Source organism: Hevea brasiliensis, chromosome 17 (assembly GCF_030052815.1).
Source record: "Hevea brasiliensis isolate MT/VB/25A 57/8 chromosome 17, ASM3005281v1, whole genome shotgun sequence".
NCBI lineage: Eukaryota > Viridiplantae > Streptophyta > Magnoliopsida > Malpighiales > Euphorbiaceae > Hevea > Hevea brasiliensis.
The window spans coordinates 14,708,595-14,780,683 of NC_079509.1; the positions used below are offsets into that span (position 1 = coordinate 14,708,595).

At 31.6% G+C, this 72,089-nt stretch overlaps 4 protein-coding genes and 1 long non-coding RNA gene across 5 annotated transcripts; 2 read left to right on the top strand and 3 right to left on the bottom strand.

Annotated features, from left to right (window-relative positions):
- Positions 1–10,295: 10,295 nt before the first annotated feature.
- On the bottom strand, positions 10,296–13,728 carry LOC110660790 (PR5-like receptor kinase). The gene is made up of 3 exons (XM_021819226.2): positions 12,698–13,728; positions 12,154–12,174; positions 10,296–11,675 (listed from the first exon to the last, which is right to left on the bottom strand). Exons 1-3 carry the CDS (start codon positions 13,350–13,352, stop codon positions 10,525–10,527), a joined length of 1,827 nt encoding a protein of 608 aa, XP_021674918.2. The 5' UTR covers positions 13,353–13,728; the 3' UTR covers positions 10,296–10,524.
- Positions 13,729–15,496: 1,768 nt separating this feature from the next.
- On the bottom strand, positions 15,497–21,211 carry LOC131175579 (PR5-like receptor kinase). The gene is made up of 3 exons (XM_058140224.1): positions 20,361–21,211; positions 17,072–17,110; positions 15,497–15,960 (listed from the first exon to the last, which is right to left on the bottom strand). The coding sequence occupies exons 1-3, from the start codon at positions 20,395–20,397 to the stop codon at positions 15,680–15,682; spliced, it is 357 nt and encodes a 118-aa protein (XP_057996207.1). The 5' UTR covers positions 20,398–21,211; the 3' UTR covers positions 15,497–15,679.
- Positions 18,618–19,486, top strand: LOC131175581 (uncharacterized). The gene is made up of 2 exons (XR_009145757.1): positions 18,618–19,087; positions 19,204–19,486. It is a non-coding gene; the product is annotated as an uncharacterized LOC131175581 (long non-coding RNA).
- Positions 21,212–62,598: 41,387 nt separating the features above from the next.
- LOC110660786 (chaperone protein dnaJ C76, chloroplastic) lies at positions 62,599–67,166 on the top strand. Its single transcript, XM_021819224.2, has 4 exons — positions 62,599–63,028; positions 63,123–63,379; positions 65,747–65,930; positions 66,438–67,166. Exons 1-4 carry the CDS (start codon positions 62,669–62,671, stop codon positions 67,041–67,043), a joined length of 1,407 nt encoding a protein of 468 aa, XP_021674916.2. The 5' UTR covers positions 62,599–62,668; the 3' UTR covers positions 67,044–67,166.
- Positions 67,167–67,787: 621 nt separating this feature from the next.
- LOC110660788 (thioredoxin-like protein YLS8) lies at positions 67,788–70,111 on the bottom strand. The gene is made up of 2 exons (XM_021819225.2): positions 69,833–70,111; positions 67,788–68,294 (listed from the first exon to the last, which is right to left on the bottom strand). The coding sequence occupies exons 1-2, from the start codon at positions 69,950–69,952 to the stop codon at positions 67,986–67,988; spliced, it is 429 nt and encodes a 142-aa protein (XP_021674917.1). The 5' UTR covers positions 69,953–70,111; the 3' UTR covers positions 67,788–67,985.
- Between the last annotated feature and the right edge of the window lie 1,978 nt (positions 70,112–72,089).

The window sequence follows — 72,089 nt, forward strand, 5'->3', positions numbered from 1 at the left end:
AGATAATAATAATAAAGTTAAATAATTTTTTTTTTTCATAACCTGCGAGGAAAGGAACAGGTTATTCTGAAAAAGGTATCCTTCTGTAGCTTGGAAAAATATGGTAAACAGGAGTGAGCGTTCGACTCAGAGAGTAAAATATCAATTTTAACCATAATCTCTATAGCTATCTAAAGCTAATGCACCCAGTGGAGTGAAATGCAACATCGTCATAATTTTCATATCATAACAGCAAAAAGGCAATTTGGAGCACTCACACACCCGATAACGTCAAACAATACATATACGGGAGCTGATCCCTTATACAGTCCTCTTAATTCAACCTCTGCCAGTGAAGATCTCAAGTCAGACTTTCGCTTAATAAACCAAATATGGGGTCCCAGCGAAGATCTCAAGCCGTGTCTACCCTAAACGACCGAGTCCCAGTGAATCTCTCAAGCCGTGTCTACCCGTCCTGTCCATATCCAAACCATACCACACGCATGCCAACGCACGCACACTGCTCCAAATTACCACAAACAACACCCATGGCAATCCATCAATTAAGAATGCAATATAAAAAGTGCCTAGTATTTAACTACATAGATATATACATATAAGTGATGCATGGGCATGCTTGAACATATAATAATATCGAAATTACAATTAAAATTAATATTTTACTTACAGTATACCAAGGACTATTGTGGCTACTGGATGGAGAAAAATAGCTGACATCGATCACCTAAATAATTATATTATAAATTTATTAGTACTAAGTCAAAATAAAACTCTAAAGAGACAACAGACAGCCTAATTCATGCTGGAAATCCGACAGAGTTTCCCCTATACCTAGGACCTACCCAACCTGCAAAAGGCTTCAAATACACTTCTATATCTGCCAACCACACAATCACAACTCAATCACATCACAAGGCCCCTCCTGGGCCCATCCAACAATCAACAATCATAATGTGAAAAATTATAATTTAATCCTTATAATTAACCCCTTTTGCAAAAACTACCCATATGAGCTCTAAAAATTCTAAAACTTTTCCCCGCGGTCCTTAGCAATATTACTAAGTTAATGCAAAAGGAATTATAATTTCTTTATCATCCACGGATATTTTATGAGTTTTATTCCAAATCGGTATTAGCAAAAAATGAGCAACTAGGAGTTCGGGTTTACCTCTGCCAATTCTGACACCTGGAACGCATGCAGAACGTCTGAAAATATTAAGATTGATTGTAATATCGACCACGTTCTAAGACGAGCCACCGAGCAGTCGGATCTGCCTGAAAATGCGGTCCTGGCGCCGGTGAGCTATCCTCGATCTGATTGCACCTAAATTAAGTCTAAATTGTGTTAATAATTATCATAAAATTATTTTTAAATTTTGGGAATTGAAAAAAATTCGAAAGTCTCACCAAGCGATCTGGATCGTCCGATTATCGCCTTTTTCAAACGGTGGCCGATCGGAGTGGGATTAGTCCTATCTCAGAGATCTTGTCGTCCTGAGTCCATCGGTGGCCTCAGATTTTTGATCCGACGGTCGGATCACCAGAAAAGTGGCTGGAAAGCCACTGTCATCACTTTCTCTCTCCTCTTTCTCTCTCTTTGTTTCTTGTCGGAAACTCTATTAAAACCGGCGAGTCTTGGTCGGACGAGGAACCCAGTACTGCCAGAAGCTCGCTGTCGGCGTCCCCTATCTTCCTGTCTTCAGAGATGGCCAAAAACGGCCTTGGATGGTCCTCGCCGTCGCTCTCTCTCTCTCTATTCAATTCTTGTCGCCGCCACCATCTTCTGTTGTTGTTTCCTGTCCACTAGTGGTCGCCCGGTCAGGCTGAAGCCGCTAGGGTGGTCACCGGCAGTGGGTCCCTTGCCGACAAGAAGAAAAATGGGAGGAGGGAGGAGAAGGAGAGACACGGGAGGAAGAGAGAGAGAGATAGAAGGAAGAGAGAGAGAGACGGGAGGGAGGGGTTGTGCTGCGTTTTAATTTTTTTTTTAGCTTCTAATTACACTATTAGTCCCTCAACCTTTTAGGAGTTTACAATTAGGTCCAAAATTATTTTATTTATAATTTTTTTTTTTTTTTGGGTTGTTATAGACGTAGATGCCTAAAGCAATGATAAACTGAAAAGACGTTAAAGATCCTATGCTCCGCAAGTTTACTAGACCTCAACCTGGCTTTGATACCAACTTTGTCACGACCCAAAAACTCAAGTCGTGACCGGCACATGAATTATAGTTTTTTTTTTTTTAATCCATGCAAGCCTTAGCAGAGTATCACAAATTAAAATAATAAAAAAGTCATTTATTGATCTAAAGAAAATAATAGTGAGAGCCCATACAAACTGCAAATAACTAAATACTAAACAAATAATAAAATCGCCTAGATAAACTGCGGAGTCTCTATGAAATTCATATAAAACTGAAACTGTTTAATAAGTTAAACCAAATGTTAGCCCGATGAAGCATGAATTCGGGCATACCATGAAAACAAGACCAGAAATTATCTCTCTCCAGAAGCCATTCAAACGCTTGGACCCGGAGAGAAAATCTAATAATCTGAAACAGATAACAGACAGAGAAATCATGGTTTGAGCTAATGCTCAGTGAATGATAATTACAGCACACAACGGAACAGGAGCAAGCAGACGCTTGATTAATTTCACAATAAATTTTCTATCCAATAAAATCATGCTCATGCTATCAAAATCATTAGTAAAATAATTACATAAAATATATAAAAATCATTCAAATAAACTTTATGGTACAGTACACCAGGGTGATGATACCCCACATCACCAAAGGCCAGATGGTAAGCGCGCTACCAAATATCAGATACATTTCTTCTCCTTCACAGATATCAATGCATATGATACTAATGCAAAATATAAATTATAATGATGCATGACTCAACAATGCAAACTAATACCGTGATAGTCGGCACAGGTACCAATTCAAAATAGAAAATCAATTTCCATAAATCAATCAAAATCAATCAAAAAGTTTTAGATAATGAACAATAACTGACATTGCAATTTCAACAGATTATTTCAACAATTTCAGAGAGTCAAGAATCTCAAATCAATTTCGCGTAGCACATTTGTAAATTCCACAATTAGATATAAATCAATATAAAAGACATTAAAGGCCTGTTCCCGGAATCGTAATTGCTCTAATGCATGGATAATTAAAAAAATAAATTATTTAATCAAAATTAGATTAAAATTCAATAATAAAATAAAACTCTAAAAAATTACATGTCAAAATAATTGTTAAAATATTAATTTAAAATTTCATTTAATAACAATTCAATGCTAAAAAATTTTAAAAGGGACTAAAACGATGCTATGTACTATAATTACCACTTACCTGGAACCTCCAAGACAATAGTTATTTTCAATGAAAGAGAGACAATTTCAACTGACAGATTAAATATTCGAATCTCCCACATACCCAAAATATAAAAGAAAAATATCAACTAATAATAAAATAATATAATAATAATAACTTTAATATATATATATATATATATATATATATATATATATATATATATATATATTTCCGGATGAATGAACACGGGAGTTGATCTAACATGATTTTCGGATGAATGAACACGGGAGTTGGTCTAACGTGATCAAAAGTGGTATATATATATATATTTTAATAATCTAAAATCAAGGTTATTGTCTATCAGTAATCATAATCAACCCAATTAAATACCAATAGTCAAAGAAAAAACAATGAATTTCTAGAGTAGTTGTAACAATTCAAGGAAAGAAAATAAAAATCAAATTCACCCATTATTGAACAAAGAAAAGGAATTTTTACCTTGAAAGTAGAATCCAATGTGATGAATAGAGAAGTAAGAATTTAGGAATTCTCTACGCACATCAAATTATAAATTGTAAATATATATATAGCAATAAATGAAAGATGATGGATATCTGATATATACATATGTACATCCGTGAGATAGTCAGATTGCATGGGATTTCTGCTTTCATAATATCTGATAGAGGGCCCCAATTCACTTTTTGGTTTTGGAGGAAATTTTAGGAAGCACTTGGCACAACTTTTCACCTACAGACAAATGGACAGTCTGAAAGGACAATTCAGACATTGGAGGATATGCTTTTCATGTGTATCATAGATTTTAGAGGTCAATAAGATAATCAGCTACCATTAGTGAAGTTTGCTTATAATAATAGCTATCATTTCAGTATTGGAATGACACCCCATGAGGCATTATATGGCAGGAAGTATAGGTTCCCTCTGTGTTAGATAAAAGTTAGAGTGGCAAGAGTATATGATTTAGATCTGGTATAATATACTTCAGAGATAGTTCCTTTGATCAAGGAACATTTAAAGACAGCTTTCAGCAGGCAGAAGAGTTATGCAGATCCAAGGAGGAGAGGTGTAGAATTTATAGTGGGTAATTATGTGTTCTTAAAGGTCTCTCCTATAAAAAAGGTTAAGAGATTTGGAAAGAAAGGCAAGTTGGCACCCCATTACGTAGGACCTTTCGAGATCATGGACAAAATGGGAGCAATTGCTTATCAGTTGGAGTTACCACCAAACCTTTCTCATATCCACCTAGTGTTCCATATTTTCATGCTTAGGAAATATATTCCCGATCCTTCTCATGTGTTGCAACCAGACACAGTGAAGTTAAACAAGAACTTGACTTTTGAGGAATAACCAGTGGCTATAGTGGATTATCAGATAAGACAACTTCAGTCAAAACAGATCTCTATGGTTAAAGTACTGTGGAAAAGTCAATTTGTAGAGGAATACACCCGAGAGTCAGAGTGAGATATGCGCAACAAGTACCCATACTTGTTTGATATATAACTCAGTGTATTTGTTCTGCCTTGTATAAACATTTGAGGATGAATTTTCTATAAGGAGAGAAGAATGTAACGTCCTGAATTTTTAAATAATTATTTTATGTGAGAATTGACTGGTTTGGCAGGCCCAGGAAGGGCATTGTGTGATGTTGTTGAGATGTGGGCTTGAGACCTTTGATTTTAGAAGTGTTTTTGAGTTACTTTGCAGATTGGGTAGGTCCTAAGTACAGAAAAAATTGTGCCAAATTTCTGGCATAAACCTAAGGTGTCTTAGGCTCTTTAGTTCTTTGTTTTGAGTTAATATTGATAAATTTTGAATATGATTATTTAAGTTATCTGAGTCAACCTTCCTCGTCTTCTCAGCTGCCCAAGTGACATTTGGATAATTTGTGAATAGATATTAATTTTATTTATAATTTCAATATTATTATATATTCAATGCATGCCCATGTATTCACTTATAAATATATGTATGTAGTTAAATATTAGGCAAGCCTTGTATTGCATTTTTATTTAATGAAATTGTTATGGATGTCACCTTAGGATAATTTGGAGCTGTGTGCATGTGTCAGTGTGCGTGTGGTGAGGTTATGGATATGGGTAGGACAGGTAGTCATAGCTAGAGCTTGACTCACTGAGACCCGATCCTTATATGTCGATGAGTCAGGGTGAGTATAACTATGAGTTGATCTCGCTAACTCTCCGCATTTGGATTATTAAGAGAAAGTCCGGCTGGAATTGATCTCGTTGGCAGGTATTGAAATTAAGAGAGCTGTATAGGTGATCAGCTCTCATATGTATATATGTTGTTGAGACACACAGGTATGTGCATGTTCCAAATTATCTTTTATGCGAATATTGCTTGAATTGTTTGATATTATGTGACTATACTGCAATTCATATCCAGGCAATGCATTAGTTCTAGATAGTTATAAAAATTGTATTTAAAATCAATATTTTACTCTATTAGTCAAATGCTCACCCTTGTTCAACCATTTTTCCCCAGGTGACAGGTAGACTCTTTTTGTGAATAACTTGCTTCATCTCTCGCAGGTTTACACAACAGTAGCTTATTTCTATTTTATTTCCTTAATTTATAATTTAGAACTCCGCATGTGTTAGTAGTATTCTAATCTTGTTGGGAATGTGATAATCTATTTCTTTTGAAATTGTAAACCTATTATATAGAGATGTTGGAATGTATGAGATGAGTATTTACCTTGGATGAGGGAGCTGAGCTCCCATTGGATTATTTATCTGTATGAGGATTGCGAGAGTAAGCTGAACTCCCTAAATTGAGTTATCTTGTGTTTACAGGTCTGTTGAGCTAAAACTCTCCGTTGGATAGTTCAATTTATAATCGGACTATCTCTGTTTGTTTTCTCAAAATTGGATTATATTTGTGGGCTCTATGGAAGGGTTAGGAATAGTTAAGCTTACTACAGGTTTCGAGAGCTTTATGTTGACTCAAGTCTTAGTGCCAGTCCGACCCAGAATTTGGGTCATGACATATGGTATAGATAATTTATTATAATGCTATTTTAAATTATTTAATTGGTTTCTTATTCAATTTTTTAATGTATAAAAATTTAATATATTAAAATTTATCTTCATTGATATTAAAATGATTATTTTAATATTTACTCTAAATATTTCTTTTGTTATAAGGTAATAATTATTTGTAAAACATATCAACCTATAAAGTATAATAATTTATTATTATTATTTTTAAAATATTATTAATTCATATATTAATATTTATCTAATAGTACATTGATTAAATCCCAATTCTAATTCAGTTGAATTTTAAAACTTTAACTCTCCTTTTTACTATTCAATGACTGAATCGAATTTGAAAATCTTAATATTAACTCATATTAAACTCATTTGATCATAATGTTAATTTTCTTACTTGCAAAACTCTATTTTTCTTTCTCTTCCTCCATCAACAACACCAAGCATATTAAGTGTTTGAGTCGAATTCGAGTTTTGTATGCTAGATATCCATTACTCAAATCAGTTTATATAAATAATTAATTAAATATAAAATATATTTTTATAATAATATTTATAAATTTTTATATATTATATTTTAAGTAAATAAAATTTAATTTGAAATCTACATTATAAAATATAAGAGGAGAGAGATAAGGAACTTTAGTTGATATAAATAAGAATTATAAATGAAGAAATGCAGTAGCTTTAAGCATAATTTAATTGTGTTTGTGAATATAATTTACAATTTTGAAGTTTTATATTAAAATTATATTTAAATAATAAATATTATTATAACGTTAATATGATTCTGTGAAATTCAGATTTAACACTTAAATTAGATTGATTATTAATTCGATTTTCAATTAAATTGGTTTGACCAATTGGACCGATTCAATAATTAATGTATGCATAATGTATGACACCAAAAACTACCTTCGAGCCATCAAGCTTTTCTATAAGGGTACATTAGTCATGAAAATACTTCTTCTCGTTACTCCTCATTAATTGAGGATATAATTAAGGCATTTGAGTTAGCTCAATTTGAGCTATTTAGTATTATTTTTAATATAAATTTAAGCTCATATGATAATGAATTTAATAATTATTAGATTAAATATTTATATCAATATATATATAATTAATTAAAATGTGTAAAAAAATACACGACTTTATATATATATATATATTTAATTAAATGGTTATTAAACTCATTTTCATACCTACATTAAACTTTTAAATTTATGAGAGTAAAATATATTTATATAAAATAATTAATATAAAATCTTAATAAGTATTTATATCTGAGAAATAATAAATGAATGAAACGAGGAAGGGTGAAAACCTGCGTCCAAATTTTTTATACAATTAATATTTACGCCTTTTTATAATTAAATGTTAATTTTGAAATTTAAAATTTTATTTATTTTATGAAAAACAATTTATATATAAAAAATATTTTTCATAAATAATATTTTTAAAAAATATATTTTTTATGAATATAATTTTAAATAATTATATGTATTTATTTTATTTATGTATAAGTATTTTGATATTTTAATAAAATTATTAAAATTTTAAAAATAAAAAAATCATTTAAAAAAAAATTTATTTTTTATTAATTAATTTTTTAAAGTGTCTCAAATATTATAAAATATAAAAAATATTTAAAAAATATTTTTTTAAAAAAAATTATGAAATAAATAAAATCTAAATTAATAATTATTAGTTTTAAAAGTTAAAATTTATAAAAATAATATTAAATTCTTAATTTTTAAATTTTTTTTACCAAACGTATTTTTTCTAATACTAGCTTCTGATGACACATATATCTATAAAAAAAAGAAAGCACTTTCTATCCGATTAATATCAAATAGCAAATTAATTTTTAATTGTCAATTTATGAAAAAGTTAAGATCTATAAAGGAAATAATACAATCTCCAATAGTAGCAATCACTTTTTGTGCTTGCTTAATTTAATAATTAACTTTCTTTAATTAAATTTTAAATAAGATTTAATTTAATATATTTATCACGGGACTAAATTTTACAGATGCAAGACAGATAGTCCATTTGTTAAAATATGACAAGTGAGGATTTCAAAGATAATGATTTAAAAGAAGAAAAGATGAGCTAATTCAAACCGACCACAGGATTATTCAGCATAATTAATCTCTTCTTTTCTCTTCTCTTTTCCTTTGTTTCTTCAAATTCTTTAAAAAAAAATGTAAAACTGAAAAAAAATTAAAGTTTGAAAGTCCTTTTCATTTCTTTAGGAAAGTGAATTTCCTTTGAAGGAAATATTGACATGGTGGTTAGATTAATCAAAAGGGTCTAATGACATTATTACTTTGGTTACTATAATCCATATATTTTCGAGCAATCATGATTGTTGAATTTCTTGCAGGAATCAGTGACTCCTTCCACACAGGGGAAGTGGAGCCTTCTCCGTTTCTTTGCTCATTTGTCGTGTACTGTATTGCCACTTAGGATTGAAAAGTCTGAATTCATTTTTTTAAAGATTAAATTACAATTAAATATTTAAAATTTGATAAAATTTATAATTTAATTTTTAAATTTTTAAAATTAAGTAATTTAATCTTTAAAATGTGATAAAATCTATAATTTAGTTTCTATTATTATAATTTCATTAAATTACTATTAATTTTAAGAAAAATGGCCAAAACACCCTTATCTTTATTTTTAATTTAAAAATAATTTAACATTAAAGTTTTATTTTCTTAATAATTTAGTTCCTAAATTTTATTTTATTAGTAATTTAGTTCCTATATCTTTAAAATATGAGTCCCATTAAATTAAAAAATTTTAAATTTAAATTATTATAATATTAATTTAAGCTCCTTAAAAATTTTATTTAATTATAAAATTTTTTACATCCTTAAATATTATAACTATTTATAAATAAGCCATCATAATTTTGTAAAATTCTATTTATGTCATTATGATTTTAATAATATATAAATAATTATATATATATATATATATATATATATCAATTTATAATATTTTTATATAAAAAAAAGAAAAAAATATATGAATATGGATAAATTGTTATTAAAATAAAAATTGAAGGACTAAATTGTTTTCATATCGAAAACAGAGTTAAAAGCATTTTGATATTTTTGTTAAATTTAATGAGAAATTAACTGTAATTTTAACGGTAAGAATTAATTTATAGGTTTATTAAAATGTTAAGAACAAAATTATTAATTTTAAAACTATAAGGATCAATTTGTAAGTTTAACCAAATTTCAGGTATTAAATTGCCAATAAAATAAAATTTTAAGGATCAAATTATTTTCAGATTGAAAAAAGATTTAATGGCATTTTGATATTTTTGCTAGAATTAATAATAACTTAACTTAAATTTCAATGGTAAGGACTAAATTATAGATTTTATCAAAACTCATAGACTAAATTGCTTAGTTTTGAATATAGAGACTAGTTATATATTTTGTTAAATTTTAAGGACTAAATTGTAAGTTACCATTTTTTCAATCACAAAAATGTAGGAACTCTGTTTACTTCACCTGTAAAAACTGTGATTATTCTTGCTTATTCCTTTTAATTTGTTACTAAACTTACTGTTGGACTCCTAACTTCAGAACTTCAATCCTCAGTTGAAGAATAAAAAATTTAAAATTAAAATTACAGGGGGGATAGTAATTTCAGTGGTAGTTCCTTCACAATGTAACAGTATTGGAAAAATCAGGACTGCTTGTGCAGAAATAAGCCAACTTCTAGATCATCTGCACACATCAACAGCAATTGATCATGCACACGTATTTGGTATCACTTAGATTGAACTCGAGATCTTAGTACCCAACAGCCCATAGATTCATTAGCATTTTAGTAGTGTCACTAACATTTACAGCAAGGCCACGAATTATGTATGCTGTTTTCATGTTTAAGACAGATCTAGAAACTAGAACACACTAATCAATAATGAACGAAATACCAACTCAGCTTGTTCCCCATGGTATATGAGAAGAATTTATTTTCTAAATTCTAACAACCGAGCTGCCATTTGCAAGAGCGCAAGTAATTATCCCATTTTTGAGAGCAATATCCACTGACAAGCTTATATGTCACAGTTTTAAAAGATATTCCTAGCAAGCAGTTATTGAGAGTCACAAATGCTAGTGGAAAGGAAGAAGGTTCTTAATAGTCCTAAGAATCACAATGTTGCGAGGGCGATGAACTTTCCACCGATCTTAGAGGAGACCTTGAAGGGGAGCACAAATATGGTTTAGGTGGGATTGCCAATGACTCGAGTCTCGCTTGCAGCATTTCTACCACTCTGCTCATTGGTGGCCGATTTGAGGGATCAGTTTGTATGCACCATAAACTCACTAACACTATTCTTCTTGCTATTCGGCTGTCCTCTTCGTTACCAATTCCATCAAGTTCAAGTTCTTCTCCTAGTTCGAGACGCTTGAATATCCAATGAGGAAAATATATCTCACTAGTATTCTCAACTAAAGCACATATATTCCTTCTTCCTCCAACCATTTCTAACACTAGCATCCCATAGCTATAAACATCAGACTTGTGAGAAACCCCTCCAAAATTTCTACAAAATACTTCAGGTGCAATATATCCAGCTGTCCCTCTAGCACCCATTATTGATATGATACTCTCTTTTCTGGGGCAAATTTTAGCTAGACCAAAATCAGAAATTTTAGGACAGAAAGTTTCATCTAGAAGAATGTTGTGAGGCTTTATGTCAAAATGTACAATCCTTGTATTACACCCTCGGTGCAAGTACTCTAATCCTCGAGCAATACCAACTGCAATTTGGTGTATTGTTTCCCAACCCAATTGACGATCAGCCTTCAAGAGATTTTCTTTGTATATGTACTTCTCAAGAGATCCATTAATCATGAATTCATAGATTAATGCTCGTTTGGAACCCTCAAAACAAAATCCTAAAAGAGCAACAATGTTGACGTGAGAAGTCCTACTAATGCTTGCAACCTCATTTATAAATTCTTCTCCATTGCTTTTCGATTCCTTCAACACCTTCACTGCCACAAGACGGCCATCTGGTAACTTCCCGTTGAAAACACTTCCATAACCTCCTTGGCCTAGTTTATCATTGAAGGACCCTGTCATTTTCTTTACTTCTGTGTACCTGTATCTTTTTGGTGCCATCACTCCATGGTTCTTAAGAAAAGCCTCAATACTTTCATTGTCTTGTGTGTTCTTCCAATAGAAAATCAAGAAATTGGAGGAACCATGTTTTCTTCTATTATATCGATGCCAAAGCAAAGTTATGATGACCATCAAAATTATCATAGTGACAATAGCACATCCGATACCTAGAAGGCAACATTTAACTTTAACTAAACATATATTCATGAAAGAAATTGTTGTAATGCTAGGAAGTTTTGTTAAATTTGGAGAGAGTGTTAGTCAAATTACAAATTAATTCATTTTAATTCAGACTTATATAAGTGATTACCCTTTTACTTCATATTGTTTAGATGTGGGATTCCAACACTCCCCCTCAATTGCAACCACATATAGTTAATACTTGACAATTAGTTTGTATTTTTTATTTTTAACCAACACGGACCCAATTATATAGCCTTTATGAGAGGTTGAAACCCATAACCCAGTCCTGGTTATATAAATGATTACATTGCTTTATACATCAAAATAACTAGTCAAGTTAATGTTGCAACCTAATCACTTATATATTGCCCTTTTACTTTATATTGTTTCGATATGGGATTCTAACAAGTTTCTTATTAATGTTGAAAAAGAATTATTTGAGAGGTGAAAAAAGTATGATACCTACTGGTTTCCATCGCGATCCTGCAACATAAGCACAAAGAACTATAGTGTTAGTTTTAAATATTAAATAAATGCCAAATTCAAATTGGCAAATGTTTATATGCCAAGAGTTTAATAAAATATTCACGAATAAGAAGAGAAAGCAGAGAGGCTGGATCAAAAACTGCTAATATGCAGCGGAGAACTATTTTATTTTTATTTTTGGTATTGTGATAAGTACATAAGAAGGTATCACATGTTAGATTTCGAATATTTGTATTAAAGTTCTTGTTCTCTATTCGGCAAAGAGAAGACTATACACATCGATACTAGAGGATTCAAAAAGGGGGAAAAAAAATCTCCTGTGTGATGTGGCCCCCAGAGTCAAACTCTGATCCTTAAAAATTGACCAACAAATCCAATTTGCTTTCTATTTAAAAAACTAAATTAAACTATCACAAACCATACAGGATATAGATGCAAAAAGTTGAAGATATAAACTACAGGGAACATATGTGCAAGTTGTATTTAGAATCTTGTCTAAAGAAATATGCCAGCACTGTACCTTTGTGTCTTTCTGTCCTTTTTGGAGGAGACAGAGGTGGTTGAGGACCAGGAGGTGGTTTATTTCCCTCTTCACCAATACATTCTTTACATTCTCCACCACTTAAATGACAGTGGTAACAATCAAGCCGTATGCTTACATTAAGAGAGAAGTTAGCAGCTAACATTCGGAATATGTCGTCATGATCATTGTTTGTGTTTAGTGGGAGCTGCACAATTGAACAGTTACGCTGAGGCCTCGGTATACTTGCATTATCCTTCTTAGGATAATAGATTTTGAAGTCGGGGCACTTTGTATAACTAATAAAATTAAAAGAAGGTTCTGGAAAATCTACAGAGTGGTTGCATTTGTATATGGTTGTTAGACTGGAGTCAATTTGAAAAGAAGCGTATGTGAGAGTGAGAAGACTCAGATTGTTGAAGGACTCACATTTCTTGGAATTCAAATGATTCTGGAGCTCTATGTCAGTAACCGAAATGTTAGTCGATAACTGGATCCCATTTTTTTCATATGGGGAGATGCTTTCCAAATGATACCATTTTCCAGTTCCCCTCTCAAACTGGATCTTCGGAATTTCCTTTCCTTTGCAATGATCCACCACAAAGGGACCGCACCACTCTTCATATCTGTCCGTAGTGACAGGGAAACTGAGCATTTCGAGTCTTCCACAGGGAAAAGGGGGTGGACAACCCTTGATAAAGGGAAAAAGAGGGAGAAAGAGTGCAAAGAGAAGAATCAAAGAGAAAGCAGAAAAGAGGGAGAAAGAGTGCAAAGAGAAGAATCAAAGAGAAAGCAGCCATGAACCAATTGAAAGGAAAGAACCACCAAGAAGGTTAGTAATTCTCTTTCATTATTACCCCTCTACAATATATGGCTATGGAGATGGTAAACACGTCAGTGGACTTGGAAAATTGACATGGAAGACTTGGGGATATAGACTTTAAAGGAAAAAAGAGCAAAGGTGGGGTACCCTTGTGAAATTTCGTGCTACGTATGTTTTGGTCCGCCACGACTCAGCAGAAAAGAAAAATAATACGGATGTTGATATTTTATTCTCAGTTAATCGGAAAATTAATAAAAATAAGTAATAATTAGTTTTTTATATATTAAATTGAAATTTAAAAATTTTTATAATATAAATTAAAATTGAGAAGTCATTACACTCATTTAAATTGAAAGAAGACATATAAAATATTAAAATTTCATTAGAGACTTTTTAGGTTACTTAAATTAAAATTTGAAGATATTTATGATATAAACTAAAATTAGGGGATGATCCTAAAATAACTCATAAATTAATGAATGATGGCAAAAATTTATCCAAAAATTTAATGAAAAGTATGTAAAAATAGAATTCTTATTTTGCACTTTCCCTTTATTAAAATTGCAAAAAACTTCTACTTCTACATACTTTTTTTTTAATTCTCTTGTTTAATTTAATTTTATTATTTATTTCACGTGTCAATATTTGTTAAATTTTATCATCCTCTGCACCATTTATTTTATTTCTTTTGTCCTCTTTGTTACTCTTTCAAACAACTTTTGAAAATCAAGATTTTAAATACTACAATTTTCATTTTTATTGGACTCTATAATTTTAATGAATTTTTTTTAATTATATTTATATGACAAAATATTAATTAACTAAAATACCATTTATCAATGAAATATATATGACACATAATCTGGGGTGAGATAGAATATTAAGCATCCATTCTCTCTTAACTAATGATCTCAAGTTCGAGTTTTAGATATGAAACACTTTTAAAATTTAGTAAGGAATACTTTGCCTCCCTTTATAGATCTGCTTTGACATGAATCTAGATCAGTCGGGATAGTAGACTTCAGATACAAGTTGATTTCTGCAAAATCAAAATGTATGACACGTAATAAATTGTGATTTTTTATGATTTGAATCCAACTTCATGTATATGGATTTCAGAGACTCTAACAAGCTCACATTTGGTCATCAATTAGAACAACAAAAATGAAGAAAAGATAAAGCCCCAACTATAGATTAATGATAAGTAATTTATTAGCATCTATATTATTTTATTAATAATATTTAATTTATAAATTATATTACAAAAATCTATCATATCTATTTTTTTTATAAATAAAAAACAAAAACAAATATATTTTTATTAATATTTTACTAATTAATAATATAAATTATATATTATATATATATTTTTTAGTTAGTTCAGTCATACCTAATAACTAATGAACATTTTTGTTTTTGGTTAAATTCAATTTTCTTTTAACTGATAACTGATAATATATTTTAATTTAGTTTAATTGGTGTAACTCATTGGAGACTGGGATGGCTTACATCCCAAACAATCAATGTCTGCAAGCAATTCAAAAGTGCATTTTCTATGTGATTGATTAATGCTTGTGAAAGACCTTGCAACCTCAGTTCCCAGAAAGCATTTTAATCAACCTATTTCTTTGATTTTGAAAGTGTCACGAATATAAACTTTTATTTGCTGAATCTATGAAATATGTTTACTAGCTAGCTAGGATCAACAACATAAATAAGTAGAGCATTGAATGTTGAGTCAGTAGACTTACAAGGACGAATCAGAAGGAGCTTGCTAAAAACCCTGTTATGAGAGCATCTAATAATTTTGCATGCCACTGTCTGCTTGCCTATTTCAAACCATATATAGACTTTTGCAGACTTGATTTATTGTTGTGGCTTCGAAACCAGTGGAAGCTCCATGCGTACTTCCTCATTCAAAACTCCATGTAAGAAGGCAGTGTTTAGAACTCAAATCTCTAGTACTAACTCATTAATGGACAAAGAAACAAAATATTAAGTGAAATTGAAAACATTATGATTCCAGTGGTTTTTCCTTAAAAAATACAATTGAGTCATAAAGAGAGGGTGCAACCAATTAAGCAATCACTGAGGGCAATAGAGACTAACAAGCTCTTATATAGAGTTCAAACAAGCATACATTTCTTTACTCGGGAGACTCACATTGTTATGCCAGTTGTTGAAGTTGAAGAATTTATCGTTGCTCGCGGAAGTGATCTTGATGCGGAAACCAAGGTCGGTCTGGGTGGAATTGGCAAGGATGCAATGCTTCCTTGCAACATTTCTACAACTTTACCCATTGAAGGACGGTTTGAGGGATTCGTTTGTATGCACCACAAACTCACTAGGATCATTTTTCTTGCTATTTGATTTTCCTCTTCATCGTTGATCCCAAATAGTCCAATCTTTTCACCTTGTTCAAGACTCTTGTATATCCAATCTGGAAAATAAATCTCACTAGTATAATCATCTTCCACAAAGCAAATGTTTTTTCTTCCTCCAACCATTTCTAGCATTAGCATCCCGTAGCTATAAACATCAGATTTATAAGATACTCCACCAAAATTTCTATAAAATAATTCGGGTGCAATATATCCAATAGTCCCTCTTGTGCCCATCATTGATATGATACTCTCTCTTTCAGGGCATATTTTAGCAAGACCAAAATCTGAAATTTTAGGACAAAAGTTTTCATCTAAAAGAATGTTAAGGCTTTATGTCAAAATGCAATATCCTTGTATTACAACCTCGGTGCAAGTATTCTAACCCCTGAGCAATGCCAATTGCAATTTCATGTAGTGTTTCCAATCCCAATTCATGATTAGTTCTCGAGGGATTTTGTTTATATATATATGTTTCAAGAGATCCATTAGGCATGAAGTCATAAATTAGAACGCGTTTGGGACCATTATAGCAAAATCCTAAAAGACTGACAATGTTAACATGCAAAGTCCTACTAATGCTTGCTACCTCATTAACAAATTCTTCCCCATTACTTTTTGATTCCTTCAAGACCTTGACTGCCACGAGACGACCATCAGGTAACTTGCCTTTAAACACACCTCCATAGCCTCCTTGGCCTAGTTTCTCTTTGAAGGTCTCTGTCATTTTCTTCACTTCTGTATATCTATATCTTTTCAGGGGTATAGGTCCATGGTTCTTGAGGAAGGCATCAATGCTTCTATATTCTTTTGTTTTCTTCTTCCAAAAGAAAATGGAGAAGTCGGATTTCAATTTTCTAATAAGACAACAGACTGCAATCACAATAAGAACTACAATTGCACTGCTTGTGGTAAACAAACAAAAATGAGGCACTGTATGAACAAAACCATTCAATTAAGTTGTTGTAGGTGTCTCGGAATCGGAAAAAAATCTCATTGTGACATCATTTTCTAGATAATTAAGGATTAATTAGTTAATGGTAATCTAAAAATTAAGCTAAAAAGTATATTTCAATTTCAAACAAACTAAAGTTATTTAAATATGGAAAGGTTTAAATAAAGCATTAAGAACAAACATATAAAGCAGAGAAATTTTAGCTATTGACTTACCCAATGCCAATCCTAGCCTCAATCCCAACTTGTTCTTTCCTGCAGCAGAATGTACAAAGAACTATGGTGTTGAACAAAAACCCTGAACTTATGCTGAAAAAATTTGCGTACTTCGAAATCTCAACAAAGTAATTTTCAAAAAAAAAAAAAAAACTGCAATATAAATTCAGTGCTCAGTGTAAAAGAATAGGTTCTCTTGTTCAACAAAAAATTAAATAAATATCAAAGACTGTACAGGACACAATTAAGAAACTGAGGTAAACCACAAGTCTATCCCAAAACAAGGTTGTGAAACATATGCAGAATTGTCAGAACTTAGCATGCAGAGGAATATTATGTATGTAAGTTTGTTTTTCAGAGGCATAACAATTAGCATTTAAGATATGTCATCGCTTCTCTTTCTTTTTTTTTTTTGTCAATAAGTAGAACATACACCCAACCCTCAGAGGTAGAACTCGACATCTTGATAAAATCACAGCCATTACTTCTCTTTTGATATTCAAGAAGTTGAAAAAAAGAATTTCTATTTACAGAAAGAGGGTATGTTTGATGACAAATTGAGAGAAAGTGAGAGAAAAGGAAAGAAAATAGAGAGATAGAGAATTAAAATTGGCCATATCACTTGATGTTATTGAATTAAATTTAAAAATTTTGAAATTTAAATTGAGTCATTAAAATTAATTGACTTATTTTTCCTTAATGGCCAAACCCGTTGTTACCAACCATAAAGACTTGAGAGTTAACCCATTTAATAAGCTTATGAATTATCTTGATTATAAAAGTACTTATATTAATTATTGTATTTTATTATATTATAAATATTTATTATTTTATTTATGAATATTTTAAAAATGATGTATTGTTTAAACTATGATATAATTGATATATAAAATATATTTTATTAAATATAATTATTTGTAATTTAAATTTAATTTTTATAAAAATTAAATTATTTTTTATATGAAAACTAATTATAACCATGTAGTTTGAATTTTATAATTCTAAACATAAAACTTACTCAATAAAGGACTCCAGTTACGAGCTACTCAAGACTCAATTTGATAAAAGCTGGGGTTGACTCAACTCATTTAAAACTCATTTTCTAAATGAGCTAAATTTGAATTTATTGGTATACAATTTAAGCTCCATATAAGCTGAGCTAAAACTCAAAAAAAAAAAATAATAACAAATTAAATATGAACTCTTCAAAACTCAGCTCGGATTTGGTTTATTTACATCCTTACTTCTTGTGCGGGAAACTTGGTTTGAAATTGCAAATATTCAACTATGGGTTATACAATTAAGAATTTGAATGCATGTATCTAACCTTTGGGATCAAACAAACACAAAAGAACAAAACCCAATTTAAAATTATTTGGATTTGTGAATTTCTTAGGTAAAGTAGTGGATTCTTATGGGGTTGGCTCATATCAGAAAATTTCTATGCAAGGTCTAGACCTAAGTTACAAGAAATTGAATTTTATTGAATCTCTTGACTTCTTATAAGACTAATACTTCATCACTAAGCTAAAACCCCAATGCCATATTTGCCAATAACACGCCCTCATCAGTATTTGTTACCTCTGTCTTTTAGAGAGAGAAACTCTCCTCCCTTTATTTTTTCTTTTAGATCTAGGATTTTAAGAACTTTTCTTTACCGTTTTCGACGGCTCCCTTTGCTTGGAAAGCCTCTTTCACTACCCGATTTTGATGAGTTTCCCTCCCCGTCGCTAGGCGGGGATGTAAATATTTGTGATTTTGTCTGGTGTAGTAGCATGCGCTGAAGGGAGAGGTTCTTAGGCCTGCTATGGGTTCTGTTATGCTTTCTTAGTGTGTTTACTGATCTTCTTACAGGTGTAGGTGCTGAGTAAAGAAGTTTTTGTTTGTTTTGCCCTGTGTGTGTGGTTGTTAATTTAGAGGCATGAAGGTCTTTTTTCGATCATTGGTGGCTAGAAGGGTATAGCGCGAGTGGGATGCTTATCGATCAAAGTTACCAACGCCCTCGAGGCTTTAACGGTGCAGACTCTAGTTCCTGTACTCTGTTTTCTCACTTCCTTGTCCTAAAGTCCACCCTTGAATCTCTGGTTCTTCTGGTTTTTTGGATCCTATCCTTGCTTGATCTATCACTGTAGATGGTAGATAAGGGCTGGTCTGGTCCAGTTCTCTCCTCAGTGTTCAAGCATTCCGGTGATAGTTTGTGGAGGCGACAACATTAAGAGCTATATCTGCTGTGTTTTCCTGCCCTAGTTAGGGTTGGAGTTGGGTTGGGCGTTTAGAAGTTGGATTTTAAGATCTCTCTGTTAGATCTATGGATGTATTTGGCTTAACTGTTGTTAGATATAGCCCATAATTGGTAATGATAGCTATTATTGTCAATTGATAATTGGTAATAAATTATAATTAATTTATATTAAATATTTAATAAAATTATATTTAATTATTACAGTTAAATTATGAAATGAATAATAAAAATATATATTATATTATTTATTTTATTATTAAAATAAATATATAATTATTAAATTAATATATTATATTTTTTATTTTATTATTAAAATAAAAAATAATTAATTTTTTTTAAAAAATAATTAAATAATTTTAAAAATATAAATAAAATAAAAAAATAATAATTATTATTATTAATAAAGAAAAATTTATAATTAATTTTAAGTTTTTAAATATAAATAAATATTTTATATTTTATATTATTAATAAAAAATATTTTAATAAAATTAAAATATATTAATTAAAATATTAAAATTATAAATAAAAATATAAAAATATTAATAATATTAATTTTCAATTTAAATAGAAAAAAGTTAATATAATCAAAATAAAAAATTAAATTAAATTAATTATCAATCGATAACTAATGAAAAATAATTCTAAAAATAGAATTAATTTTTTGAGTTGATGGTACTATATCAACTATTTATCAGTTATCAATTTTATTTTTTAAAATTTATCAAACACTCTAATTCATCCCTATTTGAATGTCTATCAACTATCAATCACACTCATCAAGTAAACCAAACACCACCTTTATATTTTCTTCCTCTTCTGTGAATACCTATCGTCGTCCCATTTCCACTTTGCATGCTTTCAAACTTTAATCAATCTATTAAAAATAATTCAAGTTACATTAATGTTGTATTAGTTATATTTTTATATTATTTGATTGTTTTTATTTATTTGATTAATTTATATTTTATATAAATTTAAATGATAGTTTACCAACAAAGTAATGCCATGAATTGACAGCCATATCTACAGCGAAGAAAAATCTCACCTGCATCTGGAGGGTCAGGTTTACAATCCCCACCCATGAGGCCGGTCTGGGCAGAAACACCTAAAATGGTAGGTGCTGCTATTAAACCCACATTTACCTCCACTACTTTCGCATATGCTGCAATTACTTGCTGTCCAATTCAACACGAACCCTCTTTCTATCATCCTTTCAATTCCTTCATTCTCTCCTCTTTGCGAATCTTCAGGAACCACCAATTCTTTTTCACAGACCTCTGATGCACTACCCAGTAGAGGATCGCCATCAAACATTGATAAAATTGGACCAGCTTCAGTTTCGCCAGAACAATTAACCTTGTACTTTTGAAGTTCACTATTACTACCTCCTAGCAGTGTTGAGTTGCAACGAGAAAGCAAGAACAGTTCTGTCTGATTTGGAAATAGATTGAACCGGTCATCAGGTAGTGATGTGTTTTTGAATCGATGAGGAACACAAGCGGTGTTTGTATGGAAAAACGCGGCGTTTGAGACACGAATAATCTGGTTTTTGTAGTCGATTTTGTGGACGATATAATTATCATCTCGTAGTCTGAGAACTGGACTGCGATCATGACAAACGAGATTGAATCCAGGGTAACCCCAGAAAGATTCTTGCTGGTCTTGAATATAGAATGGGAAGGATATAATTTGGCCATCGCCACATGTTTTGTTGATGCTGCAAGTCAAGTACTGAGGATCTACATATGCACTTGTGGCCTTTCTGGCGAGGAGAAGGAAAGTGATGATAAAGAGATTAATGGATGGATAGAAGGGTATTAACAACAAGTTTTGGTTCATTTGGAGATCTTGATAGTACAATAGAGAGAGAGAGAGAGACAGAGAGACAGAGAGACAGAGAGAGAGAGACAGAGAGACAGGGGGATGGTATTTCTATAATGTTAAGAGAGGAGAAGAGAGCAATATTGCAGGGTGAGTCGAGACTTGAGAAGGAGAAGACCAAGGGATTTTTTTTTCTTTTCAAAAAGAGGTGGGGATTGGCTTACATATAATTAAGGGAAGCAAGTTGATTGAAAAGGGTGTCCTTTCAATGGTCAATGATGAAAAGGGCATCTGCCCTAAATCTTGGACTGTTTAATCAAAGCCGATGGCCTTGTGGTTGTGTGTATAAAAGTTGTGAAAGTTCTTTAATAAATATTGTAATTAAGGGTATTACCCATGATTATATTAGTTACTATATAATAACATCTTAATGAAGGGTTTTTTTTTTTTTTTTTTTTTTCAGTCTCATAGTTGCTTCAAAAGTTGTGCCTAGCTTAGTTTTATTTAGTAGTTAAAGGTATATCATTTGTCACGACTCAAATTATGGGCCGGACTAGTACTAGGACTTGGATCAGTATAAGGTTCTCGAAGTCCGTAGTAAGTCCAACTAATCTCCATTCCATCCATAAAACTCATATTTTGAGCCCAATTTAAAGAAATCAACTGAACAGAGCCTAGTCATAACATGGACCATTCAATGGGGAGTTATCAACTCACTTGACCTGTAATATTAAAATAAAATCATTTTGGTAGCTCAGCTCACTCTTACAATCACCCACAAATCAATATAATATCAAATAGGAGTTCAACTCCCTCATCTAACAAGTCATCTATCCACACATTTATACATACATAGATTAATAAGTTTATAACCCTAAAATAATTAATCTTATAGTCCCAAGTTAAATAAAATGATTCTACACATGCAGAGATCTACAATTAAAATTTAACAATACAAAATATGGAAATAGAAACTAATAGATTTGCGAGGAAAAAAACAGGTTAAACATAAGAATAAACTCTCATGTAATCTGAAAAAATAGGGAGAACGGGAGTGAGCATTTGACTCATAGAGTTAGATATTGGTCATAATCACATCAAAAGCAATCTAAAGCACTCACACACCAGTGTGTCACATCTATACTAACACACACACACACACACACACACACACACATATATATATATATACGGGAGTTGATCCCCTATATAGCTCTCTTAGTTTCAACCTTTACTAACGAGATCAACTCAAAGTCATACTTTCTCTCAATATCCAAATGCGAGGGCTAGCAAGATCAACTCAAAATTGCGCCTACTCTGCCTTATCCATAATAAGGATCGGGTCCAGCGAGTCAAGCTTCAGCTGCGTCAACCTGTCCTATCCATGTCCATATACACACCACATACACACCAACTCACACACACAGCTCCAGATCGCCATAAAACAACAATCTCAACAATATCATCAAGAACAAATGCAATATAAGCGTATCTAATTTTTACTACATACATATATGTATAAGTGATGTATGAGCATGCCTTAAATATATAATAATATGAAAATTATAAATAAAATCAATATCTACTCACTAATTAACGGACAGTCATTGCTGTCATGACCCAACATATGGGCCGGACCAGCACTAGGACCTGGGCCAACCTAAAGCCCCCGAGGCCCGTAGTAAGCCTAATTATTCTTTAACCCAATCCTAAGGCCCATTTTAAGCCCAATTTCAAGAATTCAACCGGACAGAATCTGGCCATAACATGGATCATACAATGAGGAGTTTTTAACTCACTCGACCTGTAAGCACAATATATAACAATTTGGGGAGTTCAGCTCACCCTCCACATACTCATCATGTCATATAATCAAATGGGAGCTCAGCTCCCTCTTCCAATCTAATCACATGCATACATACGTGCATTTAATATTCTTACAAATTCAAAATAATATTATATTACAGTCCTAAATTGATTAAAATACTGCTAACACATGCGGAGTCTATAATTTAGTAAAATTGTACAAGCATAACAGATATTAATAGATTGCCTGCGAAGGAGAGAGGCAGGTTAAAACTCAATAAGAAATCTCCTGTATCCTGAAAAAATAAGGTGAACAGGAGTGAGCGTTCGATTCAGAGAGTAAAATACTGATTTTAACCATAATTTCTATAGCTATCTAAAGCTAATACATCCTGAAGAATGGATGCAACACCATCAAATTTTTCATACAAATCACGTCATAACAACAAAAAGGCAATTTGGAGCACTCACGCACCCAGTAATGTTCAAACAGTACATATATGGGAGTTGATCTCCTATACAGTTCTCTTAATCCAACCTCTGCCAGTGAGTGTCTCTCAAGCCGGACTTTCACTTGATAAACTAAATGCGGGAGCCAACGAGATCATCTCAAGCAGTGCCTACCCCAACTTATCTATAAAGGACCGGGTCCCAGCAAGTGTCTCTCAAGCCGCGTCTACCCGTCCTATCCATATCCAATACCACACACCACATGCACGCCAACGCACGCACACTGCTCCAAATTACCATAAACAACATCCATGGCACTTCATCAATTAAAAGTGCAATATAAAATGTGCCTAGTATTTAAATACATAGATACATATTTATAAGTAATGCATGGGCATGCCTGAATATATAATAATATTGAAATTATAATTAAAATTAATATTTTACTCACAGACTTGAACTGAGGTCACTGCGACGGCTGGGCGGAGGAGGAAGGCTGTCCCGGCTCACTTGATAATTTTATTACAATTATTTAATATATTTAACTCAATACAAGTTTAGAAAGGACCAAAGACACCCTAAGTCGTGCCGAAAATTTGACAAAATCTCCCCTATACCTAGAACCTACCCAACCTGAAAAAGGGTTCAAAATACACTTCTATATCCACAAGTCATACAACCACAACTCAATCACATCACATGGCCCCTCCTGGGCCTATCCAAACAATCAACCACCAAAATTTGAAAAATTACCATTTAGTCCCTACAACTAACCCTTTTGCAAAAACTACCGAATTGAGCTTTAAAAATTCTAAAATTTTGCCTCGCGACCCTTAGCAATATTATTAAGTTAATGCAAAAAGAATTATAATTTTCTAACCTACCACGAATATTTTATAGATTTTTAATAGTAATCAAGCACTAGATAATTAAGAAAAAATAAGGTTCGGGTTTACCTATGCCAATTCTAATCCTGGAGACGAGTCCGGAACATTTGAAAATGGTGGGGTAGCCTATAATCTTGATCCAATTCTGCAACTTTCTCGATAGCCTGTTTGCTCGGCACGAAATTGCAGACCCGAGCAACTATTGAATTTTCGCGAATTGAATATACCTACGTGAAGCCCACAACACGAGGGTTAGTACAAAATTTTTACAAAATTTATTAAGCTCATTTAGTGCTCAGAAAAACAATGCGAATTTCCATGGGACCCACTAAAAAACGGTATCGAAAAAATTCGGAATGGGTATTATCATGAAGCTCTCGCCGAAAGAAGCACTCTAATACTCTCGGATTTTTCGTGGGGTTCACGGTTTATGAGAAATCTAGCCCAAAAGTCAAAATAGGCTAAAACTTTCAGGATAAAAATTGGACAAATTGCTCAATGAATTTTTGTGTTCTTGGTGTCTATGAAAAGCTCTCTAGTTGTAGATGGGTTTTGGGACAAGACCCGATCCAATCGTTGGCCGGATCGGCCGAAATCAGCGCGGGAAGTTGAAGCGGCGATCTGTGCAAAGGGGACTTTTGGGGCGAGTTTTCCAGCGGCTTGGAGCATCGGATGGCGGCGGGGAGGGTCTTTGGAGGCGCGTCAGCGAGTTGGGGAGGGAGGGGTGGGGGTGGGGTGGCAAGGGGAGGAGAGTGAAGGAACGGAAGCGTGAAAAACACAAGATTATACCATTGAATTCAAAAATTTTCACCTAGGGTCACATGCACTATGCAAGATTTATTTTTATCTATTTGATTTCAATGATAAACAACATATTAAAACTCTTTTAATATGTTTTTGGATCTGTATTTGCCATTTAAGATTTTAAAATTAATCAGATTAATTTTAGAACCCTAGATTAAATCAAGAACGATTACACTAACCTCTTGATGTGTCTGCGCCTTTGAAATTGTCTTGAGACACCGATGTTGTCCCTCTAGCTTGTCCACACCAAGAACACCTATGGCAGCCCTTGAACAGCTTCTAAAGCCTTTTCTATTAATTAGAAATTCAAGTTCTACCTTTTAAGAGATTAGAGATGCAAACAGGACACTAGAAACAATTTCTAGTGTTCTTAATTCAAGAGATTGATGGCTAATCTCTTTGAATTGATGAGAGATGAAGAAGAATGGCTGGAGAGGCTCAAAGTGGCGTGACATATGAGAGGAGAGGCTGCTGGTTGTGTTTTCTTTTCATAACCCCACTTAAATAGCTAGGTTAACACATTAAACCCTAGCCACATGTCACCTTTTGATTAGCTCTAGGTTTAAGTGACCCAATCACATTGTGCCAAGTGTCAAACCTATATTTAATCTTGATTTTAATCATCTTACATGATTAAAAATATTTGGCAAGCTTATGTGTTATGCCATGTGTCACCATCTCATGGTGCCACGTGTCACACTGCAAAATGACCAAAATGCCCTCGTGTCTTAATTTTGAGTTCTTAACCCAAAATAATTATTTTCTTCTTCTAATTAATTTATATCAAATATAAATTAATTAATTAATCTCTATTAATTAATTTCTCATCAATTAAATTCATATTTAAACACTTTAAATATAAATTTAATTTATACTACACATCCAATAATCTAGATTTGGTTTCAAGTCATGCTAGGGACTTTGCAATTTTATTGCAAACCAAATCTATTTAATTAATCAATTAAACTCTTTAATTAATTAATTAAATCATATTTAAATAGGTGATAACTTGTGTATGTGTGTGACTTACTAGGCTCATCACTAATTGGCAATGAGACATGATATCAACTCTTAATATCATCGAACTCTTTCTTACCATAAATGATTTCTCTAAATCATTTTATGAACCTCATAGACCATGGTTAACACCTAGCATAGCATGCCATGGCCACCCAATTAGTAATAAGATTTACCTTAAATGAACCTATAATCATATGTTACCATGCACTAGAATCTCTCTTACAAAATCCCAACTCAAGGAGTCATGGTTTATGTCAAACTCCATTTGCTATGAATATTATGTTCTCTTTAATTCCAGTTCTTGATTAAAAGATTTTCTCATCGAAACTCTTTCCGAATAAATCTATCTGTCTGCCAGAACTTGAAACATCAAGAACAATTAAATGAACATAGGATTTTATCTCTATTTACTTAGAGGAACAGATTCCATCTTGATCAACACCTACCTCCATATATAACTAGCAGGAGCCAACACATGCCCATATACCCATACATAGTACAAGTATGAAAGCCGTATCCAACTCAAACTACCTATATACAAGATAAGCTATCTCAGTCTAAAGATTATATGCATCGATATGATTTATGACAAAACATTGACAAGAGTAAACTCCATGTGCTTGTCATAAGTGTCACCTACTTATCATTTATAAGTGCCTATCAAGTTTGTTATATGGCATGAGACTCACCATTCCATCTTATTTATATCTCATATAAATAACTTGGGAACAAACATGAATACAATCTTTCTGGATAAGTCATGTCCTTATTATGAAGTATCCTCGATTGTGAACCTATTTATGATACTTTGTGCTAGAAATATTGTCACTCATATTCTTAACAACTTAAGAATAATATTTCTAACAAAATATCAATGGACCTTTTCTATTACACATAAATATATTATGTAAACGGAAAAGTGGAAATGCCTTTTATTAATAAAATTATGTACAAGATACATACTAAATGATATGCTCTAGGGCATACTACTAACAATCTCCCACTAGCACTAGAGCCATTCATTACAATATTTTAGACCCATCTTCTCAAGATGTCACTAACGAGCTTGTGACAAAGGCTTAGTGAATGGATCAGGTTTTTTCAGCTGATGTTATTTTTCTGCATGGCTATATCGCCTTGCCCAACTATATATCTGATAATGTGGTAGTGCCTTTCTATGTGTTTGGATTTTGGTGAGACCTTAGTTCCTTAGCTCAGTATGATCGCTCCATTATTGTCACTAGTGGAACTGCGACTCAATGGAAGGAACTCGTAAGTTCTCACACGAACTTCTTTATCCAAACGACTTCCTTTGCCGATGCAAGAATATACTCACCTCGAGTGGAATCTGCACATGCTTGGAACTCTTCCAACCGATCGCACCTCCATTACAAATGAACACATATCCGGTAGACTTTCTATCATCGATATCCGATTGGAAATCGAATCAAGATAACCATCCAATTGCAATTCTCCACCTCCATAAATCAAGAATAAATCGTTAGTTCTTCTCAAGTACTTAAGGATATTCTTGATACTATCGATGTTCCAAACCTGGATTGGATTGATACCGCTAGTCAAACTAAGATATGCGATATCCGCCTAGTACACAACATCGCATACATTAAACTTCCAATAGCCGAAGCATATGGACTCCTGGCCATCTTATCTCTTTCTTCAGGTGTCTTTGGAGACATCTCTTTAAAAAGATGAATACCATGTCTCATTGGTAACAATCCTCTCTTGGAATCAAGCATGTTAAACCTCTTTAACACCTTTTCCAAGTATAGACTTTGGGATAAACCAATTATTCTTTTCGCTCTATCTCTATAGATGCGAATCCCAAGAATATAGGTTGCCTCCCATAAGTCTTTCATGGAGAATGTATTTGACAACCATACCTTTATAGTCGTCAACAAACCTGTATCTTTACACATCAACATGTCATCCACATATAAGACAAGGAAAGTGATAGCTCACTAACCTTCTTATATACACATGGCTCATCCTCATTTTTGATAAAACCAAAAGATTTAATGGCTTCATCAAAACGGATGTTCCAACTCCTCGAAGCTTGTTTCAACCCATAAATGGATCACTTTAGCTTGCATACCTTGGAACCATCTTGGGATTCAAATCCCTTAGGTTGTTCCATGAAAATGTTTTCTTCAATGTATCCATTGAGAAAAGCTGTTTTGACATCCATTTGCCAAATCTCATAATCATAGTATGCACTATTGCTAATAAAATCCTAATTGATTTAAGCATGGCAACAAAGAAAGTCTCCTCATAGTCTATTCCTTGCCTTTGGCGAAACCCTTTCGCTACTAGCCTTGCCTTATAGGTCTCTACCTTTCCATCTGAACCAATTTTCTTCTTGAAAACCCATTTGTTCCCTATAGGTACAATACCTTCAGGTGGGTCAACAAGATCCCAAACTTGATTCTTATACATGGAATCAATCTCGGATTTCATAGCATCAATCCATTTTGAAGAGTCTATATCTGATATAGCTTCTTCATAGGTAAGTGGATCATCTCCATGATCTACTTCTTCATGAGTAAACAACTCTTGTTCTTTTTCATGAAGAAAACCATATCTCACCGGTGGGTGAGATATTGTTCTACGAGGAGTAGATGTTTCATCAATGGGTATAGGTTGACTAGATGGATCTATATCCATCGTTGGTCGATTCTCCAATTCTAACTCTATTTGCTTTCCTTTGCCTCCTTCTTGAACAAACTGTTCAAGAAATGTGGCATCTCTACTTATCACAACCTTTTGTGAAGTAGGCAAACAAAAATAATATCCAAAACTATCTTTTGGATATCCAACAAATCGACCTTTTTCTGATCTGGTCTCCAATTTATCAGTGTTCAGCTTTTTGATATAAGCTGGACAACCCCAAATCTTAACATGCTTAAGACTTGGTTTTCTTCCATGCCATATCTCATAAGGTGTGGAAGAAAGCGATTTTGATGGAATCCTATTCAATATATAAAGTGATTCTAATGCAAATCCCCAAAAGGAGATTGGCATATCAGTATAGCTCATCATACTACGTACCATATCCAATAGGGTACGATTTCTCCTTTCAGATACACCATTTAGCTGTGGTGTTCCTGGAGGAGTCAGCTGAGAAACAATGCCATGCTCTCTCAAGTATTCATCAAATTCAGTACTCAAATATTTACCTCCACGATCTGATCGAAGAGCTTTAATACTCTTTCCTGTTTGATTTTCTACTTCAGATTTAAATTCTTTGAACTTTTCAAAAGATTCATGTTTGTATTTCATCAAATACAAATACCCAAACCTTGATTTATCATCAGGAAAGGTAATAAAATAATGAAAGCCCCCTCTAGCCATTTCTTTAAACGGACCACATACATCACTATGTATTAGTTCCAAAATATTTTCAGCTCTTAGCCCTTGTCCAACAAAGGGTGATCTAGTCATTTTGCCTTGAAGGCAAGATTCACAAGTTGGAGTAGGCTCAGAGCCCAATGAGGATAGAATCCCCATTTTCTCCAATTTTGCAATCCTATCTTCTGCAACATGACATAACCTTAAGTGCTAAATATATTTTGAACTTGAGTTGTTTTTCACCATGGCATTGCATTCATTTAGATTGCTATACTCTGGCCAGTGGTAACACTTTCTTACTGGCAATGGAAACACTTTCCTGTTAGCAATGGAAACACTTTCCTGTTGGCAGTGGAAAACTTTCCTTTGCCTTTGTCAGCTTTGGTCTTCCTTTCTGCTTAGCTATTTTCTTGGAAGGACCAGAATGTGAAGTTTCTTTTTCTTATTGCCCTTCTTCTTGTTGGACTTTCCAAGAAGATGCAACCAAAGCTACCTCTTTTCCTTTATTGCCCGAGATATTCTTTTGGGCAATAACATGTTGAGTAATTCACTAAGGTGCATTCTGTTTAGTCATATGGAAATTTGTCACAAAATTCCCAAAAGACTCGTGAAGGGATCAAGGATCAAATCCGTTTGTAGTTGGAAATCCATGTTGAAGTCAAGATGTTCCAACCGCTCAATCAATCATCTTGTGGACATGATCCCCAACATTCTCGCCTCGGACATCCTCATACGGAATAACTGTTTAGATATCTCATACCTAGCATTCTCTTGTGCTCACCATACAACTCTTGTAGGTGAAGGAGGATCTCACTAGCACTGCATGTTCTCATGTTGCTTCAGACTCATTACTCATGGAAGCAAGCATGTAACACTTAGCTCTCATATCATGCTCCTTCCACTTGTCCAAAGTATCATGTTCCTCTTGTGTGGTCTCTGGAGGTAAGGGACCAGAACATTTGAATATAGAACATATCCTATATGTTCAAGGTTCAGACAAGTTTCAAATTTCTTAGCCAATCGCATTAGGTCCTGTGAACTGTTGTGATCAAGTATGCTTGCAAGGATATTGGATGGTGGTGGTTGTTTTGTGCTCATTTTTATCAGAAAAGTAACTGCAGAAAATAACCAGATTAATTAGTAAATGTATCATGTAATTAACCAAAATGATTATGGTCTTTTAATCAAATTGGTCCTCCCACTAACTTAGCGAATCCTACACTTCCAAAGTAGAAAACTGAAATCCTAGTTGGATGGATTTCTAGTGGGTGATTGAATTCTTATAATTCTATTGATCATCCTCGTGTACATCCATTATTGGAATTACAATAAACTATAAGTGAGCAACTCCTTGCCCATCACATCTCATGTGAGGTTCAATCCTTTTGCTAGCCCCTAATGCTCAAAATCTCAGGTACATCCAATATTGACTTATCTTGCATTAGTTAAGTTGATCCCATTGAGCCAGTAATTATGCAAATAATTTTAATGTCCTCAGGTACATCCAATATTGGCCACTAAACCATTTACATATTTACAACATCTCATGCTTAACAATTATTCTTAAGAAAATCTCTTAAATTAATTGCATCTCATGCAACTATTTAAAATTTCTTAAAATAATTGCCCTAATGGAGGGCTTATGTTATAATTACTTTAATTATACCATTTCCAACTTAATCATTTGTTTGGAAGATTTTATAGCCATCCTAATTACTATTAAGGTCTCACTTTGCACATTATCCATTTAGCATGCATATATCATATAATTGCATACATTCCCATACATCTCATGCATTCATGGATAAGCGATAAATATGGTATGATCATGGACTTTCTAAGGGATTCAATTCGAGCCACCAAGAATTGAATCAGGGCATTCCTAGGTGCATTTCATTCATTCATTTTACAAGAGTTGCTGAAGGAGTACATAATCAACACTTGATATTGAATTCCTCCCACTGGTCCCACCAATGCTCTTGACCTCCTTGAACTTCTTGCAATCCAATATTACATAGTAATCCTTGGCATACCAAGGTGAATTTACAAGAACTTAAATAAATGAAATTACAACCCAAAAATATTACAAACTTAATAATACATGCCCAAAATAAATTAAAATAAATTAATTAATTTACAATCCCAAAGAAACATAAAAGAAATAAATCCAATCACATTGGTCTTTTATAGTCCATGATCATCCATCATGCATATCACTATTTAACAATTAAATAAAACATACATACTTAAATTAAATTGAATATCTCATATTCAACTTAAAAATCCAGATTTGAATATGATTCAAATAAATTTAAAAATTCAGATTTGAATCTCATTCAAACAAATTTAAAAATTCAGATTTGAATCACATTCAAACAACTTCAAAAATTCAGATTTGAATCACATTCAAACATTTTTAAAAAAATCAGATTTGAATCACATTCAAATATTTTTATAAAATCAGATCTGAATTTTATTGAATCAATTTTAAAATCAGATTTAAATATGATTCAAACAACTTTAAAAATTCAGATTTGAATCACATTCAAGCAACTTTTAAAATTCAGATTTGAATCACATTCAAACAATTTTTAAAATTCTGATTTGAATCATAATTTAATTGTGTGATTAAAACAACTAATTAAACACTTTAATTAGTCAAAGAATAGGCCTTAGATCATACAACAATTGCAGAATTAAAAGCCAAACCTTGAACCACCCAAGGAACCATTGTTGCCGCCACCAATGGTGGCTTCACCATGTGTGCCGCCACACCTCATGATCCAACCAGCAATGAATCTCTTGATCTCATGATCAAACACACAATTAAATTATATAATCAACAATCTAAATGGCAAATATAGTGGCTCTGATACCAATTGAAGGAAGGCGTGAAAAACACAAGATTATACCATTGAATTCAAAAATTTTCACCTAGGGTCACATGCACCATGCAAGATTTATTTTTATCTATTTGATTTCAATGATAAACAACATATTAAAACTCTTTTAATATGTTTTTGGATCTGTATTTGCCATTTAAGATTTTAAAATTAATTAGATTAATTTTAGAACCCTAGATTAAATCAAGAACGATTACACTAACCTCTTGATGTGTCTGCGCCTTTGAAATTCGTCTTCAGGACACCAGATGTTGTCCCTCTAGCTTGTCCACACCAAGAACACCTATGGCAGCCCTTGAACAGCTTCTAAAGCCTTTTCTATTAATTAGAAATTCAAGTTCTACCTTTTAAGAGATTAGAGATGCAAACAGGACACTAGAAACAATTTCTAGTGTTCTTAATTCAAGAGATTGATGGCTAATCTCTTTGAATTGATGAGAGATGAAGAAGAATGGCTGGAGAGGCTCAAAGTGGCGTGACATATGAGAGGAGAGGCTGCTGGTTGTGTTTTCTTTCATAACCCCACTTAAATAGCTAGGTTAACACATTAAACCCTAGCCACATGTCACCTTTTGATTAGCTCTAGGTTTAAGTGACCCAATCACATTGTGCCAAGTGTCAAACCTATATTTAATCTTGATTTTAATCATCTTACATGATTAAAAATATTTGGCAAGCTTATGTGTTATGCCATGTGTCACCATCTCATGGTGCCACGTGTCACACTGCAAAATGACCAAAATGCCCCTGTGTCTTAATTTTGAGTTCTTAACCCAAAATAATTATTTTCTTCTTCTAATTAATTTATATCAAATATAAATTAATTAATTAATCTCTATTAATTAATTTCTCATCAATTAAATTCATATTTAAACACTTTAAATATAAATTTAATTTATACTACACATCCAATAATCTAGATTTGGTTTCAAGTCATGCTAGGACTTTGCAATTTTATTGCAAACCAAATCTATTTAATTAATCAATTAAACTCTTTAATTAATTAATTAAATCATATTTAAATAGGTGATAACTTGTGTATGTGTGTGACTTACTAGGCTCATCACTAATTGGCAATGAGACATGATATCAACTCTTAATATCATCAGAACTCTTTCTTACCATAAATGATTTCTCTAAATCATTTTATGAACCTCATAGACCATGGTTAACACCTAGCATAGCATGCCATGGCCACCCAATTAGTAATAAGATTTACCTTAAATGAACCTATAATCATATGTTACCATGCACTAGAATCTCTCTGATACAAAATCCCAACTCAAGTTGAGTCATGGTTTATGTCAAACTCCATTTGCTATGAATATTATGTTCTCTTTTAATTCAAGTTCTTGATTAAAAGATTTTTCTCATCGTAAACTCTTTCGAATAAATCTATCTATCCTGGCCAGGAACTTGAAACATCAAGAACAATTAAATGAACATAGGATTTTATCTCTATTTACTTAGAGGAACAGATTCCATCTTGATCAACACCTACCTCCATATATAACTAGCAGGAGCCAACACATGCCCATATACCCATACATAGTACAAGTATGAAAGCAGTATCAAACTCAAACTACCTATATACAAGATAACTATGCTATCTCAGGTCTAAAGATTATATGCACTGATATGATTTATGACAAAACATTGACAAGAGTAAACTCCATGTGCTTGTCATAAGTGTCACCTACTTATCATTTATAAGTGCCTATCAAGTTTGTTATATGGCATGAGACTCACCATTCCATCTTATTTATATCTCATATAAATAACTTGGGAACAAACATGAATACAATCTTTCTGGATAAGTCATGTCCTTATTATGAAGTATCCTCGATTGTGAACCTATTTATGATACTTTGTGCTAGAAATATTGTCACTCATATTCTTAACAACTTAAGAATAATATTTCTAACAAAATATCAATAGACCTTTTCTATTACACATAAATATATTATGTAAACGGAAAAGTGGAAATGCCTTTTATTAATAAAATTATGTACAAGATACATACTAAATGATATGCTCTAGGGCATACTACTAACAGAGAGAGGAGAGAGAAAATGGAGAGGGAAGAGGACGCGCGGGGAAGAACAGAAGAAAAGAAAGAGGGCCGATCCGATTCGATCAGTCTAACCCGATCCGGTTCGATTCAGTTAGTCCGATTCAGGATACACAAAATTGAATTTTTACTCTGCCTTGGGACCAAAAACGAGGTCCAAAAATTCTGAAAAAATTTCATAAAACTCAGAAAAATTTGTAGAGTCTAAATATATTTTTAGTTTTGTTATGTGATTTTTAAATTAATTTTTTAAAATCAACAAAATTTCACATTTTCAAAAAATCAAACCCGATTCTAAAAATCAGAAAATTTCAAAAAAATTCTCAAATATTTAATACAATAAATTACTAATGTTTACATATAAATTAATTTATTTAAAAATTAGGGGTGTTACAACTGTGGTGGCTTGGCAAAGAAGGAAGGCTGATCCGACTCACCTAAACATTATATCAAAAATTTTGTCAATATTTACTTAAAACAAAATTTTAAAGAATCAAGGAACAATCCTAAGTTTTGTTAAAAATCTGGCAGAATTTTCCTTATACCTAGAACCTACTTAACTTGCAAAAAGATCCAAATAACACTTCTAAATCTCAAATTCCCATAACCACATCTCATCAACATCATATGGCCCCTCCTAGGCCCTCCAAAACAGTTAATACTTACAAATTTGAAAACTTACATTTTAGTCCCTATAACTAACATTTTATTATAAATCATTCAAACGATCTCTAAAATTTCTAAAATTTTGCCCCGCAATCCTTAGTAATATTACAAAGCTAATACAAAATGAATTATAATTTTCTAATCTCCCACGAATATATTATGGATTTTTAATCTAAACACGGCACTAGACAACTGAAGAAACTTAGGGTTCAGGTTTACCTATGCCAATTTTGATGCTTGGAACACGTCCAGGGCGTCTAAAAATGGTGGGGTAACCTATAACCTTGACTTCATTTTGAAGTGTTTTTGGCAGCTTATCTGCTCGGCCCGAAATTACAGATCCAGGCGACGGTCAAATTTACACAAAATAAAAATACCTACGCAAAGCCCACAATACCAGGGGTTAGAATAAAATATTTACAAAATTATTTAAGCTCATTTAAAGCTCAAAAAATCACTGCGAAGTTTGTAAGACCCACCGAATTTTTGGTGTCATAAAATTTTGAAATTTATATTGCCGCAAAGCTCTTTTCGAGTAGAGCATGCCGATACTCTTGGAATTTTTATGGGGTTTCCTGTTTGGGAGAAATTTAGCCCAAAAGTCAAATGGGCTAAAACTTCTCGGGCAAAATTTGGACAATCTACCTGATAAAAATTTATGATATTGGTGTCCATGGAAAGCTCTTGAAGAAAAGAAGGTATTTGGGACAAGACTTGATCTAATTGGTGGCTGGATTGGCCGAATTTTGGCCTAAAAAGTGAAGCGTCGTGAGCGCGAAGGGGAGGACTTTAGTGAGATTTTTCGGCCACCTGGGATGTCGACTGGTGGAGGGGAAGCTCGAGGGAGGTGCGCAGGTGACTAGGGAAGGGAGGGGAGGTGATGGCCGGGGGTGGGGAGGAGAGAGGATGGAGAAAATGGAGAGGGAAGGAGAGGTGTTAGGGCGCGGAGAGGAGAGAGGGGAAAAGGAAGAAGGCCAGTGCAATTCGATTGATCCAATTCGATTCGGCCAATTCGATTCAGAATACCAAAATTTGAATTTTTTCTCTGCCTTAGGACAAAAAATGAGGCCCAAAAATTATGGAAAGATTTTAGAAAACTAAAAAAAATTTGTGGAGTCCAAATATATTTTTAGTTTTACCATATGGTCTTTAAATTAATTTCTAAAAATCGACAAAGTTTATTATCTTTTAAAAATCAAACTCGATTTTAAAATTCAGAAAAATTCCAAATAAATTGTTATAATATTTAATACAATAAAATATTAACATTTACATATAAAATAATTTTTTGAAAATTAAGGTATTACATTCTTCTCCCCTTACAGAAAATTCATCCTCGAATTTTACACAAGGTAGAATAAAATTATAGGATTACATATTGAACAAGTACGGGTACTTGATGTGCATGTTCTGCTCTGACTCCCAAGTACACTCTTCTACCGATTGGCTCCTCCACAAAACTTTAACCATAGAGAACTGTTTTGACCTTAGCTGTCTCATCTGAAAGTCCACTATGGCTACTGGCTGCTCCTCGAAGGGTAGGTTTTTATTCAACTCTAGTGTGTTGGGTTGTAACACATGGGAAGGATCAGGTATGTATTTTCTAAGCATGGAGATGTGGAATACTGAGTGAAAATAAGAGAGGATTGGTGGTAACTCCAACCGATAGGCCCCTGCTCCGACTCTATCAGTAATCTCAAAAGGCTCTATGTATCGGGGTGCTAGTTTGCCTTTATTCCCGAATTTCATAACTCCCTTTATAGGGGAAACCTTCAGAAATACATAGTCACCCACTACAAACTCTACATCCTTTCGCCTAGGGTCTGCATAACTCTTCTGCCCACTGAAAGCTATTTTCAGTTGTTCTCCAATCAAATGAATTATTTCTGAGGTGTACTGCACCAGGTCTACATCATGTACCTTTGCCTCTCTAACTTCTGTCCAACACAGAGGGGACCTATACTTCCTACCATATTGCGCCTCATAAGATGCCATCTCGATGCTGGAATGATAGCTGTTATTATAGGCAAACTTTATCAAGGACAACTGATTATCCCATTGTCCCCCAAAATCTAGGACACACATACGAAGCATATCTTCAAGTATCTGATCTTTGACTGTCTATCTGTCTGAGGAAGGACGATTGTACTAAAGTTCAACTGTATGCCAAGTGCCTCCTACAGCTTTCTTCAAAATTGAGAAGTTAACTGGAGCCCCCTGTCAGATATTATGGAAGCAAGAACTCCATATAATCTAACTATTTCTCGAATATACAGCCTGGCATATTAAGCAATAGAGTAGGTAGTCCGTACAAGTAAGAAATGAGCCGACTTGGTCAAACGATCCACTATCACCCATATTGAGTCATATCCACGTGTAGTATGAGGCAACCCAGTTACGAAATTCTTAGTAATCATTTTCCACTTCTACTCTGGGATAGGGATCTCTTGCAACTTCTCTGATGGCCTTTGATGTTCAAACTTTACCTTCTGACAAGTCAAGTACTTGAACACAAAATCTGCTATGTCTCTCTTCATGCCATTTCACCAATACCTATCCTTCACATCATGTTACATCTTGGTAGAGCCTGGGTGGACATTAGAGGGTGTGTAGTGTGCCTCTTGCATGATCTCAGCTCTAAGGTTGTCTACATCTGGCAGACATATCCTGGAGCCTTGCATAAGAGCACCATCTGCTTCAAATCCAAATTCACCATCTTCTCCCTACTGTACTCTTTCTATAATTCTCATTAATTGGGGGTCTCTATGCTGGGAACTCTGATTTTGTCTTGTAGGTCTGGCCTCACCTTAAAGTGGGCTAGTAAAATACCCTCATCTGAAATATCTAGAATCAGACCTTAATCCATTAATTCTTGTATCTCTCGAATCAACGGTCTCCTTTCCACTGAAATATGGGCTAAACTGCCCGAAGACTTTCTGCTCAAGGCATCTGCCACTACATTCGCCTTCCTAAGATGGTACTGAATGGTGCAGTCATAATCCTTCAGAAGTTCTATCCATCTTCTTTGCTTTAGATTTAAGTCCCTCTGCTGAATAATGTACTTTAGCCTTTTTTGGTCAATGTGTATCTCACACACTTCACCATACAGATAATGCCTCTAAATCTTTAATGCAAAAACCACAACTTCCATCTCCAAATCATGGGTGGGGTAGTTCTGCTCGTGTCTCTTTAGTTGCCTTGAAGCATAGGGCACTAGCTTTTCATGCTGCATTAAGACACACCTCAACCCAAACCTGGAAGCATCATAGTACACTGTATATCCCTCACCATTTACTGGCAATGTCAACACAGGGGCTATAGTTAGACATTCTTTAAGCTTCTGGAAGCTTTTCTCACACTCGTTTGACCAGAGGAAGGGGACATTCGTTCGAGTTAGTTTGGTTAGGGGAGCTGTTATCCTGGAGAAATTATGCACGAAGCGCCTGTAATAGCCTACCAGGCCTAAAAAACTCCACACTTCAGTGACTATTGTAGGCCTAAGCCAGTCAGTTATTGCCTCAATCTTCTTGGGATCTACTTAAATACCTTCACCGAACATCAAATGTCCCAAGAATGAGATGCTCTCCAGCTAAAATTCACATTTTGAAAATTTTGCATATAACTGGTGCTCCCTTAAAGTCTGCAACACCATCCTCAAATGCCAAACATGCTCTTCCTCAGTCCGAGAATATACCAGAATATCATCTATGAATACAATGATAAAACGGTCTAGAAATGGACTAAATACCCTGTTCATCAAGTCCATCAAGGCCGCTGGTGCATTAGTGAGTCCAAAAGACATCACCAGGAACTCATAATGACCATACCTTATCATGAATGTTGTCTTTGGCACATCCTCACTTCGAATTCTTAGCTAATGATAACCCGATCATAGGTCTATTTTGGAAAAGTACCTCGCTCCTTGTAACTGGTTAAACAAGTCATCAATCCGAGGAAGTGGATACTTATTCTTAATTGTCACTTTGTTTAACTACCTGCAGTCTATGCACAATCTCAAAGATCCATCCTTTTTCCTTACAAACAGAACAGGAGCACCCCAGGTTGAAGTACTTGGTTGGATGTCCAGAAGCTCTTGTAATTGCACCTTCAGTTCCTTCAACTCTGCTAGTGCCATTCTGTAAGATGGCATAGAGATGGGGTTGGTACCTGGCACAATGTCTATACAGAATTCTCTTTCCCTCTCCGGTGGCAACCCTGGATGCTCCTCTGGAAATACATCCATTAATTCTCAGACAACAGAAACATCTGTCATATTTATTCCTTCAGCAAATGTGTCCCTTACTAGTGCCAAATATCCTTGACATCCACGCTTTAACATCTTCCTAGTGCTAATGGCTGACACTAGGTTGTACAGTGCCACACTTCTATCACCATCAAAGCTAAACTCTTTTATTCCAGGTATATAAAAATACAACTTTTTATTTCTGCAATCTAGGGTGACATAATGAGTTGACAGCCAATCCATTTCTAAGATCACATCAAAATCCATCACTGGCAAAGGAACCAAATCTACTGAGAGCATCTTACCATCCACTTGCACTAGGCTACCTTGAAAAACCATGTCTACATCTATATTGCCACCAAGAGGGGTAGCTACAGACAATAGGCATTCTAAAGTTGTGGGGTTCCTACCCAACCTCGGTGTCAGAAAATTTTGAAATTTATATTGCCGCAAAGCTCTTGTTGAGTGGAGCACGCCGGTGCTCTCGAAATTTTCGTGAGATTTCCAGTTTGGAAGAAATTTAGCCCAAAAGTCGAAATGGGCTAAAACTTTTCGAGCAAAAATTGGACAATTTACCTGATGAAAATTTGTGATCTTGGTGTCTATGAAAAGCTTTTGAGGAGTAGAAGGTGTTTGGGATAAGACCCAGTCCGATTGGTGGCCGAATCGGCCGAATTTTGGCTGAAAAAGTAAAGCATCACGCGCACAAAGGGGAGGAATTTAGCGTGATTTTCTGGCCACTTGGGACGTCAGCCGGCAGTGGGGAGGCTTGGGGGAGGTGTGCAGGTGACTGGGGGAGGTGTGCAGGTGGCTGGGGAAGGGAGGGGAGGTGGTGGCCGGCGGTGGAGAGGAGAGAGGAGGGAGAAATGGAGAGGGAAGGAGAGGTGTTGAGGCACGCAGGGGAGAGAGGGGAAAAAGGAAGAAGGCCAATCTGATTCGATCGGTCCGATCTGGTCCAGTTTGATTCGGCTGGTTCAATTCAAAATACCAAAAATTAAATTTTTACTTTGCCTTGGGACAAAAAATGAGACTCAAAAATTCTAAAAAAATTCTTAAAAACTCAGAAAAATTTGTGGAGTTCAAATATATTTTTAGTTTTGCCACGTGGTCTTTTAATTAATTCCTAAAAATGACAAAGCTTAGTATCTTTGAAAAATCAAACCCGGTTTTGAAAATTCAGAAAAATTCCAAATAAATTGTCATAATATTTAATACAATAAAATATTAATATTTACATATAAAATACTTGTTTGAAAATTAGGAGTGCTACATCATTTATCAAACTTCAAATCCTGAATAATATTAACAAAAATTCTTGCAATGTATAGTGATATGGATTGAAATCCACAAGCTTTGGATTCAAGTATGGAGTCATAAATGATAATTTGATTATATAATTTAAGAAAAAAGTCTAATAGGTTTAGTATAATATTAATTACGCATAAATAATAATAATAAAATTATTATTATTAATTTTATTTTATTATTTAAGATGATTAACTATTAAAATATATTAATTAATAACAGTAATGGTATTTTTAATAAAAATATATTTATATAAATATTAACTACTTATGAGAATAATCAAAATAATTTTTAAATATTGAATAAAATTTTGAATAATAAAAATAAATCGCAGAATTTGTGAGTGTATACATGTATGTGATGTTTTCATAAAGTTTTTATATTTTAATAATTTTGTAAAAATATGAAAAATAACTTCCTTAAAAGTAATTTGATTTTAACTTTGAGTATGAAAATACACTTTATTAATCAATTTTTTTTTAGTGTTAAGCATAAAAAAATACAGAAATTAATTAACAAATATTTTTTTCACGAAAACATTCGAACCTGAATGGATTTGTTGGTTAATTTGGCTTTCTCTTTTCTTCTGAGTCTTCATCCTTTGGTGGATCCTCCTAATGTACTTATTCCCCAACTTGAATGATATGTCAGGGATTCTTAAAAATAAAAAAATGTTAGAAGTTCTGCTTATATTACTTTTTATACTTTGTGTTGTGCTTATTAGTCTCTCTTTTCTACTTAAAAAATATATATATATATTTATTAAAATCAAAATATTACAAAAGTGGGTTTTATTAAAAATTATATTGTTATGATTATGATTATTTAATCTTTATCAAAAAATAAAAACAAAAACAAAAAAACTCCAACGCAAGTGTTCTGAACAAAATCTTAGTTTTAGGTCTCCAACATTTAAAGCTAGTTTTTTGGGCTAAATATTGTTTTATAGATAAAAATTTATGTGGTGTGATGCACCCATTTTTCATATAGGGAATATAGATTTGGTTTGCATTCATTTTAGTTATTTAATCTTTTATTTTGTTGATTCTTCTATTTTGTATTTTTAGAATTTATTTATTTATTCATTTGATTTTTAAGTTGATATGTACTTTCAATCCCTTCTTAGAGTTTTCGAGAAAAAATGATGATGTTTGAAGGCTTGAATATGCAAGTAATCAAATTAAAAATATGTACAATTATTATTTTGGAAGCAACACATTTCACAAATTTTCCCACAAATTGTGTATTTTCTTCCAAAACTATTAAAAGAATTCAAAGATTTAGACAGCGTATTTTATAGTTTATTGCACAACTTGTGAAATGTCAAATATTCATGTTGAAGTTTCGCAACAAAAATCACAACTCAATCCACAACTTATGCAATCTGAGCTCTATGTTATTAAAAAATATGAGTACCCATTTTACTCCCACACTTGAATGAGGTCACCCAAGCTCATTAAGGCTTCTCTCCAAAAAGCATTTAAGTATCTTATTCTTGCCATTTTGGGGTTGACAAAAAGGAGACGAGAAAAGAAAGGTGGTGTGCATGATTTGGGATTCTCTTGGAGATAAGAATGGGTTTGGAGCTTTAATAAGCAGAGAACCAGCTTCTTCATCAGTCTAACCTAACTCTAGAATCGCTTTCGTTACTTTAATTTATTGATATTCCATTAGTTTAATTTAGGACTTAATCATTGGCATTCTCACTTATATAATTCAATTTATTCTTCAAATCTCCTATTTCAATTATCAAATGTCTAAATTATCTTAGTTTAATATTTTAATTTTTAACCTGATCCTCGAGAGAATGATATTCTCTATACTACTGTATGATTTGTGTAGTGGAAAAAAAAATATTGCTTAGTATCATAAATTTGTCACATGGTAATTTTTTTTAAACTAGCATATTATATATTTGCCAAATAATAATGTATGAGAAATGATAATTTTTTTCCTCTCCTCCTCTCTCCTCTCTCTTTTTTCTTTTCTCTTTCAGATCTCTTTTTTTGGGTCATCACCGGTGAGTTTCTAATTACTGGCCACCCCAAGATTAATTTTTCTTTTTTTTTTAATTATTTTTCAATTTTTTTTAATAAACTTTAAGATTTGTGTCTATTTGGAACATATATGAGTTTCACTTCTCAGATTTGTGTCATTTAGGGAACGATTTAAGGTTCTCTTTCCTATATTGGGGTTATGTTTCTCTCCATTATCAAAGTTTTATTTTTCTCCCTTTGGCAGGGTTTTGTTTATTTTGTTCAATATTTGAATGAACTATTTGGCAATTCAAAATATAAGATGGATAGTTGATTTTTTTTTTTTGTTGGAGACTCAAGTATAGATAATAATCTTTTATCAATGGAATCTCGTAGAGCGGCCTATTCCTCTATTGACATTTTGGTGATTTAATCTTTTCTGTGAGCTATAGAGGTAACAAGTTCCCGAAAGGACAGTATTGCAATAGATTTCTTTGGTCATCTAAAAAAAAAAAAGACCAATTACTATCTAGAAGGATATTCTGCTCTATTCATATTATCTCAAAATAAAATATTTTAATTATTTATGCTTATATTTTTTTTTTATGAAAATATTATGTTATACTCATCTTATTATTTTTATTAATGAACTGTCAAATTTTATAAAAAAAATGATAATTTTTTTATTTAATATGAATGAAGCAATCAATTTACATTGTTATGATATATTTTACATAAAATGTAAGTAAGAAATTTTTTAATTGGATATTAATTAAGATTTAGATCTCGTAAATAATGATGTTAAAAAAAGAAAATTGAATGATAGACAAAAACCTCTACATGCCAAGTGACAAATGGAACCTTTATTTCCACAAAGCCATAATTTTTAAAATTTGATGGGCCAGCTAAGGGTTTAAAAGCTTCCAAAAGCAAAGTTTATGTAGAGCTTGTTTGGTATCTTAACACATTTGAAGCTAGAAAATTAGCCGCTTTTTTACATGTGATTAATAATAATTTTAAATTATATATATTTTTAATTTTAATATATATAAATAAATAATATTTTAAGTTTATTATTAATTTTTATGTAAATTAAATTTTTATCCCTTAATTTTTTTAATGAAGATTTCTTTTATGAAAATTTTTCAATAAAAGTATAACAATAAAAAAATATTGACTAAAGATATGAAATAATTTGATATTGATTATATTATATTATCATTTTCATCACTTCTAAATATCAAATTTTTTTATATTCTCTTAATATATTAAAAATTTTAATATATTTAAATATTATCTTTATTTAATATTAATAATATTTTAAAAATAATATTAATAAGCTAAAAAGCGTAAAAATAGTGCAAAGGAAAAAAATTATATATATATATATATATAATATAAAATAATAGATATATGAAATTTAATCTGTTATAACTTATTCAATAATATATAATGACTACTTATTATAATATTAAGAGAGTGATTATTAAATAATTTATAACTTAAGAGGATAAATAAGAAAAAGAATGTCATAAAATAAAAGAGAGAAAGAGAAGATTTTTTTTTTTTTGGTAAATACAAACTACAACAGAAGCCACTAACGGGGATAGCTTACCCCAACTAAATCATGGGAAAGCCAAGAAACAAGGCCAACAGGTGGGTCACTAAGAACATCAAATCCCAAAGGATAAGAACAGCTGAAGTAGCTAGCCAATCTGCAGCAAAATTACCCTCCCTGTGCACATGCAGAACCCGAGCTTGAAGGATACTTCATAAAAGCAGCTGAAAGGATTTAACCAAAGATACACAACTGTCAATAGGACTAATCGAACAAAAAATGTAACATTCTGAATTTTTATATAATTATTTTATGTGTAAATTATGATATTTTAATGTATTAAATATTATAGTATTTAATTTGATTTTTTTTGGGTTTTTAAAATTAAATTTTTATTTTTCGAGGCAATTAATTTAATGATTTTTAAAAATTAATTTAAAAACCACGTGACAAGTTTAAAAATATATTTGGACTCTAAAAATTTCTCTGAGTTTACTGTATTTTTTTGAAATTTGTGGGTCTCGTTTTGAGTCACAAGGTAATGTAAAAATCAAATTTCAGGTATTTTGAATTGAACCGGCCGAATCAAATTGAACCGAATTAGACCGGCCCACCTTTTTTTTCTTCCTCCCTTCCCCGCACACATCACACCCCTCCCCTTCTCTCTTCTTTTTTCTCTCTCTCCTCACTCCCGCACCCCCCCGCTCCCCCACACGCTGACGCATCTCCGGCCAGCCTCCCCTGCTGGCGCCGCCCCTCCAGTCAGTCGGAAAACTCCCCCAAAGTTCTCCCTTGTCTTCACACGCAGCTTCACCTTCTTTGGCCAATTTCAGCTAATTCGGCCATCAATCATACTGGGTCTAGTTTCTTTCGTGTTCTACTCCTTAATAGTTTTTCATAGACACCTATTTTACCAATTTTCATCGGGCGGTTTATGCAAATCAAGTCTATAAAATTTTAGTCAATTTCGACTTTTGGAATAGATTTCTCCCAAACCATGAACCCTACTGAGATTCCGAGACCACCGACATGCTCCACTCGTCGAGAGCTTCGCAACGACATAAATTTAGAATTTTTCTGATATCAAAAATCTGATGGGTCTCACGAACTTAGCAGTGGTTTTTTTAGATCTTTAATAAGTCTGTTTAATTAAATAAAATTATTTTCTAACTCCTAGTATTGTGGGCTTCGTGTAGGTATTCTCGTTTCTAGGAAATTCCACCGGTGATCAGGATTGCATTTTTGGGCCAAATAGGCGGGTTTTTGGACCCACTTTAGAAGTGGGTCAATATTACAGTGCTTCCACCATTTTCAGAAAGCTCGAACACGTTTCAATTGTCAAAATTGGCATAGATAAACTTGAACTCTAAATTACCTTTTTTGCCTAATGCTAGGCTAAGAATAAAATTCATAAAATATTCGTGGACAGTTAGAAAATTATAATTCTTTTTGCAATAGCATAATAACATTGCTAAGGACTGCAGGGCATTTTTATAGAATTTTTGGGGTTAGTTTAGATTTTTTTGCAAAATGTTAGTTTTAAACTTTATGGCTGAATTATGTAGTTATTTGAGTTTTGGCTGGTTTGGCGGGCCCTAGAGGGGTAGTATGATGCTATTGTGATGTGGGCCTGAGGCCATTAGATTTAAAAGTGTTATTTAAGTTGCCTTACAGGTTGGGTAGTTCTTAGATATCGGAAAACTCTGCTGGATTTTTGGCATAAATTTAGGATGTCTTTGACTTTTTAAATTCTTATTTTGTTTTAATATTGATAAAAATCATGAATATAATTGTTTAAGTAATCCGAGTCAACCCTCTTCTTTCGCCCAGTCGCCTCAGTGATCTCCAATTGATTTGTGAGTAGATATTGATTTTATTTATAATTTAAATATTATTATATATATTCAAGGCATGTTTGTGCATTTACTTATATATATATATATATATATATATATATATATGTGTGTGTTAGGCATGCACTTGTGTTGCATATTCTATTGATGAAATTGGTTGTGGATGTCGCATTAAGGTAATTTGGAGTTATGTGTGTGTGTGTTAGCATGCGTGTGGTGTAGATAGATATGGTAGGACGGGTAGTCGTGGCTAGAGCTTTACTCGCTAGGACTCGATCCTTATATATGGATAAGTTGGGGTGAGTACGGCTTTGAGTTGATCTTGCTAACTCCCGTATTTGGATTATTAAGTGAAAGTCCGGCTTGAGTAAACCTCACTGGCAGGTATTAAAATTAAGAGAACTGTATAGGGAATCAGCTCTCATATACATATGTATATATTAATATGACACATGGGTGTTTGAGTGCTCCAAATTATCTTTTATGTGAATATTGTTTGAATTGTTTGAAATTATTTGTGTATATTACATTTCATACATAGGAATGTATTAGGCTTAGATAGTTATAGAAATTGTATTTAAAATCAATATCTTACTCTATGAGTTAATGCTCACCCATGTTCAACTATTTTTCCTTAGGTAATAGGTGGACCTATTGAGAATAATCTGCTTTCTTTCTCGCATGTTTAACCAGAAAAGCTTAATTATGTTTTTATTTTCCTTGTTTCAAATTCCAGAACTCCGCATGTTCTAGTAGTATATTAATCTTATCTAGGGTTGTAATAATTTAATATTTTGGAGTTATAAGCTTGTTTATGTGGATATGCTTGGATGTTTGAGATATTTATTTTCTATGAATCTAGGGGCTGAGCTCCCATTTAATTAATTATCTATATTGAGGATTGTGAGGGTGAACTGAGCTTCCCCGATTTTGATATTTTGTGTTTACAGGTTAGGTGAGTTAATGCTCATCATTAGATAATCCAATTTATGGCTGGACTCTATCCATTTATTTCTTTAAAATTGGACTATATTTATAATCTTTACATTTGGGTTAGAAATAGTTATGCATACTATGAATTTCGAAGCCTTATATTGACTCAAGTGCTAGTACTAGTCTAACCCAGAAATCGAGTCGTGACAAAAAAGCATATTGACTACACGCAAATTATCACATTCAACAATTATATTAGAAATTCCCAAGCCTTTCGCTAGGCGCAAACCGTGAAACATTGCCCATAACTCAACTTTGATAATTGAGGATTTTTTTTTTTTATGTGGCAATTTCTTTATGGAGAATGACATGCGGTGTCCTGTAAAAAAATGTCTATTTTATGTGTGTAGATAAATTCATAATAATTATTTAAAATTTTATATTTTAATTCTATGAAATTGATCAAATTTTAAAGTAGTTCTACCAAAGTAATCTAAATTACAATATTATAAATTAATGATACTACAATTTTTTATATTTAAGATGCTAAACATGCATGAGAAATCATTTATGAATTAATTCATTTATAAATGTATTCGCTGTACGAATTTCATTCACAAAATCAACGAAATCACATATTCATTTGATCAAAACCCAATTAATATTAGAAAGCTCGATAATATAATAGTTTATTTATATAGAATTTTGTAATGCATTGAACATCAAAAACATATTATTGCTTAAAAATTACATCTATATATAATTATTGATTTATTTTATTTTTATTATATTTTATTTTTAATAATTTCGTGCTCTTAGATATAGGATGTGGTTTGTTCTATTTATCGATTATGGTTATTGATAAAAAGAAATATTTACTTTATTAAAAATAAATTACCATAGAATCTCGCATAATTATTTTATTAATATGCATTTTGTGTTTATGTTGTACAAAAAATAGCAATTATATAAAAAAGAGATTCATTATGTATTAATAAATAAAATTTTAATAAAATATATAAATATCCTTATTAATCATTTCTATAATCTAATTGTAATTTCATTTGTTAAATTTCTAAATACTTTATCATCAATTAATATATTTTTAACTTTTAACTGCTGGCGACAATTATTGTGCCTCTAACCATGCTCCTGAAAATCCATGGAAATATATATATGTATATATATATTGCCTTTAGTCGATTATTTAATTTATTATCAACTTCTATCTGCAATTAATCTATTTTCAGATTTTTTTTTTCTCCATTCTTGAAAATTTAATCCCTTTAACGTTAGGATTAAGATGTAACCACGCTTTCCTAACAGACAACATGTGACGTTCGTGGTCTAGTGCAACTGTTATATATATAAATAAATGAATTCTAATTATTAATCATATGAGATTGGCAGAGTAGTAGATCTAAATTTCTAAAAACCAAGGAACGAAATAAATTTAAATTTTTATATTTATGATAATAAAAATATATTATTTTTATTTGTTTTATTTAATTTTTTATCAAAAAATATTATTGCATTTAAAAAAATATTAATTATATTTTTAAATTTTACTCTTTATCTCTATTAAATAAAATAAATATTTATATAATTTTTTAAAGTGAGATAAAAGAACAATCCAATCAATTATTAATATGATTTTATAAAAATGAGATTATTAGATATTTTTTTAATTATTGTATAAAATTCAAAATGCAATCAGAAGTAGCATTTATATATAGGGAAGTAATAAATTTTTTATTTATTAAAAAAAAATATAAATATATAACATCCATAATCATTCATATATTAATTAAAATAAGATTTATCGCATTAGATATTTTAAATTGTTTAATCATAAACAATTTAAATCATAAAATTTTTTATAATAATATATAATATTTATTAAGAAATTTTCGAAAGCAAATATTTAAACCTGCTGCTCCATAGGCCTTTAGAGTTTCATCACATCTACTCATTTACATGAGTTTTTATTACGAATTTATCTCTCATAATAAAATAAATTTACATTTCATAATTTATGAAATAATTAAATATTTATAATTATATAGTACACTAAAAATTAGTGTATCAGAGCATCTTATAAAATATATAAATTATTTTGTAATAATATTTATATTATAATTTATAATATTATTTTGATATTTTTAATATAATTAATAATAAATTGTGCACTATACGTTCCTATTATAGTTGTTTATCCATTGAACAAGCCAGTAAACTTGAAAAAGGTAAGGGATTTTCAGTTTTCACTCGGAAACTTCATTCTTGACTAGTAAGGATGAGTAGAAAATTGGAGTTAAATAAAAAGGTTAAGGTATGTGATTCAGTTGGTCAACTGGGTCAGAACAGTGGCTCTAATGCTATAAGTTGCCCATTTATTTATTTATTTTTTAAATTCTCATCATACGGGAAAACTAAAAGTTTGAAACTTTCATACTAGAAAATTAATTGTTGTTATCACTTGTCTTTATGTGGGCCTTTCTACTTCTACCGTATAACTGCTGGCAATGTCCCATCAGCCACGAATGAAACTCGATGACGTGTCTCACAGTCGCCTCTGGCACATTGCTGGAAAGGCTGGAATTTTGCTGTCATTGTGGGCTGGGCTATCCAGAGGAGGGATTGGTCAGCCTGGACTTCGGCCATTTGAAAATTTGAATATTCAGTGAGCGCCCAAGCTCTTAACGAATATCTAAACCATATGATATAAACCCAACACATCTATATAAATACATAAATTTTAATTAATATTTATATAATTTTAAAATTTTTATCATATTAATTTTTCTAGTTAATCATGTCAAAATTCAATACATCACCATTTGGAGCACACACTTCATGCTTTCGTTTATGTTTCTTTCTTATGTCATTAATGAATAAAAAAATTTTGACTATTTATAAATTATGACACTTTTTACCTAACAGTTATATAATAACCTAATTTTTTTATATAAAATATTTTTAATTAGATTATTAATTTATTACTATTTTATTCATTGTGTTAAACTAATATTTTTCATAATAATATTTTATTTAAAATAAATATTATTTTACATGTATTATTGTTACTATTATTAGTTTGTGGTGTTTAATTTATTATAAAATATAGAAAAAAATATTTTAGCATTTGTTACTTGAGATATTTTAATAAAGTTTAAATTTATTATGTTTATTACTTAAACCTTATTTTAAGAGAGTTATTTTAGAGATGGACCTAATTGAAAGAGAAATAGGACTAAAGTGAAAAGATAAAAAAAAAAGTTTAGGGATTTATTATGTAATTAAAAGCTTAAAAAAAAAAAAAAAACAAATTTCAAAACGCAGAAACCCCATCTCTCTGGCCACTACTCCTTCCTCCCCCATCTTCTTCTCTCTCCCGTGACCATCACTTCGGGAACCCACCCAGGCAATGACAGCCGTTCAAGTGACCACCAGGTAACTGAGCGATGACTGCAGCACCCCATCAGGTGAAGATTTAGTGCAATCTTAGAGGAGAGAGAGTGACGCAAAGTGTCACTTTCAACTTGATTCCGGTGGCTCCCGGCTGCTGCTAAACCTATCGTCAGTGAAATTTAAAAGGTACCAATTCTGAATTCCTTTGAAATTTTTTTTGAGTGAAAAAAAAGAGTTTCTTAGTTGATTAAATCATACTTTTGCAGTAATTAAAATCAACTAAAACCCATTAAAATTTTTAATCAATCCATAAAATCCTCTTAATCTTTAATTTATTTCTAAATTTAAGTTAATTAAGTCTAATTTCTTAATTATCTATCACTTGATTTTCTCCTTATAGTTTTTTAATCAAAGATTAAGAATATAACTCAATAGAGCCCTACACTAACTATGTCAATTAGCACAAAAAAAATCTCATAAATTTCATTAAATTGGGATTAACTCGTTTAAATCCATAAAATCACCCAAATGCTGCATCCCCAACTCTAGAATATAAGAAAAGTACTCATAATCCATATTTAATACAAGAGATTCTGTTTAGGAGAAGAAATAAAATATGAAAAATAAACTAAAACTGAAAAACCCAAATATTTAGCATGGAGAAATAGTGAAGAATAAGGCAAAATCCTAGTTGCACGTATGGTGTTCTTCTTTTTTTGTCTCTCTACTTTTTCTTCAAATGTTTCTTCTTATAGTAAAAAGTGATGAAAGGAAGTTTATATACCTCCTAACCAAAAACCTTAGAATAGGCTAAAAACAGGTATTGTGTGAAGTCATTGCACATGTATAAAAATGCTACATCAATTGAGTTCAATAAAATTGCATAGGTTGTGTAGGTATTTATGCAAGATCTTGTGCAGAATTGTGTCTGATAAGGATGGGTGAAGATAAATTTGCATGGCCATGCAGGTCCTTATGCACATTTCGACAAGCTTAAGAATTCTTTAGTGTCATTAGATAAGCAGTTGTACGGCCATGCAAGAGGTTGTGTAACTTTCGGTAACTCTGAATAATTTTCAATTTTCTGCATAAACTGTGTAAGAGGTTGTGTAACTTTTGGCAACCTTGAAATTGCTATTCGGATTTGTGCATAAGTAGTTGCACAACTTACACAGGATCTTGTGCAACTTTAAGCAGAGTTGTACCTGTTTCCTAGGTTCTCACATAAGCAGTTGCACACCTTATGCAAGAAATTGTGCAACTTTTGATAGTATTCAACAATTTCTCTATTTTTTAGATGCGGGTTGTACATGCTATGTAGTTTCTTATGCAATTTTCGGCAGCCTTCAAATTCAGCAATTTTTAAACTTTATTTTTGGTATCTTTGGGCTTGGAATTCATTCTTCAAACATGCAATTGACTCTAATTATACAAAAACAACATTTAGCCTACGAAACAAGAATTCACAAATTAAACTAAATTTAATAAATATGAAAAACTAATTAAATAACTAATGAAATTAACTAAAATTAATCAATAAAAAGGCAGAATGACTAAGAAATCTAACTTAAATAACTATGTGATATGCAAATATCATTTTGATTTTTTATTTGTTATCAACAATACCACCACCACCATTACTTGACCACCACTGTTACTATCACCACTACCCCTTACCCTGTCACCATTATTACCACCATCACAACCATGACCATTACTACCACCATCCTATTACCACCGTGGCTATCACTACTACCACAACTTAACTATCGTTATCACCACTTAGTCAATTTCAACTTTATCACCACTTGGTTATTACCACCAACACTACCTCACCTTGCTACCACTACTACTATTTTATAAATTTTATGGTAGTATTGTAAATAATAATAATAATAATAATAATTAAAAGAGAAATAAAAAAAATAATTAGTATTTATAAAATAATATAAATAATTTTTAAATATTACATTTAATTATAAAATATCTTAATTTTTAAAATTAAATTTTAAAGAAAATAATAATTTACATCATAAATATTAAAATAGCATTATAAATAACAATGATAATTAAAATAGAAATAAAAAATTAAATAATAATTAGTATTTATGAATTAATATAAATAAATTTTAAATATTGAATTTAAATATAAAAGGTCTTAATTTTTAAAAATTAAATTAAAAAAAATAATTTAAATAATAAATGTTAAGATAATATTATAAATAATAGTGATAATTAAAAAGAAAATAAAAAAATTAAATAATAATTAATATAAATGAGAGTATTTATGAAATTTGACACATGGCAAGTTTTTCAAGAAAAATATTACGTGTTATTTTTTTGGGAATAACTCTTTACTTTATATATGTGTACGTATGTGGCAGCACCAAAATTTAAAATGCCACGTGACAACATTAAAGAAAAGTCTTCTAGCTTGATAGGTATTAATATTAAGTAATAATTATAACTAATAACTTTATTTTAATAGTACTGGAGATGTTTTCATGCCTATAAGTTTAAATTATAGTTGGAGCTAAATGTATATAAATAATAATAATAATAATAATAATAATTATTATTATTATATAGCGAACCAGGGGCTATATAATTTTTCAAATTGCAGAACAATTATCACTAAACAAACAAAAAAAAAAAGTTTAAACCAACAGATAGATTATTCTGAAATAGTGCAATATTATCAAAGAAAAATTCAAGACTTTGAACCTGGCTGAGCTTGAAGGGGATGAAAATTATGGTTTTGGTGGGATGGGCAGTAACTCGAGCCTCTCTTGCAGCATTTCTACCACTCTGCTCATTGGTGGCCGATTTAAAAATCAATTTGTCTGCCCCACAAGCTCACTGACACCATTTTTTTTTTTTTTTTTTTGCTCTCTGGTCATCTTCTTCGTTATCAATTCCGTGAAGTCCAACTTCTTCTCCTAGTTCAAGATGCTTGAATATTCAATGAAGAAAATATATCTCATTTGTATTGTCAACTGAAACACACATATTCTTTCTTCCTCCAGCACTAATATTGGACTGTTGTTAGACCCTGCAGTTTTTACTGAAACACACATTTTTATTTTTTATTTAGTTTTTACTGTGAAACGTGCACATAAAATTTTTTTTTAGTTATTTTTCTTCAACTAATTATTTTTTTCTCTTTTTTTTTTCATTATTTTATATTAATATATTTTGACTTTTTAATATAATTTTTATTATTTAATTTTTGCAATTCAAGAGTTCGTCATTTATAACTTAAAACCACATAATATAATAAAAACATTTTGTTCTATTATAAATCATCCTTTTCATTAACTAAATGATAATTTTATATTTATTAAAACGTGTTGTTGTGATATATTATTTATTATTTTTAGAATATATATTATTTTTAATTAATTTTAAAATTTTTATTGAATATTATAATTCAATTCAATTTTCCATAAAATGAAAGATTTCGATTTTCGGTTTTTGATTTTGACAGCTATGTTTATAACCAGAGCTGCGGGTGATACTGGAGGTGCGGTTGCGTTTGAACAAGGTAATTTTAGGTACAAGTAATTATATCAAGGTAGTATTAAGAAAGAGACAACTTCAGGGCTTGGACGAGGAAATTCCTCAATGAAATCACATTTTTGTTTATTCAAGTGATTCCGAACACTTTATACCATCCCTTCTCCAGTTGGATCTTTTGGTCACTACAATATCCCATCAACAGCTTACAAGCAAGATTCTTCACTTCAGCGAAAGGAAACCTAATCTCATCAAAATTTCCATGCACAGTTGAAGTTTGGACAACGAGAGGGGTATTTCGATGTTTCAGTAGATTGAAGAAACAAAAAAAAATGAGAGAAATTTGTGAAATTTCTCTAATCTAAGGAGTGTTGAAGACTGTTTGTAAAGTCCAATTATTAAGCTTGGAATTACTCCACCAAAATAGCTTCCCGTTGTTTCTCCTTGCTTATTACTAATGTGGGATTACAACACTCACCCATCCAATTGTCGATTGTAGTGAATGCAGTACCCTATCTAATTTATTGACTCTTTTTTTTCTAACTTGACTCTCTGGATCTACATTTTTTTTCTTTTTACTAGCTCATGGATCTATTTGAATTTGGTTTAGGAGCAATACCAGAAGATTGAGCCGGTGGGGTCAACAAAAATTATTTTAATCAATTCAAATAAAATAAAATATTGTATAGAATAATATATTATTTAATGAAAGAAAAATATATAATAATAATTCATGTAAAATTTTTATATGTAACAAGAATAGAGTAAAAATTAAATAAAAATAATTTCATAAAATAATAAATTCTTGCAATAATCGTAATTTACAATTGGTTTTGATAAGTATTTATTTTTTTGAAAGCGTTGTATGATCACTTTATTATCAAAATTATTAAAAATTTCTTTCTCAATCTATGTCATAAAAGAATCATTAAATAATTAAAAAAATAAAAAAAGACAAAGACAATTGATAGAGAATGATACAAAAATAAAAATAAAAGAGATGAAAAAAAATATTATTCTTATGAATACGAGAATGAGAAAGAGACGATAAAATAGCATTTGACATAACAATTAAGTATTCTTTGAAATAATTAAGAAGATTTTTCATTTTTTTATTTTAATTGACTTAAAATTTCACATAAATATAGAAAACTTTTTTATTTGATGATACTTCAAATTTGTATAATTATTTTTTATTATTAATTTTAAATAGAGTCGTTAATAATTTTTAGATGAAATTTCTCCTTAGGTGTGTCTGCGTACTCTTTTTGAATATCTGATTATGATTTTCTTTAATGTCATATAAAATTTATCTGATTCAAAGAATAAAGAAGACTGTTGGCAAAATTCAATTATTAAGCTCAAAATTACCTCCATCAAAGTGACTTAAGCCGATTTAACTTGGCTTGCTCTTTACTCATCCTATTCGTCCTCAACAGACACACACCTCAATACTTCAGCTAGAGAGGGAATTCAAAGCCAATTCATCCCAGTAGATAAGCTAGCGAGGAATTCAATCAATATACATGATAGTTGTCATTTCAAACCAATTGCAATATTTTCAAACCATAAGTATCCATCAAATTTCTATTCAAACAATTTTTCACAATTCAAAACAATAACATACAAAATTCTCATAATTTATTTCAATTGAAAAGTCAAAAGAAATAACTGTTAAGCACAAACCTCTGATATATGCCTTTTGGCCCTGACTCAGTGTTCCTCGTGCTTCTCAATATCCTTTTCAACTAAAACACACAATTTAAAAGTACTCAATGAATTTGTTTCTAACAATAAAATCTAATATTTAAATTTTTTTGGTACTATTCCCTTCAATTCATTTCATTAGTCAACCTATAATGTTGACCCTTGATGCACTCTAAGTGAGTCAATTCTAATGTTACCAATATGTCACATTTTATAGCCTTTTAGTATTGGTACATGTTACCAAATTCATTTTCAAGTATATTACATTTTATTGTAATTTGCCGGATTTCGGTATAATAATTTGACCTAGCCGGACGACCTAGTTCCTTTTGTTTTCGAGTTTTGGTCCAAACTATAAACTTGTAGGTCTATGTCTTATTGCACGCGGGCCAAAATTTCAGGTCATTCTGAGTTGTGTAGACCAAGTTATGGTCAATTTACTAATGCTGGACAGAATGCACCAAAATGGTAGGCTTAAGTCATTTTTAGGTCACTTTTGGTTCGGCCAGTTTTGGTACTCGAACTTGTGCAAGCTATTTGGCTTGGTTCTGGCCATTTCTGGGCTTTGGAGTCTTCATAAGAATTGTAGATTTATGTCTAAACTATTCATGGTAAAAATTTCAGGTCATTTGGACTTGTTTTGAGTGAGTTATGGCCAAAACACAAACTACTGCCCAAATAGTCAATTTTCAGGCTTTCAAGTTACTAATCCGGATTTGGTCATTTTTCAAGTCACTTTCTAGGCAGAATTTTGGTAAGCTTCCTTCATGAAAGTTGACACTTTTTGTGCCTAGTTTCAACTCACACACTTAAGGTTCAAGCTAAAACACACACTGCCCTACTACACACTCTTCATCACATACCAATTACACATTCTATGCTTACAAAGTTAACTCTTCCATGCCAATTCTGGTTTGTACCATAACATTAACACACTTTACTTCACATTTTGGTCATTTTGGACAGCTTATAACCATTCTCAATATGCACACTATAACACAGAATTTTCAAAGTCCCATTTATAACAATTTAACCACATGAACATACCTCATTTCCATGTCTAAACCCCAACAATTAAACACATACACATGCTGCCACCATAAGCAACATAATTCAACAAACCATTCTATGAAACTTAAACACTTCAATCTTCTTCATGAGGCTGCCACAAGTTTACACATGCCCATCAACTTTCATTTGCAATTTTCAAGCTTACAAATCAAAATTTACACATGGAATTTAACTTTAATACAATTAAACATTTAAATCAATATTCAAACAACCATTTACATGCAAGGACAAGCTGTTCATGGTGAAGTTTCATGGCTGCCAAAATGCTCCATCACTAATAATTCATCAAACCTCAAAACTTCCTCCACAAAACAACTCACCACAACATCCACTCAAAGTTTAATGAAACAAGAATGGAAAATACTCACTTACCACTTTTGAAGCTTGATCAAAACCTCACTAAACCTCCTTAAAATTACTACCAAAATCTTCCTTGCAAGGTAAGGATTAACTTTAAAGAAGAGACTTAGTGGAAAGGAGGGCTCCAAGTGTGTTGCATGGAGCTTCACTCAACGGCTATGGAGGTTTCTCTCCCAAAGGTTTCGGCTGGTTCTTATCTCTGAGGTTGAAGATGGTAGTTTCAGTCCACTAATGCTTAATATGGGTCCCTTAAGATGTCACTAGTGGAGCACTAACTTGGTTAAACAATTCGTTAATCTTCATTTCCTTAATTTTGCTCATTTGCCACTAATCTTTTACTATTTAGATTATGTACCACTATTTTAATTTTTCATGACATTTTCAAACTTTATTACCATTTATTTTTATTGAAAATTTAGGTCAAAAGGCAACTCGGGGTGTCAAATGACTACAATGCCCCTATTCAGGTTGTATTCTCGATTTTTCGGTAACACCGAGTTCTGTCATTTTCTCAATTTCTTGTTTTTCTTTGTACTAATTAATTAATTTTTCTTTGATATTTTTAATGACATTTATACTTCAATAAGTCTTTAATTATGTCTCAAAACTAAATTCTGAGGGTTCCCTGCAGTCTTAGGATCGGCTATTGCCTGCACCGTAACTTCCCCGTGCGGTCACCTATCGCTGCGATGCTAGCTCGTTTAACTTGGTTACATTTCATTACTATTATTTTTCCTTTGTTTTTCTTGTATTTGCCTCTATTGTATTTCACTACCTTATATCTCCACACTAATATTTAAATATAATTCCAAGCATCCTAGTTGTCCGGACAAACACTGTCACCGGAACAGTAGAACACACTATTGAACATAGGGGTGTTACATGTATCATTATACGGCCCGTGTAAAGTCCCCTGACAATAATTCTGATGCAACTTTTCTTCGCTCCAACTCGACCCGGATTGACTCCTAATGCTTTTAGGACTCTGAAATTAGGGTTTTTACAGCAGATATAAATAGAACAACTCAAGAATTGAGGGAGAGGAGAGAATTTACATCCAAAGAGGAGAATTAACATTCAAGAGTCGATTTACATTCAAGGAGGCACATCAACCTCAAGGGAGGCAAGAAAGAAATAAGATATGCAAGATTGCTAGAAGGGATTTTCAGCTGAAGTTCCAAAAGTCCAAGGCTGTAACTCTCTTTCTGGGTTCTTTCACTCTATTTTCTTCTCATGTCTTCTCTTTATCTTTTTATAACTTGATTGTTAAACTTACCATGGGTGAGTAGGTTCTTTATTCTAGGGTTAGGGTGTAGCACTCAATTTTATTATGGATCTGGTTTGATTTTTATTTAATACATTGGGTATTTTATTCTTTGATTCAATCTCTTGTGATTTTAATGCATGCTATGTGTTGGTACTCACTTAGTATTGGTTACAGATATTAATTAAAGGACTAAAAGGTGAAGATTAATATTAGAAAATTGAGATTTTGAACCTAGGAAATCTGACCTAGAGATAGGCTGATGACCTTTGTGGAGTTTCAAAATTAATCAAAGATCTTAATGGGTTTTAATTAATTTAATCACCATGAAAGTATGGTTTAGATTAATTAAAATACACTTTGAGTACCTTGAGAGAGGATTTAAGATAACTTAGGATTAATTTCCATTAAAGTAATAATCTCTCAATTATTGAATGAATTAGATTGATTCTATAATTAGTTAAAGTGTGAACCCCTAGCTCTAGAATGTTCCCGTCCATTGGTATTTTAGTTTCGTTAATTATTTAGATTTTATTTCTTTTAATTTGGATATAATTATTAATTCTCTACAATTCGATTATCTAGATAAATAAAATCACTATAGTTTGGTGCTCAACATGGTCCTCGTGGGAACGATACTTTACTCATCACTTTATTACTTGTTAGCGATCTGTGCACTTGCGGTGATTGTAAAACCAGCAAACAGTGTTCAAGCTTAATTGATGAAGTATATATGATTAGTATTTTTGAATGACATGATTTTGTATGAAATGTGAAATTTAGGAGAACTAGGGTTTATGGTGGCTAGGGTTTTGAAAGAAATTGAGAGTTTTTGAGAATTGTTGACCAATTGATGTTGTGATGCTTAAATATGGTCATATAGTGTTCTTATAATTGAGAATTGATGAATGGAATTGAGATAAGTGAGGGATGTTGAGTTGCTAAATTTTAGACCAATTAGTCTAGCAAGGTTAAATGGCTATAAGTTGAATTATGTTGCTTCAATTGGTGTGAGGCCAATTGAAGATGAAACTAGGGTCATAATACTACATTTTTTATGAAGAAACCCTGCCAAAAAACTAACCATAAGATGGTCTAATATTGGCTTAAATCCAGAATTGGTGTTACGATTACGAGCAGGCCGACTAAATAAATAGTACATGTTTAAATGGCCATAACTTTGTGTAGAAAGGTCCAAATGACCTGATTCTTGAACCCATGGAAAGCTTAGACATAGTAGAGCAACTTTCATGAAGAACAGAAATCCAAATTCTAACCATAACTTAATCAAATTACTAACCAAATTTAGCTTATTAAAACTGCCAGAACCACAATTTGCCCAGAAATTCTGGACATGGACCAATCCGGCCAATTATGGTAAAAATGTCATAACTTGAGCTACAAAACTCCAAATAGAGTGATTCACAAAGAGAATTAAAGTAGAGACATTAATGAACAACTTTGATAAAGAAAGTTTAGCCAAATTTTTACTGTATATTAGTCCAATGGAATAGTAAATATTGGTGACAAAAATTGAAATTTTAAAGTTACTCCTGGAAAGACTTGAATTGTAATTGGCAACTAATGCCAACAAGTTTATAACCCAAAATGTGATACTAGCATGAAATTAGAATTTGTATACCTATTATTTATGAAATATTCAAAAAAAATTTTTGCATTAATAGTAACGTGAATAGTAACTACAATAACATCAAATTCAAAGAACTCAAATCTTATGAAATTTCATAAATAATTTAAGTATGTACAGTGCAATTATTATATTAGTTATTGGAAACATCTAGAATAAGTATTGAGATACTTTAATTATGTGTTTCAGTTGGAAATGAGCCCTCTAAGGAAGGAGAAAGAGTGGATTAAATCAAAGCAAGTAAAAGAGGTTTGTGCACAACAAATTTTAATTTCTTATTTTCTACTTGAAAATTTATTTGAATAAGTGTTTAGAATAATTTTTTATTATTATGGCTTTGAGAATTTTACTTGAGAAATAGTGTGTTGCCTATTTTATAAATGAGAATTTGGAGTGAAATATGATTAGTAATTTGCATGAAATATTTGAATGATGTGGTTTTGAATTGGATTTTGAAATCACAATTGACATGACAATTATACTGTGTTCCTACTCCATATATGGAGTTGAGTTTGATTATGTTCCTCCCTCTCTAGCTTGCCAGTTGAGGTTGATTTGGATGAGTACTCATATAACTAGCTAGCCACCTCCCTCATTAATTTCGATTAGTGAGGTTGTAGATTATTTTGTCGTGGTGTACAACATGGCATTAATCGTGAAATTTTGTGTAATGACTTAAGTTGTGGTAATTATTGGCAACAATATTGTTTACAATTTAATTTGATAAATTATTATTAAAAATATTCGCATCGGCTTTGTGAACTATGACTATGAGAATTTTTAAATTTTTACTTACTAATGGGTTATTATATTTTTGGTGACTTTTAAAAATTATTGTTGTGCACCACTAAGTAAATTACTCAGCGATAGCTTTTTTTTCTACTGTCACAGATAAGGAGAAGGATAAAGCAGCAGAGTAAGCTGCTTATAGCTGCAGTTGAAGCAATTTTGGGATCTTTTATGGGTATAATATTTTATACCCTTATAAATTTCTTTTTGATGTAAATTATTTGTTCATATGTATCTATAGAACCAAATGAGCAGTTGTACAATAAAATTTGCAATAATTTTATTTTGTTCTCTTTTTCTTGAATTGAGAATTTTATATGTAAATTGAACTGAATTAAATGATACTAAGATTGCTTGAAATTGTATTGGTTGATATTGGATTGTGTTGGGTTTAAATGGAATTGTGGACATTATATGTATTGGGAGTGTTTTTAACAGGTTTTGAAGAACAGTTTTCTTAATTTTTAAATGGAACTCTGCCGAAATTTCTGTAAAATTTGCAAAATCTCAAATTAATCAAAATTTCAATCCATGACATAAACTTCATTTAAAAGTTCTTTAATAATTAGTTATCACTATTTCAGAATTTAAAAGCGAATTGAATTATTTTAAAATCTCTTGTAGTATATTTAATGGGTTATCGATAGGCGAAATTTGATAATTTATTAGGTATACTACGGGATCATGTTATGACTTACAGAGAGGTAAGATGTGACAAACAATTATATTTTTAATTAAAATACCTGTAAGTGATTAATAAGTAATTTATAAGTAAATTTATAATTAAAATATAATTAAGAAGAATATTAAACTATTTTCTCAAATAATAATTATTTAATTTAATATTTTATTATAATATTATCAAAATATATTTCAATCATATTATAATATGATATAATTTTAAATTAAAAAACAAATATTTATAGATAAATATTTTATTAAAATTAATTCAAATATTTATTTAAATTGTTGTAGGAAAATAATTTTTTTAATGAATATGAGGATAAAAAAAAAGGATATATAGTGGTATTATAAAATTAAATAAGATTAATATAGTAAATCAATCGGTTAAACTAACTTATAAATGTACAATGTATAGCACAAAAACAAAAAGCTCCTCCCTCCGACTTCTTAATTTATAAACTAATCAAATCAGTTTATAACCTCTAAAAGTAAATTTCCCTATGTGTTTATAGTATTTTTTTTTTAGACTAATAAACTTAAAAAAAATAATAGAGATATCAGTTTTTCATTTTTAGTGCTAATAAGCTAATTTGATTAAATATTTTATTATATTATCTTTATTTAATTTTTAAAATTTTATCATAAATTTTATTTAATATTTTTTAATTATTTTAATAATAAATGTGTTTATAAGTTTTTTTTTAGTTTTTACTAAATATATTAATTATTTATTAATTATTTACGAGTCACTTATAAATATTTTAATCAAATACATAACTAATTTAATTTTTAGATGATTATAAAGTTAAATTAGCTTATAAGACAATCTTAAAGTCAGGCCAAACACCCTCTTGATTCAATAATATTGGAATTGTCTATATAACTATTAAGTTGTGCATTCCAATTTTACCGGATGCTAATTGTATAAAACAATAATTATATAGAATTTGTTTTTATTTAATAAAAAATCATATTTTTAAGAGCAGAAAAACACTATATTAAAAATATTTTGAATAATATGTAGAATGCCTCAATAAAGTTGAATATTGAGACTTTTCGTTACTCAAGATCTTAAGAAAAATAATAAAAATACCAAAACATCATTTTCAAATAAATAAATAAATATCTTCGGCCCAAAAGCAAAAAGTGAACCACAAATATCTCCTACTCAAACAAAATCTGCCATATCTCTCATCTTCTCTTTTGAGGAGGAAATTAATTAAATTTTTTTTTTTTTTAAAATGCCTACTGCTTTCCTTCCATCTGCATTCTTACCTTCTGCCTCAATCATACCTAATAACTTAACTCCAAAACCATTCACTTCATTTCCTCCGAATTCCAAGAAACTACGTTACAGTTCTGCGTCATGTCGTAGACCTCCCGCTGCTTCCACCTCTTCTTCAATCACAGATTTCGACCTCTATGATCTTCTAGGCATCGATAGCTCCTCCGATCAATCGCATATCAAAATGGCATATCGTACGCTGCAGAAGCGGTGCCACCCAGACATCGCCGGGCCTACGGGGCATGACATGGCTATCATTCTTAACGAAGCTTACTCTGTTCTATCCGATCCAAATTCGCGTTTGGCTTACGATAAGGTCAGTGAAGTTTGGGTGATGAATCATGAAAATTTTAGGCTTGAGAATTTGGGATCAGGTGAACTTTAATGGGCTGGTTCTTAATGTCGTGCAGGAACAAGCAAAGATTGCAGAACTACGTGGGTATACTGGGAAACCCATTTACTCAGTGTGGTTTGGGTCGGAAAGCGAAGAGAGAGCAGTATTTGTGGATGAGGTGAAGTGTGTTGGTTGCTTGAAATGTGCATTATTTGCAGAGAAAACCTTTGCCATTGAATCTGTTTATGGAAGAGCAAGAGTGGTTGCACAGTGGGCTGATCCTGAGCACAAAATTCAAGCTGCCATTGATACATGTCCAGTTGATTGCATCTCGTAAGGATCAATATCTGCTTTCTTCATATTTGAACTCATCCTTTTATTGTGAATTAGATGATACCTTGAATTAAATTCATTCCCATTTAATTTGAATTAGTAGAAGGCAGAACATGCACGCAACGTGTCGGATATTTATCCAATCAAACCCTATCGAAATTAAAAAATTAAAAAAAAAGGTTTTGGGATTGAAAAATAGGGTTGAGTTTAGGTTTTGTATATTTGATATCCATATTCAAATTTATTTATATAAATTAATTAATTAAATATAAAATATATATTTTATATTAATATTTTTAAATATTTTTATTATATTTTAAGTAAGTATAATTTGAAATTTTTATAGAATCATTAAAATTTAAAATATAAACTATTTATAATATACATATATAATGTAAATTATTAAATAAAATATATAAAATTCAATGAATTTAATATTATTTTGATATTTATAATCGAATAATTTATCATATATTTTAATTTAATGTGAAACAAATTCGAGTAATAAAAATAATAATTGAATTTGATTTAGGTGCTTTTCACATATACTCTATCAATTGTGTTAACCCCACAAGCTCAAAGGAGCATAGATTTTGATGATACCAAAACTCAACTAGAATCAAATTAACATTATTTTAAGTGTGGTGCTTCTCAAAGAATAAAGAAAAAAACTGAGGATTTTATGATGGATTCGTGCTCTTGAAGAAAGGATGATATTCTAAAGATAACACAGGACAAATCGAAGGAGATAAAAGAAGAAAATGTTACATTTTAAAGCTGCATTGACAATCAGATTTGAAGGTACATATAGTATAAAAAGTCAGTTTTATTATCTTAGGATTGCTTGTGAAAAGAATTGAGGAGTAGAAGTCAATAATACTTATTTTCAAGCCCTCAAAAGATTTTTCTCTTAAATATCATTATTGGCCTAAAAAGTATTTGACTTGATTTGGTGTAAAGTTTTATAGTTTTGAAAGTTATGCAGAAAAGTTTTCCTGGTATGCTAACTGGTTTGCTACTTGTTTAGTATGCTAACTGGTTTGCTATTTTCTCCAGTATGCTAACTGGTTTGCTATTTTCTCCAGTATGCTAACGTCTCAACTCTGCATAACATCGCAGAAAAAGACAAAATAACGGCTATTTTCTTGAAATTCATAATTGTAACGTTCAAATGAGTTCTCAAACGGTCAAAAACATTTCAAAACTATAAATACACCTACCCTTGGCCATTTTGCACTTAATAAAAGTTTCTCCACTGTTCAAAATCATAAAAGCTTTCATTCAAAGTGCTCAAAGTGTTTTTATTGCTCATTATTGGCTTATCTACTCATCTCTTCTTTATAGATTCTGCTGTATTGGGTAAGAGTGAGTTTTAAACACCTTATTATCATTTATGAGAGGTCATTCAAGCACCTATTGAAGCTTGGTTGTGAAAAGTGTTTAGGATAACACTTGGTAGAAGTATGAAGCTACTTGTAAAAGCTTTGGTGAGAAGATTTGTAAAAGGCTTTTGTCTCTTGCCTTTAAAAGTGAAGAATAATGAAGTGAAGACTCAAAGTGGAATCTTTGAGAGAGTGGATGTAGGCTAGTTGAGCCGAACCACTATAAAATTTCAGTGTTCATTTTCTCAACCCTTACTCTTTATATTTATGCATTTTAACTTTATGATTGATATGCTCTTGCTGATATGAAAGCTGATGATGTTTATTGTTAACCTTGCCTTTCGATAAAATTAGCTGCTTTGAATCTGCTGATATCTGATTTAATCTGCTTGTTGTTTGATTTGCTGTCAGTTAGTATATCTGGTGTACTACTCTGTTTGCTGTGTTTTGAACATATTCAGTTTACTGAAATTTATACTGAATGCTAATATAATCTGTTGGATCAGTATACTGATTGCATATAGCTTAACTTTGAATCAACTTGTCAATAGAGCTGTATTGTTCATATTTCACATTAGTCAATTGAGTTGAATCTAGCTGTAATTTTTCAAAGGTTTTGAGCAAGAACCGAAAAATTATTTTTAGAGTCCAATTCACCCCCCTCTTGGACATATTTTGAGACATCAAATTGTTATCAGCACACCAAAGTGTTCTTATTTAGGGGCAGACTCGTGTCTCAACCGAGCTATTCCTTGACACTTAGCAATTTAAGCAAAGTCATTACTGTGTGTTTTTCTTTTATGTTGAAACATGAGATTTAGTTAACACAGAAAAATCACATGAACATTTAAATATATGATAGTCACATGAAATCTAAATAATTCAAGTATAAGTTGATTCTGGAATTTGTTCGTTAGATATTCTGATGCCTTCTAAAATTCTTGAAAATCTATAATTTCATAATTCTTCTTAACCAAATATATAGGATGGTGGAAAGGTCAGATTTAGCAGCACTAGAGTTCCTAATGTCCAAGCAGCCAAGAGGCAATGTGCGAGTTGGCGCTGGCAACACGGCGGGTGCACGTGTCTCAAACATATTTGTTGATTTGAAAAAGTTCCAAACCAGAGTTGTTGAAGCCATGAACAAGGCAGATGCCCAAGGCTCCAAGGTCAGCCCTTTGCATCTCTTTTTGTGCTATAATTGTTAAAGTGTTAAAAGTAGTTGGCAAGTTATTGGAAGGGTGTGGTAACTTGATTACAGCATGAAAATAATAGTTATAGTTGATGCAACATGAAATTTTAACGATCAAAATCTATATCTATTCTATATACAATGAATATATTGAATAATTTCTCTTATAAAACTAGAGTTAACCTGCTAAAGGCCCCCTTAGTTCGTAAGAAACACAGAGAAAGGAAAAGTGATATAAGAAACGACAGATAGGTGGTGACCCCAAATTTGTATAACTTACCCTTAATTCTTTGGTTCTAAATCAGCATAATAAAAACCCTAATTTTCTATCTCCCATTTTCACTTTTGCAATTTATTTCCAATTTTCAGTTTTTACTAAAAAAAACCAGAAAACACGTTCTCTGTTTAATTGTTAAACAATTCATTAACATGCAAGTATTGTTAATTAACATGTATATAACCATAAATGTTCCATTCATTTCAGGAAACAGACCTCCAAAGAGAAGCAAGAATATCAGCTATTCAAGCAATTAGATCAATCTCGAATTGGTTATATTGGCAATCACGAAAAGCAGGACCCCCATCAAAACCTCACCAAAACCTCCCACAGATTGCTCAAAATACAACCGAACTAAACATTAACAAGCTCCGGGCAGCCGCTGCAGCCAGAAAGCATGCAAGCCAAAACACAAGACCTGCTCGTCAAGCACCATCCAACCTATATCACGACGAGTACTGGATTCCATCAGCTGGAGCACTTCCTGCCTCAACCAATAAGTCTGGCTCTAAAGCCACCTCAGAGGCTACAAAACATACTAAAGAGCCAAAAGTTCTTGATGAGAAAGATTACAAGACAGGAGATAACCAAATGAATCCCATAAGATGGAGAGCTCCAATGGTGATTGCAACAATTGCAGCAATTATAGTAAGAGATCAGGCTGTTGGCAGTTTGAATAAACATATAGGTGGTGCTTTGGCATTGGAGATTGTTAATAGCTCTTGGTTACATGCTATGTTAGCAGGGATTACATGGTACATAGTTGGCTTGGGAATGATAGAGCTAGTAGAAGCAATTAGGAAAAGGTTATAACAAAGAAATAAAAGAAGATTCATCATGCACTGAAATGATACTTCATGTGGAATATATTCATGACAAGATAGTATTTGATTTTCTGTAATAAATTAGCAATAAAATAATATGTATAGTTCCATACATCCTAGATCTGAATGCATACATAACATGATTAGGCCTAACAAATGACCACCTTATGTTGAGAAAGATCCCTGAAGGCAAGTGCTCTCAGCTATCAATCTGTCTATGAGTTTAAGTCTACTCCAATAAGAAACAGAGAGGACTTAACTAGGGGTACCCAGTCCTATTGAAGGAACCAAAAATTTTTCATATATCGCCCTGGAAAACAGCTCAGTCTAGTTCAAAAAAAAGGTCATGTTTGGCACCATCTCATTCCCGGTAAATGGGGGGAAGTGTGATCAAGGTCAGGAAACATAGGGCGAGAGGAAAATCGAGCAGATATCTCTTACTGATCAAAAGCCTAACATTACAATGCATAATGCATTCCCACCTTTTATACAACCGAATCATCAAGACATCAACAATCTAATGCTCTTTGTAATTTTACATGGAACATCTACATCGCCAAGAATGTCAGCCCTTTTATGTGCCAGGACTTGTTCTTACAGCTGAAGTGCATGTGTTCTGCACTACACCCAAGATACTTCAAAGAATATTTGAAGCAACAATAAAAATCCTTTATCCTATAAGATTACCTAAAATTAACTTATAAAAAAAATAGAACAAGCAAAAATTCCACTGTTCTAGCACAAAATAAATGTCAGATACATTGCTGCACACAAGGCAAAAAATGTAAACATACCATCATAAGAAACTCCTAGTTAGTTAACCAGGAAATTCCAATCTACAAATTTCTGAAGCCAAGTTTTATGCATACATATTGTTTTCATCACAGGTTCTTACATAGTCGGATAGTCCAATGAATAATTTTTCTTACACTTAGTAGCGGTACTTGGTGGAGTAATCTTTTGGAGCAATAACCAAACCACGACCCTTCCTTGCCCCACGGTAGACAGTCTCAATAATGTCAATGAACTCTTGCTTGTCCTTGAGAGCCCAATTAATTTTGTTGTTATTTCCAGTTCCAAGATCAATCATAATGTGCTTGTTTCTGAAGAAGAACATGACAGTGGATGGATCATACAACTCATACATTGTGTTGAAATCAGGCACCTCAGTGATGTCCACAAGATATATGACAGCAAAGTTCTTAATTGTCTCAGCAACTGATGCGAGCACTTCATCCATCTAAATAAGACCAACAAAACCAATTTGAGAGGAAATATTATTACAGATATTAGAGCCTTTTAGATTGAGTTGGTCATTCAAAAACGTTTTTCAAATGGAAAAGCCCAATTTTTAATAAAGAAATCTACCTAACAATGCAACAACAGTTCATTAAATACGTACAAACCCATCAGATAACAACATGCATAGATTAAAGGAATATAGCATGATAGCCAGGAAACAAATACATTGTCACCCAACAAAATAAAAGAAACAGTTCCATTGAAGCCAAAATATTAGTTAGTTCAACTAAAAGCATAATCTTGCAATTCCAGTTAACTCGTAAAGATTGAGAACCGAAGTCAAGTCCAATTCCTGCGAAGCAAAAATTTATCAGCTTATAGCAAAATGCAGTACTCTAGAGTCAAAGTGTTTTAAGTTAAGTAGAACGAAGACAGAATACATGCATTGCAAGTTCAGTGAAGGCCAAACTAGTGATAAGGAAGGAGTTAGTTTGAATGGAGTGATACTGTCCCAAAGTAATGATGTGAGAAGGATGTTAGTCATATGATTAAAGCCGGATGGTTGAAGTGGAGACGTGCTACGGGAGTTTTATGTGATCGTATAAATTGAAAGGAAAATTTTATCGTAAAGCCATACGAACGGTTATGTTATATGGTAGTGAGTGTTGGGCACTGAAAGAGTTATATGCATCTAAGATTCTAAGATAAAAGTGGCATAGATGAGAATGTTAAGATAGATGAGTGACCATACTAGACTAGATAAAGTACGTAATGAGAGTATTAGAGAGAGTGGTGTCAATTAAAGATAAGTTGAGAGAAGGGAGATTGAGGTTATGTGAAGTAGCATAGACATAAGGAGGCTCCATAAGACAAGTAGACCACGCTAAATTAGTTAGTTAAAGATAGAAATAAAAAAAGAATATACATAAATTGACTTGGAGACCTAGAAGCATTACACATTATTACACATTTCTGAGATGATTTAATCCAAAATCGTTCAGAGTAGAAAAAGTAAATACATATAATTGACTAGTTTAGGATAAAGGCTTAGTTGAGCGAAGTTGAATATAGCAAAATGCACTCAAATTAAACACTTTAACCCATTTGACAGCTGAAAGGAGAATAAAACATCACCGAAAACCAAAAAGCTGTAACGAGGAAACTACCACAAGAAAATAGTTGAAAAGCAAATCATTTCCACAACTATTACGCCGTAACCTTAATTCCAAACAACCATTGTGGGACGGACAATTAAAAGAGGGGAGAAAAAATTCAGAAAATTACACACAATCCTACGCCCCCAAATCACTCTAAAGAGAGATGAATAACATCAACACAACAATTAGGCATTTAATAATGGAAAATGAACAGTACAAATGCAAGAAATTCGAATTCCAATAAAAAAAAAGTTGTTTGATCGGTACTTGAGATTCAAAAAAAGTTGTTTGATCGGTACTTGAGATTGAAAGAAGTTGAATTTCCGGTAATAATCGAAGAGAGCCAAAGAGAGAAGATGAAAAAAGAGAGGGTTTATACCTGCATGCAAGTCTCGTCCCAGTCGTGGCCGAATCGGATGACGACGAGGCGCTCTTCCTCCGCCAAGATTGCCTGATCAACAGCCCATCCTGAGTGCAAGTGTGGAAGCAGATACGACATCTCTCAAACAACTCCTCGAATCCCTAGATTTCAATTCTTCTCTGCGATTGCTATTATTTGTTTCCCTCTTCTGAGTAACACTCGTGCATTGGATAAACGCACGCGTACATATGGTAGCCCTACGGCCTGCGGGAGTTTTATTTTTAACAGGGATAAGGGCAAAAAAATTCTTGATTATTTTATTTGAGCCGATTTTAATTTATTATAATAAAATTTTTCAAATTTAATTTTATTTTAAAAAAGTCTCTTGCTAAAGCAGTTTTCATGTTATTTTTTAAAATTAATATTAAATTGATATTTAATTAAAATAATTTTATAAATTATTATTTATTATTTTTATTCTTATATTAAAATTAAAATATGAACGAAATATTATATATTAATAAAATATTATTTTAAATTTAAAATTATTATTATCATTATTTCATATTATTATAAATTAAATTTTAATTAATAACAAATATTATATATATATATAATTAATAACTTTATTAATAAATTTAATTAAAGTAAAATAATTTTATTCATAATAATTATTAATTAATTTAACTATAAAAGTAAAAAAAATTAAAAAAAAATAATTTTATTCTTTTTAATTTAGAAATCTTTTATTTTAGGTCATGAGATTTAAAAAAAAAAATAAAATTGAGTGATTTTATTTTAATGAATTAAAGTTAATACTGAAATGAAATAATCACATAAATTAAGGGATAATTGATGTAATTGACTATAAATTTTAGTATTTGCAGTAGTTAGTTGTAGACCAAAATAATTTACTAAATTAATTCAATTCAAAATTTGGTTTTTATTTATATGAAAATTTGTTTTGGATTTTATTTTTTATTTTTTTATTTATTTGATTTGATTTAATTTTAAAAGCAACAAATTTTTAAAAATCAAACTAAATAATTTAAATAAAACGTAATTGTTTTGTAAAATCCCTTATTTTTTACCTTAGACCATCAAAATGCTCCTCAATCTTCATTCAACCACTCCGAAAACTCTTTGCCCCTAGCCTTCCTCTCGTGTCCCTCTTTCCCTGTTCTCATCTTATGTTGTTAGAAATATGGTTTGAGTCATTCATGTCGATCAACTTGAATCTATTAGACTTAAAATCAGTATCAAGAACAACCGTATAAAAAGTCATGTATATTGTCAAAAAAGTGGCAACATCCAAAAGTCATATAAATTATCAAAAGGTGGCAAAATTTAAAAGTCACATACATTAGTTAAAAGATATAATTACATTAGGAGATGCAAGTTTTCTTAATAGTTACGAGCATAAAGTGATGCGATTTTTAGCCAAAATGTTAGCACGCTTTGACTGAGTATATGTAAGAGCCTTACAAGCATTTTTTAATGAGTACCGAAGGGAAAAATGAGTATGCATTTATTCTTGATCCTTGGAGATTCTCATTTTAAACAAGTTGTAGAGTAATTTGTTTATGTAAATAAGTACATATTTAGACTGTAAGCTAATATATACAGATCATATTATTCATGTGATTACATAATAGACTAGTAAAATAAATATTGTCGATATTTTTGGGTTGTATGAACATAGGTTAGGATCTATATATTTAAATCCATATGTTGGGTCTTTATAATTTTTCTTCATTGGTATCAGAGTCCTAAATATTTGTTTCCTAGTTTATGAAGTTTTCTAACCTGATTAAGGTGTTAGTATTTATTAAAATGTGTTATGATTTTTTCAGTGCATTTTATGATTTTTTTAACATCATTTGGGTTAACTCGCAAAGGAGTTATCTTTTTTTTTTTTTTCACATGAAAATGGCACTAGTTGGTTTTTGCCAACATAACAAAAAATGGCTCCATGAAAAAAACAAAAAAAAAAGGGAAGAAGAAGAAGAAGAAGAAGAAAAGAAAAGAAAAATGACAATAGAGCCATATGTACCCAGAAAAATAAAAATAAGCTTAAAGTGCGAAATGATGGCATAGAATAAATATGACGTTGTGCCGTATGTAAATCAAGTCATGTGATTTGTCTTCCTATGACCAAAATGTAAAAATTGTAGAATTTATTTAATTAAAATAATTTTTTTTTACAAAATAAAATTATGAGGATATGAATTAAATATGTTTAATTCAATATTAATTTTATAAACCAATTTCTAGA

Excerpts from the sequence above, each read along its gene's own strand:
- LOC110660790 (XM_021819226.2), bottom strand. The coding sequence starts at position 13,352 with ATGCTCAGTTTCCCTGTCACTACGGACAGATATGAAGAGTGGTGCGGT. Across the intron at positions 12,175-12,697 it reads AAGGACAGAAAGACACAAAG|GATCGCGATGGAAACCAGTA; the intron begins GTACAGTGCTGG and ends CTTATGTTGCAG. Across the intron at positions 11,676-12,153 it reads ATCGCGATGGAAACCAGTAG|GTATCGGATGTGCTATTGTC; the intron begins GTATCATACTTT and ends GTTGCCTTCTAG.
- LOC131175579 (XM_058140224.1), bottom strand. The coding sequence starts at position 20,397 with ATGGGTGGGGATTGTAAACCTGACCCTCCAGATGCAG. Across the intron at positions 17,111-20,360 it reads ACCTGACCCTCCAGATGCAG|GAAAGAACAAGTTGGGATTG; the intron begins GTGAGATTTTTC and ends ATTCTGCTGCAG. Across the intron at positions 15,961-17,071 it reads GAGGCTAGGATTGGCATTGG|ATTGGATATACAAGAGTCTT; the intron begins GTAAGTCAATAG and ends TTTATTTTCCAG.
- LOC110660786 (XM_021819224.2), top strand. The coding sequence starts at position 62,669 with ATGCCTACTGCTTTCCTTCCATCTGCATTCTTACCTTCTGCCTCAATC. Across the intron at positions 63,029-63,122 it reads CGCGTTTGGCTTACGATAAG|GAACAAGCAAAGATTGCAGA; the intron begins GTCAGTGAAGTT and ends AATGTCGTGCAG. Across the intron at positions 65,931-66,437 it reads CAGATGCCCAAGGCTCCAAG|GAAACAGACCTCCAAAGAGA; the intron begins GTCAGCCCTTTG and ends CATTCATTTCAG.
- LOC110660788 (XM_021819225.2), bottom strand. The coding sequence starts at position 69,952 with ATGTCGTATCTGCTTCCACACTTGCACTCAGGATGGGCTGTTGATCAG. Across the intron at positions 68,295-69,832 it reads GGGACGAGACTTGCATGCAG|ATGGATGAAGTGCTCGCATC; the intron begins GTATAAACCCTC and ends GGTCTTATTTAG.